The sequence below is a fragment of the Trachypithecus francoisi genome, unplaced genomic scaffold (genome assembly GCF_009764315.1).
Source record: "Trachypithecus francoisi isolate TF-2019V2 unplaced genomic scaffold, Tfra_2.0 Lachesis_group12, whole genome shotgun sequence".
In the NCBI taxonomy this organism is placed as follows: domain Eukaryota; kingdom Metazoa; phylum Chordata; class Mammalia; order Primates; family Cercopithecidae; genus Trachypithecus; species Trachypithecus francoisi.
The window spans coordinates 24,874,767-24,935,714 of NW_022681457.1; the positions used below are offsets into that span (position 1 = coordinate 24,874,767).

Here is a 60,948-nt window from a genome sequence, read left to right on the forward strand (position 1 = left end):
ATAAAAATTAGCCAGGAGTGTTGGTGCACGCCTGTAATCCCAGCTACTTGGGAGGCTAAGGCACAAGAATCACTTGAACCCAAGAGATGGAGATTGCAGTGAGCCAAGATCGTGCCACTGCACTCCAACCTGGGCAACAGAGTGAGATTCTGTCTCAAAAAATATATATAATTAAATTTAAATATATATACACACATACACACACGCATGTATAAAATCTATACTGAACATGTATAGATTTTTCTCTTGTCATTATTCCCTAAACAATATACAATATAGTATAATAACTAGTTACATAGCATTTACATTCTATCATGTATTATAAGTAATCTAGAGATGATTTAAAGTGTATGAGAGAATGTATGTAGGTTATATGCAAATACCACACCATTTTAATAAGTGACTTGAGTATTCATGGATTTCGTTATGGTGGGGGCCCTGAAACTAATCCACTATGGATACTATATTTTCTATCACAACACTTTTCCTTGTTTATCACATTTTTTTGGAGGTGCTGTTTTTTTGAGATGGAGTCTCACTCTGTCACCCAAGCTGGAGTGCAGTGGTGCAATCTCTGCTCACTGCAACCTCCACCCCCCAGATTCAAGCAATTCTCCTGCCTCAGCCTCCCAAGTAGCTGGGATTACAGACATGAGCAATCACGCCCTGCTGATTTTTGTATTTTTAGTAGAGGCAGGACTTCACCATATTGGCCAGGCTGATCTCAAACTCCTGACCTCAGGTGATCCACCCAGTTGCTCAGCCTTCCAAAGTGCTGGGATTATAGGCATGAGCTGCCACGCCCTGCCTCTTTATCACATTTTGTACTTTTTTGTTTCTTGTCTTTTATCTGTCTGCTCCATCAGACCCTATGGTGGAGAGGGCGTGACCACAGCTGTTTGGTTACCACTACATATCTAATACCTGGTGTTTTATAGGTTCTTTATTCATTTGCCTAAATGAATGAAAAAAAAAAAGTCAAATACATGGATTTCAAACTGTAATGTATAAGCTCACTTCAGGATCTTTTTTTGCTTGCTTTTGGTTTCTCGTGTTTTTTTGTATTTTTAGTAGAGATGGGGTTTCTCCATGTTGGCCAGGCTGGTCTTTTTTTTTTTTTTTTTTTTTTTTTTTGAGGCGGAGTCTCGCTCTGTCGCCCAGGCTGGAGTGCAGTGGCGCAATCTCGGCTCACTGCAAGCTCCGCCTCCCGGGTTCACGCCATTCTCCTGCCTCAGCCTCCCAAGTAGCTGGGACTACAGGCGCCCGCCACCTCGCCCGGCTAGTTTTTTTTTGTATTTTTAGTAGAGACGGGGTTTCACCATGTTAGCCAGGATGGTCTCGATCTCCTGACCTCGTGATCCGCCCGTCTCGGCCTCCCAAAGGGCCAGGCTGGTCTTAAACTCCTGACCTCAAGTGATCCTCCCACCTTGGCCTCCCAAAGTGCTGGGATTACAGGCATGAGCCACCACATCCGTTCTGACTTCAGGATCTTGATAAGCTTCAACCTCAAATACTATTATGTTTAAAACATTAGACCTGGGTTCAAATTCCAGTTTAATTACCTACTAGCTATGTAATTTTGAGCTATTTACTTAAGTCCTCCAAATCTCAAATTCTTCCAAAAGGAGCTAAAAATAGTATCTACTTCTCAGAGTTGTGAGAACTGAATGATAATATTCCTCCCTCCCTGTGAAACTATTAAGCACTCAATAAATGGTTGATATTATTATTCATATTAGAATTTCTTTTGTCTCCCACTGGTTATTTGTTCTTCCTTTCTCTGCATCAATTGCTTCACTTAAAGCACCAATTCTAATTTAATGAGGTTATTTTAAATGTGATCTTGGCTCAAGGGTCTTCTAGACAATATGAAAAGGAATGCTGACCAGCGACACTGTGTATAACCTTCCATACCGTATGAATATAGGAGCATTCCTGTTTGGGAAACCTTTAGGAAATTCTATGTATAGATTCACTGAACACATATTTAATGAGTACCAAGTATGTGTCAGGTAGTATTCTAGGAGTCAGGGATATACCAGTGAACAAAATACACAAAAATCCCTGCCTTTCTGGAGTTGACATTCTAGTATTATTTGCTATAATGCAAAAGGATTTGTAAATTTTACAAATTTTGTGAATTTTTTTAAAGGGGATTCCTTTAAATAGCTATAAACTATACTTAAAAAGTAGCCGGGTTGGCCAGCCATGGTGGCTCACTCCTGTAATCCCAGCACTTTGGGAGGTCGACGTGGGCAGATCACCTGAGGTCACGAGTTCGAGACCAGCCTGGCCAACATGGTGAACTCCCACCTCTACTAAAAATACAAAAATTAGCCGGGCCTAGTGGCGCACACCTGTAATCCCAGCTAATCGGGAGGGTGAGACAGGAGAATTGCTTGAACCTGGGAGGCGGAGGTTGCAGTGAGCCGAGATCGTTCCAATTGCACTCCAACCTGGGTGACAGGAACAAAACTCTGTCTCAAAACAAAACAAAAAATAAGACCATTCAGAAACATTAAATGTATCCTAATGAAGATTTAATAAATGCATTCTCATTAATGTATTTAGATAAGCATTCCAAAGACTCATCTATCACATAAAGTAATTATAGCTACAATAAAAGACTACCTCTATAGCCGGGTGCAGTGGCTCATGCCTATAATCCCAGCACTTTGGGAGGCCATGGTGGGCAGATCACAAGGTCAGGAGATAAAGATCATCCTGGCTAACACTGCGAAACCCCGTGTCTACTAAAAATACAAAAAATTAGCCGGGCGTGGTGGCACACACCTGTAGTCCCAGCTACTTGGGAGGCTGAGGCAGGAGAATTGCTTGAACCCAGGAGGCGGAAGTTGCAGTGAGCCAAGATCACGCCACTGCACTCCAGCCTGGCAACAGATCTGTCTCACGCATAGGTCTGGCAAGATCAAGACTCTGTCTCAAAAAATAAAAAATAAAATAATAAAATAAAATAAAAGACTACCTCCACAAGCAATTTTTTTTTTTTTTTTGAGATGGAGTTTCACTCTAGTTGCCCAGGCTGGAGTGCAACAGCATGATCTCGACTCACTGCAACCTCCACCTCCCGGATTCAAGAGATTCTCCTGCCTCAGCCTCCCGAGTAGCTGGGATTACAGGCATGTGCCACCATGCCCGGCTAATTTTGTATTTTTAGTAGAGGCAGAGTGTCTCCATGTTGGTCAGGCTGGTCTCAAACTCCCAACCCCAGGTGATCTGCCCACCTGCCTCGGCCTCCCAAAGTGCTGGGATTTACAGGCGTGAGCCACCATGCCCGGCTTCTACAATAGGTTTAAAGTGTATCAGAGGCAGAGGTTTCAGTGAGCCGAGATTGCACCACTGCACTCCAGCCTGGGTGACAGAGCAAGACTCTGTCTCAGAAAAAAATTTAAAAAAATAAAATAAAATAAAATGTATCCTGCAAGAATCTCGTAATCATACTCAAGTATGGCTGTTTCATTCATTAACAGATCATTTATTCTATAAGACACTTCCTGGCTGCAACTTCCTCCACTCCTGAAGCTAGCCCTAATAAAAATTTCCTTTCTAGGCAACTATGGAGACAGCAAAAAGATCAGCGGTTACTGGGTTTTGGGGAGAGGATGAATATAGGGGTACAGAGAATTATTAGGGCAGTGAAAATACTCTGTATGACATTATAATGATGGAGACATGTCATTATACCTTTATCCAAACCTATGGAATGTACAACACCAAAAGTGAACCCTAAAGTAAGCTATGGAGTTTGGGTGGTAATGATTTGTCAATGTACAGTAGCTCCCCCTTATCAGAGGAAGATACATTCCAAGATCCCCATTGAATGCGTGAAACCACAGATAGTATCGAAGTCTCTTTATATCATGCACACATTTCTTTTTCCTTCTTCACAAGTTCACAGATAGAAGAGTTGTTCTTTTTTTTTTTTTTTTTTTTTTTGTGAGACGGAGTCTTGCTCTGTCGCCCAGGCTGGAGTGCAGTGGCCGGATCTCAGCTCACTGCAAGCTCCGCCTCCCGGGTTTACGCCATTCTCTCGCCTCAGCCTCCCCAGTAGCTGGGATTACAGGCGCCCGCCATCTCGCCCGGCTAATTTTTTGTATTTTTTTAGTAGAGACGGGTTTCACCGTGTTAGCCAGGATGGTCTCGATCTCTGACCTCGTGATCCGCCCGTCTCGGCCTCCCAAAGTGCTGGATTACAGGGTTGAGCCACCGCGCCCGGCCAGAAGAGTTGTTCTTACCATAGACCCTAGCAACATCAGCATGCAATTTTTTTCTTATTTATTAATTAGAGAACTTTCTCCTTTTCACTGAAAGGTAGTACTTCATGGCTTCTCTTTGGCATATCCGAATTGCCAGCATCACTACCCTTGCACTTTGGAGGTTTTTTACTTTTTTCTTTTTTTTGAAACAGGGTTTTTCTCTGTTGCCCAGGCCAGAGTGCAATGGCACCATCATAGCTCACTGCTGCCTCAAACTCCTGGGCTCAAAGGATCCTCATGTCTTGGCCTCCCAAAGTGCCGGATTACCTGTGTGAGCCACCACACCCAGCCTGGGGCCATTATTAAGTAAAATAAGTGTTCTTTGAGCACAAGCCTTGATATACTGTCACAGTATCTCAGGGTAATCTGAGAAGTAAGACTAAAAGGTGGGGAGTGTATACAGCACAGATACACTGGACAAATGGATGATTCACATCCCAGTCAGGATGTGATGGAACAGGACAGCACAAGGTTTCAACATGCTACTCAGAATGGCACACAATTTAAACTTATCAATTGTTTATTTTGGGAATATTCCATTTAATATTTTCAAACAGCAATTGACCACGGGTAATTGAAACTGAGGATAAGATGGGACTTCTGTGGGTTCATCAGTTGTAACAAATGCCCCACTCTGACGTGGCAAGATGATAATGGGAGAGGCTATGCATGTGTGGAGGCAGGGGGTATACAGGAAATCTCTATATCTTCCTCTAAATTTTGCTGTGAACCTAAAACTGCTCTAAAAAATAAAATCCTTTTTTAAAATTTTCTTTCCATCTTTATTTTATTTTATTTTATTTTTGAGACAGTCTTGCTCTGTCACCCAGACTGGAGGGCAGTGGTATGACCTTGGCTCACTTCAGCCTCCGCCTCCCAGGTTCAAGCAATTCTCCTGCCTCAGCCTCCCAAGTAGCTAGGGCTACAGGCACATACCACCACGTCCAGCTAATTTTTGTATTTTAGTAGAGATAGGGGTTTCACCGTGTTGGCCAGGCTGGTCTCGAACTCCTGACCTCAGGTGATCCACTCACCTTGGCCTCCCAAAATGCTGGGATTACAGGTATGAGCCACCTCGCCTTGCCGCCTTTTCATCTTTCAATCTGTAAAATCCCAGATCTGAAAATAACATGTAAAGGAAATAAGTAATTAGGTAAAAATGTGAAGGGCAACATAAAGGAAGGGAGGTTTTATTTCACTTCAGCATTCCCCAAAGTGAATAAGAATATGCTTGTCTCATTCTATTACTTCTTTTTTTTTTTTGAGACGGAGTCTTGCTCTGCCACCCAGGCTGGAGTGCAGTGGCCGGATCTCAGCTCACTGCAAGCTCCGCCTCCCGGGTTTACGCCATTCTCCTGCGTCAGCCTCCCGAGTAGCTGGGACTACAGGCGCCCGCCTCGTCGCCCGGCTAGTTTTTTTGTATTTTTAAGTAGAGACAGGGTTTCACCGTATTAGCCAGGATGGTCTTGATCTCCTGACCTCGTGATCCGCCCGTCTCGGCCTCCCAAAGTGCTGGGATTACAGGCTTGAGCCACCGCGCCCGGCCTCATTCTATTACTTCTTAAAATCTTTTTTTTTTTTTTTTTTTGAGACGGAGTCTCGCTCTGTAGCCCGGGCCGGAGTGCAGTGGCCGGATCTCAGCTCACTGCAAGCTCCGCCTCCCGGGTTTACGCCATTCTCCTGCCTCAGCCTCCCGAGTAACTGGGACTACAGGCGCCCGCCACATCGCCCGGCTAGTTTTTTTGTATTTTTTTTTTTTTAGTAGAGACGGGGTTTCACCGTGTTAGCCAGGATGGTCTCGATCTCCTGACCTCGTGATCCACCCGTCTCGGCCTCCCAAAGTGCTGGGATTACAGGCTTGAGCCACCGCGCCCGGCCAACTTCTTAAAATCTTGATAGTGTTTTATTACACTGTTGGTCCCAAATCATTAGTGGGCCATGAAATCAATTTTGTGGGTCTGACTAGCATTCTTTTTTTTTTTACTAGAATAGAAAAAAATATGGTATTACACAGTGTGAATTTTGTTCTGTGAAACTTGTGTTTCATGTATGTATATACGTAGTTACATGTATTTTGTATACACTGGGGTCATGACTATGAAATGTATTTCTCATCATGAGTCATGGTCAAAGTTTGAAATATCACAGAAGCTTCATGTGTTGGGGAGGAGGAAGGATGCAAGAATGAAAGAATAAGCTGAGTTTTATGAATATTAAATTATTCATTAATATCAATATTAAAACTTCTCCAAAAAAAAAACAAACAAACAAACAAAAAAACTTCTCCAAAATGGCAACCAGTTTGTAGATTTCTGTTTTAACTATTTGAGAGGAGAGCAAGAAACATTATGACCGATGCATTCACTTTTAATTCAGAAAATCGGTGCTAATTTAAAACAAACTTTTTTTAACCTCTTTATATAAGACAGAAAATGTTTCGTTCAGAAATAAAAGAAACATGGTTACGTTGAGTTCATTTTCAAAGTGCTATTATTGCCGTTAAGATCTGGCAATTCAAGACTCTCTGGGTTTCTCCATAAGCCTGTCCTCTCCCTGGAAGAGTTGATCCTTCCTTCCTTTGTAAAATAACATGTGAATACCTAGGGCAAGGATAAGCCTCTTGGAAAAACAAAACAAAACAAAGATGTTCCTACCTTAATAGGTGGTAAATTCATGCTTCCCAACTGCAGGTTTCTTCATTCTAGGCTGAAAATTATTTGCAGTGCCTTATAAATATTATTTGAAATAGGAGCCCTTAGATCAGGAAAGTCATTTTCTTAGGATATTAATTTACATCCTTTGAATGTTATTTATTTACAGGGCTTTAAAAGTAATTAAGACATTTAGGGAACACATTAAACCACAGATTAATGTGAATTTTTCTCTTGGACTATCTATCATTCAAAGGCTTACCCCTACCCTTTTCCACCCTGGGAGATAAATGTTTCAGAACCAAAGAGGCATATTTCCTTTCTGTCTGGTTTCTTAGAATTCATTTAAACATGCTTATTGAAATCTCCTGTCATGCAATATTTTAGCAAGATTCCCTAAATACATACTGCTTGCAGACTGCAAATATTGCATGACAAGATTGTTACCATGTTTTCTTCTTTAGGCAAACAATACCACAGTCAAAATCCCCTATATAAACAATTCCAGTCGGTATGTACATTAATTTACATAACAAAAAAGTAGGTATAGCTGTTTTCCTCTAAGGCTTTTAAATAAGTAGAAGTGAATATTCAAAAACTGTAAATGCCTTGGGACAAGAGGACTGCCTACCTCCAAACTAAATTTCACTTTCTCTAAACAACACCCAAATCAGATCACAAAGAAAACATTTTCCTCTTTAAGGCACCGTCTTCAAAAAAACTTGAATTCCTAAGGAGTCCCAGTGGGTTATACACTGATAAGACCACCAGAAACAGAAGCCTCCATGAGCATTTTTGAGACAAATTGCCTATTTCTAGAAAGGAAAGATACTTGTCAAAACTAAATATGACTCCCATTAAACAACTGCATAATCAGGACACTAATAAACAAAGATTCATCCCCTTAGGTCTCTTGGCCATGGCGTGGTGTAAAGTATTCTAGGAAAAAAGAGAAATATCAGAAGTAGTTGCTACCCTTTTAACAGTTCATTATAGGTGGGGGTGGGTGAGAGGATCTGGGACTGAAATTTTACTCATCTAGCTACTTAAACTGTGGCAAAATGATCAGGTCTGTACGGAACCGGCTAATTTAACAGGCAAACAACCAGTTAGAGAAATTAGAATCTTGATCTTGTTTTAAACTTTTGGGTTTCCATTTCCTTCGTTTTAAAGAAAAATAAACATTTAAAATTTGATCTTTTTAAAGCTACAATGTTGGCTCCCATAAGAATTACAGCTTTAGGCCGGGCGCGGTGGCTCAAGCCTGTAATCCCAGCACTTTGGGAGGCCGAGACGGGCGGATCACGAGGTCAGGAGATCGAGACCATCCTGGCTAACACAGTGAAACCCCGTCTCTACTAAAAATACAAAAAAATTAGCCAGGCGAGGTGGCGGGCGCCTGTAGTCCCAGCTACTCGGGAGGCTGAGGCAGGAGAATGGCGTGAATCCAGGAGGCGGAGGTTGCAGTGAGCTGAGATCCCGCCACTGCACTCCAGCCTGGGCAACACAGCAAGACTCCGTCTCAAAATAAAAAAATAAAAAATAAAATAAATAAACAATATTCCCCCATTGAAAGGTTTAATTCAGTTGTAGGTGGCAGTGAGAAAGCTACTGGAGATGAGAAAGGGAAGGAAAGGGCAGTACAAAGTCGTGGTGAAGATCCTAGGCTCTGAAGTCAAACTGTATTGGTCCAGATCCTGTCTGATGACCTTCCTCACTTGTAAAATGAGAATAATTAGCACTCCTCCCTCATAAGATGGTCGTAAGTAGTAAATAAATACATGTAAGTTGCATAGGAGAGCATCTGGCACATAACAAGTGCATCATAAATCACTTTCATCATCTTCATCATCCTGGTGGTGTGGATAGGGTAGGGATGTATAGATGTATTTGGGGTCACAAAGAAGATTCAGTCAGTCTCATTTGGCAGATCTTGCTGAGTTAATTTCCCCTCAGAAAACCTCAAGAGAGTGAAAAGAGAAGCCCTGACCTAGCTGGGAGGCAATTAAAACTATAGTAAGTGGTACCTACATTTGTTTCAAGCACTTCCCTGTCCATTAGTACATCCCGATGGGCAGCTTCACAGTTGGGCTCTAAGTGTTGAAAGTTACATCAATGACTGGTGGCAGTGGCTTATGCCTGTAATCCCAGTGCTTTGGGAGGCTAAGGCGGGCGGATCACCTGAGGTCGGGAGTTTGAGACCAGCCTGGCCAACATGGTGAAACCCTGTGTCTACTAAAAATACAAAAAATTAGCCAGGTGTGGTGGCGCATGCCTATAATCCCAGCTACTTGGTTGGCTGAGGCAGGAGAATCGCTTGAAGCCAGGAGGCAGAGGTTGCAGTAAACCGAGATTGAGCCATTGCACTCCAGCCTGGGCAACAAGAGCGAAACTCCGTTTCAAAACAAAAGTTACATCAACTACATATGGGGTAGTCAAATAATTTATTATCCAAACTGGGACACTTCTGAGAATAAAAAAGGCCCTAGAAAAGATTATATTTGAAAAGCAGGCTTAAACTGGAATTGTTCCAGGCCAGTCAGGATAAATGACTGGTCACTGTGACTGTGGGATAAGTTCATAGAAAAGCAACACACATAGTTTGTAATGAAATTGAACAATAATATTTTACAACTATGCACAGAATAAGGAAATGGTATCTACTCCCAATAACTACCTCACCAGAAGCAATCCACTTATATTTAAATAATTTTCCTACCATAATAATTATTAAATAAGCAATCTAGTTTACTTAAATAATTCCTATCAGAGGTGACCAAACCCTTATTTTAATATCTATATAAAAATTACATATAGACACACAAGGTGGCATGTGTCTATAGTCCCAGCTACTTAGGAGGCTGAAGTAGGACTGCTTGTGCCCAGGAGTTTGAGTCCAGCCTAGACAACAGAGTGAGACCCTGTCTCTGGGAAAACAAATTCATATAATAAATATATATCTCAGAGCACCTGACCTTGTTGACTACTCTTATCTTCTCAAAACTCCCTCTTCCTTGGTTTCCATGATAATACTTGCTCCCAATTTATGCTCTATTTATTTTCAAACTTTCTTTTATGGGCCTTTCTTCCTTCTACCATCTCTGATATTTCCTTATCCTTTTTCTTTATTCCACATCCTCTAATTTACTGAGCTAACACACTCTCATTGCGTGACATACCACACTTGAACACTGATGACTCCCAAATGTTTATTTGTAGTCCTGACCTCTCTCTTAAGATCTGTATCTGAACTGTCCAATATGATAATAATTAGTTACATGTGATTATGAAATGATTCAAATGTGGCTAGCTCAAATTGAGATACACACCATATTTCAAAGACTTAGTATGAAAAAATGAAAAATGTCTTAAATTTATATTGATTACATGCTGAAATATTAATATTTTTAGGTATAATAAAAATAAATATTTTTGGGTTAAATAAAATGTATCATTAAAATCAATTTCACTTAGGTTAATGGCATAACATTAGAAAAAATCAACTTTACGTGTTTCTGTTTATTTTTTTAAAAATCTTTTGTGGGTACATAGTAGTTATATATAAATTTATGGGGTATATGTGATACTTTGATACACGCATGCAATACACAACAATCACATCATGGTAAATGGGGTATCCTTCCCCTCAAGCATTTATCCTTTGTGTTACAAACAATCCAATTGTACACTTTTAGTTTGCTTGTTTGTTTGTTTGTTTGTTTTTTGAGACAGAGTCTCGCTCTGTTACCCAGGCTGGCATGCAGTGGCATGATCTCGGTTCACTGCAACCTCCACCTCCCGGGTTCCAGCGATTCTCCCGCCTCAGCCTCCTGAGTATGTGGGGCTACAGGCACGCAAAACCATGCCCAGCTAATTTTTGTATTTTTAGTAGAGAAGGGGTTTCACCATGTTGGTCAGGCTGGTCTCAAACTCCTGACCTCAGATGATCTGCCCGCCTTGGCTTCCCAAAGTGCTGGGATTACAGGCATGAGCCACCACACCCAGCCTCTTTTAGTTATTTCTAAATGTACAATTAAGTTATTACTGACTATAGTCACCCTGTTGTGCTGTCAAATACTGTCTTACTCATTCTTTCTAAATATCTTTTGTACCCATCTGTTTACTTTTTAAAATGTGGGCATTAGAGATTTAAAAGTACATACACAGCTCACATTATATTTCCATTAGACAGTACCACTCCAAATGCTTACCTCCTACTAATTATCTCTACTTAGAAATTCCACCAGCACCTCAAATTCAGTATGTGTAAAACTAAACTCATCTTCCCCCTTTCAGCCCATTCTCCACATTGATGATACAGTGATATTTCTAAAACACATATCCAGTCACATCACTTCCCTGCTCAAAATTCCGTAATAGTCACTTTCAGGAAAAAAAAAATCTAAGCCTCTCAGTCTCTACCTTCAAGGGCTTACAATGTCTGCCTCTCTTACTCTTCATAAGTAAACTGAAAATTCCTAGAAGGCTGGGACTATGTCTCTCAGTAAAAACAAACAAACAAATAAATTAATTAAATTAAATTAAAAACAGGAAAAAGCATTACAATCTATTTAAAAAATTTTTTTGAGTGATCCTTAATTATGTGCCAAACTCTATTCTAAGTGATTTGGATGTCCTTAATCCTTACAAAAACCCCATAAGGAAGATGCTATTATCTCCATTTTACAGATGAAGATATGAGACACAGAGAGTTTAAGGAACTTACTCAAGGTCATATAACTGGTAAAGGATGGAGGCCACAGTGTGTCCTGGGAATGCATTATAGTCCCAGAGGGCAGGGGCATGGAGTGCAAAGGAAACTAGAAGGTATATTGGAGCCAGATTATGGTACACCTGAAGTATCTTACTAAAGGGCTTGGGTTTTCTTCTACAAGCAATGAGGTAGCATTAAACAGTTTTGTTTTTGTTTTGTTTTGTATGAGACAAGGTCTCTATCTCTCAGACTAAAGTGCAGTGGCAGGATCATAGATCACTACAGCCTCAACCTCCTGGGCTCAATCAAGCCTCTTACCTCAGCCTCCCAAGTAGCTGGGACCATGAGCATATACCACCATGCCCAGCTAACTTTTTACTTTTTTGCAGAGACAGGGTCTTGCTATGTTTTCCAGGCTGGTCTCAAACCCCTGGCCTCAAGCGATCCTCCTGCCTCAGCCTCCCAAAGTGCTGGAATTATAGGCATGAGTCATCATATTCAATGTGAATTAAATGTTTTTGACCAAAGGAGTGACTGGCATGCTCCAACTGACATTTAAGGAAATAATCTGAGTAGTCATATCTATGACTGAGGAACAGGGACGAGAGAGTGTTTCTCCATCTGTATCTTCCTTCCCAATTAATGATAACACCATTTCTTCTAGACATGCAAATTGCATATTTGGGTGAACTCTTTCTTCCTTAGCAATCAGACACCACTTAGTTCCATCCATTTTACTTCTTCAGTCCTCTCAAAGTCATCATCATCTCCTCTTTTCCAGTCTCACTGCCAATAATTTAAATCACGCCTTCATCATCTCTTAATAAGATAACGAAATAGCCTCCTTGCTATCTCCAGATTTGTCCCGTCCAGCGGGATCATTAACACAGACCTTGAAGGAGGGGGTGGGAATTATGAGAGACAAGAGACACAAGAAATGGAGACAAGACAGTATTCTGATCAAGTCTCATTTAATGGCGGTGGTGTAATGCCTTATATATGCTGCCAGGTAAGAGGAAGGGCTCAGAGCAGGAGGGGAGGGGAAGTAATGAGAGACGTCACCGGACACATGCTCGGTAGACTTAGTCAGATCCGGACGCGGGAGGTAATCTACCCACGGGCGGGAAAAGTTCGCGCGCGCGGGAAGGGTTGATGATGAAGAACCAGGAAGTGCGCCATCTTGTCTTACAATGTGGAGTTTAAGCAACAGAGGCTGCAGCAATTTCCAAACCTCACAGCTCCGGACAGGCCTCCTTTTTTTTATATTATTAGTAACTAGAAGAAACCCCTCGGGAACTGCGCCTGTCTTAGGTTGGAGTGACACATCTCTTCACTGGTACCCGTCATGGGATTAGGCAGTAGCTATGATGGCCCTCCTGTCTTAGGTTAGTGAGAGATGACACTCTCTTACCCGTCATTGGCCGTCCAGTTCAGCGCACAGGGAAGGTGGTTTATAGCAAGCGAAAGTGTGGACCACCGTAATCTTCCTGTTCTAGGCGATGATAATGGACCTGGATGGGTTTGGCTTGGATAGCCTCGATCTGTTGCTTAATAAATGTCATGAGCTTATTGAAGATCATAGGTCCCAAAGAAAGTAAGAGTAACAAACAAATCAGGGGGCCCAATAATGGTAAGATATAAGGGAGGAGTCCATGGAACCAGTCCAGAGTTGGTTATCAATCATCTCTTTTCGTCGTTTTTCTAAGTCTTCTTGTAGTCGTTTGATTTTGTCTCTGACGATCCCGGACTTGTTGGCGTAAAACAGCACTTTTCCTGTAAAGCTAAACAGCTACCTCCCTGTTCTGCGGTTAACAAATCTAGGCCTCTCCTATTTTGGAGTACTACTTCGGCCAGGGAGTCTACTTGATCTTGTAGATCCTGTATAGTGCTTGAGACGGCCTGTATATCTGAGGTTAATTGGCGAGATAATTTGGTGTATTGAGTAACAGAAACCCCTAGACTAGTAGCCCCCATATATATTAAACCTGTAAACGGCTTACCAGCTAGCCACAAGGTCAGGGAGGGCTTTTGATTGGTGATTGGCTGTACCCAATATATGTTCGAAGATCCAAAACCTCCCTTTCCTCTGTTAAAATGCTGGACTTTATTAGTTGTTTTAATTAGAGGTAGTAGGACCAACTGAGCTATTCTATCCCCTTGAGGGACAGTAATAATATTGTCAACAGCCCTGGCCATTATTTTAATTTCGCCAGTATAGTCGTTATCGATTACTCCTGGAAAAACTTGTAGACCTTTCATAGTGACACTACTTCTTCCCAGGATCAATCCAAAGGTATCAGGAGGCAAAGGCCCATATATTCCAGTGCCTAAGGCTTGTGCTCCCATCTCAGCGTTAATACTGTGTGGGAGGTGGCACAGAGGTCCAGTCCTGCACTTCCTGGGGTTGCTCTACTAAGTCTTGAAATGGATTGTTGCTGCTGGCCGGAACAAAGCTGACCGCCCCATAAGCTTGTTTCGGGCCTGGGGCTGGCCCCTCATCCCGTTTCCCTGTTGGGAGGGTAAAGGATTTCCCTGATTGTCAGTTTTAGATTTACATTCATTACCCAATGTTTTCCTCTTTTACACCTTGGGCAAAGGCCTGGAACCTTTGCTTCAGAGTTTTTATTTGAATCCCCGCGGCAATCTTTGCAAAATGTCCCCTTTTGCCACATTTAAAACACCCTCCTTTTTCTCTGTTTTTTTTATCAAGGAAGTCTTTTACGTTTGTCCGCTAAAGGCTGCGGCCATTGCCAAACCCTGTGATAGGAGGGTCCAATGTCTGAACAGAGGCGGATATATCCAGTCAAATCTGTTTTCTTTCTATAAGGACGAATTGCTGCCTGACAGCTGGATTGGCATTTTCATAAGCCAATGTTAACATAATCTACTCCCGCCTCGGCATTACCAAAAATCCTTCCTGCGGTTGTCATGAGCCTATGGACAAAATCTGCGAACGGCTCATCAGGTCCCTGCTTGACTCCAGTGAGCGAAGCTCTGGGTCTCCTTAACAGGGTTTCCTCCAGGCTTTTGTAGCGGCCGCCTGGATTTGTGAAAATAATCCGGGTCGTATTGCATCTGAGCGTCAGTGTCAGCATAATTACCCGAGCCAGTTAACATATCAAAGTCCCAACCATTCCCTGCTTGTTGATTTCTTTTGGCTGTATCTCTGCAATTTTCAAAAAACTCCGATTTCCATATCAAGTGATCTCCTCCTGAGAGACGGCTCTGACTAGTGTGTTCCAATCTGTTGGAGTGAGCCAATTATCGGCCACACATTCTACTATAGCAAGAGTATATGGAGCAGTAGCCCCATATTGAGAAACAGCAGTTTTTAATTCTTTTATGACAGTGAAATCAAATCCATTACGATGTCTCCAGGCCTGGCCCTGTCCATCTATTGTTTCAGTTACCGGGAAGATATCTTTAGGGGAGGATTCTTCTCTATCTCGGGTAGTAGAAGATCTTCCTTTTGGGACATGTTGTCCGGGCCGCTGAAGTGGGCGAGGGAAACCTCCCATATTCTCTGTATTGGTTACGCTCTCATTTCCTGTTTTTAATTTTTGTAGCCTCGTAATTAATGACTGATGTAACTCTTCTAGCTTAATTTGTTCTTCTAGCTGAGCGATTTTTTCTTTGAGTTCCTCTTTTGGATTAACTACTGCCATTACGTTGGGCGCAGAAGCGCACGTGTCCCATTATAGGGAGGGGACGCGAGAAAACGGAGGCCAGTTAGGATTATGATATTTAGCGCCTCTTCCTCTAATTCGTCCCAATTTACATCTGAAATGTCAGGATTGTCGTTACTTTTGTCTTTTTGAGCGGTTTGCAAAATTGGGTATTTTTTGGGCCTTGTCTCGCCTAGCATCACTTTGTCTTTTACAGAAGGAGCCTTGGCCCCCTCGTCATCACTTTCAAGGGAAATAAGATCTACTTTTTGTCTGGTGGGGAGCTCCCAAGGTCAGTCTGACGCTGACCTTTAAAATCTCCTCAGTCTGGGCGACTGCAGCCATTACTTGTGGATCGCCCCCTTTATGTCTATAAGATCTTTGATTAAATTCCAATAAGAAAAGGCGGTTACAGGAACTTTTTCCGGACCAAAGGTATTATAAAATCTTGAAAGGTGTCTCCCACCCTCCGCCATCTTTTTATATCAATGGTTCCTTCCTGTGGGAACCAAGGGCAGGTATCTTTCACGAAATCAAAAAATCTAAATAAGTCACACTTTTAACCTTTACTCCCCGTGTCTTTAAAGCCTCTTTTAATTGTCCTACGTAGATTTGATGCTGGCTTAATTCTTGTCCCATTTCGGGCGCGTAACTTACCCTCAACTCCGAAGCAGCAGGCTCCCACGACGGTCGGAGGATTTTCTTTCACTTTAGTCGCCGGCCTTTCTATGCGCCCTCTTCCTCACGCAGTTCCCTCGTATCCAAGCCCCGCGTTTGGGCGCCACATGTCCCGTCCAGCGGGATCATTAACACAGACCTTGAAGGAGGGGGTGGGAATTATGAGAGACAAGAGACACAAGAAATGGAGACAGACAAGTATTCTGATCAAGTCTCATTTAATGGCGGTGGTGTAATGCCTTATATATGCTGCCAGGTAAGAGGAAGGCTCAGAGCAGGAGGGGAGGGGAAATAATGAGAGACGTCACCGGACGCATGCTCGGTAGACTTAGTCAGATCCGGACGCGGGAGGTAATCTACCCACGGGCGGGAAAAGTTCGCGCGCGCGGGAAGGGTGATGATGAAGAACCAGAAGTGCGCCATCTTGTCTTACAATGTGAGTTTAAGCAACAGAGGCTGCAGCAATTTCCAACCTCACAGCTCCGGACACAGATTTTTACTCCTCAGTTTTCCTTCACATTCCTGCAAAGAATAGTTCCAAAATTTTATTTCAATCATGCCAATCAGTTAAAGACCTTTACTGGCTTCTTAATAACTTTGGGCTCTTTAGCCATTCCCTTATCTCATTTCAGTTATACCAAACCACATACTGCTCCTCGTGTCTTGCATAAATCTGTGTCTTTACTTGTGCTATGTTCTCTTTCTCTTGCCAGAACTCTGTTCCTCTCTTTCTCCACCTAATTGCTGCTTATCATTCACAACAGCTCAAGTATTATATCTTAGGGAAACCTTCCTACCCACCTATTCTCTTTCCCAGGCAGAGTTAGTTGTTTCTTTTGCGCTCCTGTAACATTCTATCATGTATTTATAACTCATCATACTACATTTTAGTTATGGACTTCCTTGAATAAGTCCCCCATTAGAGTGAGAATGTGTCTTACTGATCTGGTTATTGAAGCAATATTTATTGAGCCATACCTCCACCCCTACACCCCTAGTACTTGGCTGGAGGCTAGGGATACAACAGTGAACAGAAAAAAACTTCCTGCCCTCCTGGAATTAACATTTTAAAGGTAGAGTCTATCTTCTTATTTACCTTTGTAGTTCCAGTGCCTGGCCCTTGATGAATACGATAAGGTTAGAAAAATAGTTGGGTCTAACAACTAGCCTTTTGAATATTTTCTTTTCAAAGGATCTTTTCCTTTACCTACGTTCCCTTTTAAATTTCTTCCCTGTGTTTGTTAGTCAAATACTTCCATGTAGTCTAAATGTACTATACCTAGACAAAATTTCTAAGCAAATTTCAATTTTTACATTTCCCTTCTCTCTTCTTCCATCCCTTTCTGCTTCCTTATCACACATCTATTGTCCATTTCCCTTGAGACCAAGTACTTTCTGGCTGTCCAGAAGTACCATTAAGCATCCAACTTAGTACTTTCTTTTCCCAAAGTAGCCCAGATTCTAACTTCTCCCCAATCTCCTCTGGAAACCCCTAAAGTCAGAGCTAGCTGGTCAGTAGCATCTTCTGTATTGAAGGCTTCACACTTTCTCAATCCCTACCCAGTGAGAAAGGCCCTCCTCCACGCTGTTTCCCCTTGCCATGGCACCTATCAACCTGCATGACAAACACTGATTCTCTTGCCTGGTTCTTCCTTGAGGAATCTTGGGTTTAATTCTTCTTTTCATTCCTAGTACTTTCCAGGTCTACAACAGTTCAATAAATTACTAATAAGGAATAAATGAGTAAATAAATATATATTATATACTTATATATCCTCTCCGCCTGAATTCAGCTGTGGGTATGACTTAAATCCAAGAAGTTTCTGTGTTAAAATGAGAGTTACCAAAAAAGGCAGCCAGAGATACCTACCTCTGACCCAAGGAAAACTTGTTTCTTTAAAAATGATAGAAAAAATTAAATTTTAAAAAATGTGTTTTGGCCTGGCAGGGTGGTTCCCACCTGTAATCCCAGCACTTTGAGAGGCTGAGGTGGGAGGATCGCTTGAGGCCAAGAGTTTGAGACTAGCCTGGACAACAGAGTGAGATCCCATCTCCACAAAAAATAAAAATAAAAAATTAGCTGGGTGTGGTGGTGTGCATCTGTAGTCCCAGCTACTCAACAGGCTAAGGCAGGAGGATCGCTTGAGCCCAGGAGGTCGAGGGCTGCAGCCATCTATGATTGCACCACTGTACTCCAGTCTGGGACATAGAGTGAGACCCTGTCTCAAAGAAAAACAAAAAAATGTGTTTCAATATCCCCAATGCATGTCACATCTGTTAGTGTAACTTTAGTACACGACTTCTGCATTGTTTGCTAACTGACATTCTGTGTGAATAAAGCGTGGATCACAATGGTGTTTCTGTATGTTATCCAAGTGGGTCCTTTCCCCAGGATGTGAGTGAGCCTTTGGCATGGTCTTTTTAAGATTTTGCCAAGGGAAGACTGGACTGGAACTGAGGAGCTAACATATCACTGAAATCAAATATTCCGTTGGGTGCACTGGAGAGTAGAGAAGAAGGGATTCCTGCATGCACACTAAATGATGAACTTTTCGAAGGGCAGGGTCGTGAGAGGTCTTCCAGGTCACCTAGTGTTCTGGGTCATGCATAAGTAAGAAATGGACACAATATTCCCCACAGAGAATCCTTCCCACAGGACTCATCCTGTCCCTTCCTCCGCTCCCCCACACAAGGCGGAATCCCCACCCAGCGTACTGCAGGCGCGGTAGCCACTGTCCCTAGAACTAGATCTCTCTCCCAATCCTGTCCTCTCCAAGCTCCGGATATGTCAAGGTTTCTTAAGCAGGGGTTTTCCAATCTGCCCCTTGAGGAACTGCCCCTGAGGCAAGGCGGGCGGGCCCAAGCTGCGATGTGGAGAATTCGATGTCCGAGCGACCTCCTCGGAGGAGTGGGTCGAGTTAAATATAACCGCGCGAATGGAATGGCGCTAAAAATAAGGCAGCAGCTGGCCTCTCCACAGCCCTGTCCCGGGAGGGGCGGGGGCCCGAGTGGTCTTCGGCAGGAAGGCCGCGTTCTGCCCAGGGGCGAGGAGGCTGCGGCGTCCGCAGCCTGGGCTGGAAGGCCTGGGAGGCCGCGCTCTGTGCGCCCCCGGCCCTCCACTCGGGCTGGGTCGCGGGCCTGGACGGGGACTGTCCAGAGACATCCGAAAGCCGGGCCAACTCGCCTGGACGTTAACAAGGCAGAAGGGCTGGGCGCTGAGGTCCTGCAAGCCCGGCCGCCAGAGGGAGCCGGGCCCCAGAGGAGGACAAGAGGAACCCTCCAGGAGGCCGGGCGTCTCTGGAGACTGAAGCGCCGGGGGACCCGTGGAGGTCTGCCCCACGCGCTGCTCTGAAGCCTGCCGGGGCGGGTGGCGCTCGGCCTTTCAGCTCCCTGCCTTCCCACAAGTCCCTTCCCGCGCGCGCCCCACGGCCTTGCCCGCCCTCCCGCGTCAGCGCCCCAACCATCAAGCCAGCAATTGAAACGTTTCCAAAACGGGCTATTTATTTGCTCCCAATAAATCGATCGGCGGTGATTAAGGAATCGATGTGGCCTGGGTGGGCGAGTCGCTCGCGGGGAGGGATGGGGGCTTTCGCCCAGCGCCTGCAGGGAGGCCGAGGGCGGGCGCGGGCCTGAGGGAGGCGTGTCCCGCCCGAGCCACACCCGAGGACCCGACACCTGGGTGCGCAGGCCCCGGCAGGCCGCGTTCCCTCGGGCGGAGAGGGGCGCGCGCCCGCCGCCTGCTTTCCTCGGCCCCTCTAGCCTTTCTTTCTCGCGCACCGGGGAGGCTGTGGCTGCCAGCGGCTGCCTAGCTGCTCAGAGGCTTTTGTTGCTCCTCGGCCGGCTGAATGGGGATTTTGTAAAGCGGGACAGATAAAAATGAGCAGCATCATATTGTTTGACAGAATGATCTCGCATGATGAAGTGTCGGCTCCGAAGGGGGTGAAAATGGTGAATTCCTAAAAACCCAGCCCTGGGCTCCTCCTCGAGCTGCCGGTAGCCTGGAGGGACCCAGCGGACAGCCGGGCCTGGCCGCATCCCTCCAAACGGTGTCGGAAAGACTCCGGCTTTCAATGCCAAGTCATTTTTAAGCCCCGATCCTGTCCAGGACCTTTCTCCTCGTGGATGAAAAGAACAATTTTCTAGAGAAAGGCTCGTTTTGATTAAATCTGACATGCTGCTGATAACTCCATGCTAATGTGAAATAATTAACATAATAGCCATAATTAAAAGCACGCTAACAATGCCATAAATTTATCACACAATTTTACTAGCTTTCTGCCCCTAACTGCTCTCTCATCGTTAATTAAACGTGTTGCCTTTTACAGAATGGATGTTTATACATTTCCAATATAAATAAATTCGAAACCATCCTCTCTCTCTTCCTCTTTCTCTCCTCCTTTCCTTTTGGTCTCTCGCCATTTACAGGCACACCTTGGCGTGGACCCTAAGTGGCAGACACCTTGAAAATAAATGGAGTTTTGAGTGCAAATCCAAACAAGAACATTAAAATAGCCTCTTTTTTTTCCACCCCGAAAAGATCCGGAGAGGTATACAAGGGGGTGGTGGTGGGTAAGAGAATTGAAAATCCCCCGCTTTGGGAAATGGAAATAATCTGAGTGGGTTGGGGCCTTGGGTATCACCTCTGCCCTTTCCCACCTTCCTTGGTGGCGGCCATCCAGACAAAGAGGCCGGTAATAGTTTAACAAATCTATGCAGATTGTCAAAAGAAGCAGACTTTGATTGTTGTGGGCGCGGGGGTGTTGGGGAGAAAGGAGGGGTATTTTTCTAATAGCCCCACCCACGTTTTGCTCCCTCTTGGACACAGAGTAACTGCTCTTGGTGGGGGACGCGCCCTTCACTCCGCGAAACCTGGTCCCAACTCCCCGGATTGTAAGAAAAGTGCACCCGCGCGCGGGCGTGATGATTCTATCTCACATCGCGCCAACGATTTATTCAAGTCACTGGCACTGTCTCTGACTTAAAAGGAGAGAAAAGAGGTATCTGGGTTCACTTGGGCCTGGTGAGGGGTAGGTGGGCAATTCCCGCCTTCCGCACTCTAACCGTGCCTCTCCTCCAGTGTTGACCACCTAAGAACCCAAAATGGGCTGTAATTAATTTCCCTTTCCCCATCATAAATTTTTCTATCCATTTCTTCCCTCCCCCATTCCCCCGCCCCGGACGCACACACTAAATCTCCCCTCCCCTGGAAACGTCTCAATTTCCTTCCTATCGATCCGGACTCCACTCTTCTTGCCTCCTGTTGCTAGAACCTAGATCCCCACTCGCCCCACCCCTCACTCCCACCGCGTCCAGGTGGCTTTCCCAGCGGGGTACCACGTACTCTGCCCGCTCCAGGAGGAACCGAAGGGATTTCATTCCATTCTCCTTTGGTTGTAACATTTCAAACATTTGAGCAGGTGAGGCAGCTGGCTGCCATCTTCCTTTTTAAATCTCTCCTGGGAAGTTCGCTTGTTGAGACTCAAAGAGTCACTCAAACTCGTAACTGTGTGTGTGTCTACTCATTCTCCCTCTACCTCTTGAATAACCCCTTGAGACTCAAAAACTTTTTATCCACATACATCCTTTTCCCTTCCCTTTATCACATTTTCCTCCCTCCACTACATGTGTCTCACTTTCTCTCTGTATCTGTTTCGCTTCTTCCATCTCTGTCCTACAGCTTGGCGGTAACTGACGACCTGCGGGCTTTTAGCTGCAAACTGCAACTACGCGGCAAACAAATTAGCCCGGCATCTAGCCGGTCTCCGGCAGGACCCTGCACAGCGTCGGGATCGGACCCTTTGGCTGGGGCAGCCTCCTGCGTCAAGGCCAGCAGGAACCTTCCTGTCTCCCTTCCCGGCCGCCGCTTCGCCTCCTTCCTGCCCCCGGAGGTTGTGCGGGCGCTATGGTCCTCCTGGAGGGAGAAAGCCGGCGGCCGGTTCCTGAGCCGAGACTGGCCACGGAAAAATCCTCTGCCTCTGCTGGAAATCGATATTAGGCCGGCGCCGGCGCGGGACGTCGGGGCCGCAGCCAGTAGGTTGTGCACGTCTCATCATTTAGCTAATCGAGTCGAAAAGTTTCTGTAAGGGCCGGACCCAGCATCAGATGGTAACACTGATTGAACAAGAGATTAGCACAATAGATCGCTAACCGAGGGGAAGCGTTGCTTTTCACGCTACGCGCCGTAATTAATGGTATGAATCAATTAATTTGACTTTTATTGTGTTGAAGGAAAAAAGCGCAACAAATGGAACCGGCAGCTGGGAGTTGTTCATCCTCCACCCCCTTCCCCAGGGAGGTTCCAAGGAGACACCGGGGAATGGACGGATCAGGCCCGGCCGTGGCAGAGGGAGGGTAGGAGGCAGCGACCAGCGGCGTGGAGGGAGTGCAGAGACTTAGCCTCGGCGGGCGGCAGAATCGAAATTAGGCTCATTTGCAGACTACTTCGAGACCGGTGAGGGGAGCCCTGTAGCCACCATCCTCCGGCACGCGTCCACACTTACTTGTCCACGCGGGCCCAGCCACCAAGGCCGCGGCAGGGCCAGCGCTGCGCCCCGCGCCCCTGCCTCTAGGGCTGGGCAACCGAAGCAGAGCAAAGGAAGTTCCTGAATGTGTAAATTTCAGGTTTTGTTTTTTTTTTTTTTTTTTTGGGACCTTCCGACCCTCCTTCGGTTGCTGAGGCAGTTGGAACCGCGAACTCTGCAGTTCCGGGCGGTGGCCGGCCAGCTCAGCCCGGGTCGGTTTCGCGGAAGGCTGTCTAGACGGCATGGTAAACGGTTCGAAGCCTGCGTGCCACAAAGCTGTGAAGCTACAGAAATCAACTCTGAGATGCGTTTTAGGGCCGGGTGCAACCTTGGGATCATTCAGATAAAGAAAAACCGTGGAGGTTAGCGGGCGTCTCAGGATAGAGTCACCACACCCCACCCTGCTCCCAGCCTCAAATGAGTTAGTATTCTACCCGAGGAAACTGTCTAATGAAGATGAAAGTCAATCTGTGTGTCTCAATGCCTGTAATGAAGCAGGTTTACAGATTTTTAAATTTTTATTTTATTGAATTATGTTTGGTGTATCTAGGCCAAGGAAAGAGGAGATCGTGGATGGGGAAACACACTGAAGGAATCGGAAGCACCACTGTCCATCCGGAATTAAATCCACATCCCAGCATCTTCTGCAAATATTTCACTAATTATTTCCTCTCGGAACTCCTCCCCTCGTGCTCCTTCCTCTGGTGAGGCAGGCGCTTACCTCCCAGGCCGCAGCGTACAGACAGGGATTGGGTTACGTGTGCCTGCCACACCAGGCACAGGCTCTTGCGGCTCCCAACTAGGCGGCCTAAATGCGGAAGGAAAGAGGCAGCGCATCGCCGATTCACCGGGTCAAGAGCACTGACTTTCCTTGGAGGTGTGAGGTCCACGCATCCCAGCCACGCACTTGGGGGTCGGTTTGCTGTGCCTCCCCCTCCAGTCCCAGTGAAATTCCCACAGTTTTTCCTACCATCACTGACTTGCCTTGCACTCCGCGTGCACTGGCCACACATCCTCGCCTCTTCCAATCGCTCCGCCGCTGGTTTCCTTGGAAGTTAAATCTTGGAGGATTTGTCTACACCTTAAGAGGACAAAATCCACTTTAGTTGGCAGCAACGGAGAGCCCTGCACGCTGGCATGCCCAAGTCTGCCCAGGTTCCCCCGAGGCCATGCCCACCGCCCGGGAAGTCACCGCCCGCACACCTCATGTTTCTTCAGCCGTCCCTGGGCGCTGCGTCTAACCTGGAGGCACCAGGCCTCTTCCCGTATCCACTCGACTTACCCGGGCCGCTGCCAATGCCAGCTCCTTCCCCAGCGCCTCATTTCCGATTTTTTCATATGCTAAGTCGTTTAACAACTCCAAGTAGCCAGTTATGGCTTCTTTATTTATAGGGTCCCTGTTATTTTACGTCGTTTTTATTTCTCTCGGCAACTATTCTAATAGATTAATCAATAGCCATTTTCTGACCTTCGGGAACCCCAGCTGATGCTGTTTGTGGCCGCATGAAAAAATACATACAGGAAAATACGCTTGCATCCAGCCGGGAAAGAGCAGGCAGGACCTAAGTGGTTTGGTTGAGGGAGGGGGAAAAAGACATCTCAGCAGGTGTCTTCCCCAGAATGAGCACTGAGGCCAGAGGGGGATCTGAAGTCTAATTAGCAAGAGGGAGCCGGGTGCGCTGCTCTTACTCTTTAAAGCTAAAAACAATAAAACAAAAAGCAAAACAGAGACTAAGTTTTGCTTTTCAAAAGACGGTATGGGAACCTCGTTCTAGGTCGCCCGTCCCTGTCTAAGGAGTGTGGCAAAGGGGGGCAGAGAAGGGGGAATGGAGAGGGGGCGGGGAAGGCAGGGCAGCGACAGTCGCACAGTCCCGCGGACGCTCTCAGGCCCACGCCCTCGCTCGCTCACACCCACCCACACTCACACCCACCCGCTCCTGGGCCCCAGGGCCCGGCTCCAGCCTGGGCGGGGGGTCTCCGGGCGGGCCGGAGCGCCCTCGGGGCCTGGGGGATGCTGGCGCACAGTGCGGAGCGGAGTTGCGAGTCTCTGGTCCCTTTGTTGACAATCCCCTGAACCAACTTGAGTTTGGCCGGTTCCGCCGCGGCCCTGACGTCACGCACGGTCACGTGGCCCCGCCTCCCGCTGGATCTTTAAGTAGAAAGTAATCTATCAGGCCAGTCCTTAAAACGGGACTTTCGACTACCGGGGCTTCGGCGTCCCTGACACCCAGCCCCCTGCCCCCCCGCTACTGCCCCTGCCCGCGCCCTCCCGAGCTGCTCGGCGCCAGGCGTTCCGCGCCCGCCTGGACCGCTCCTGCGCCCCACGCCAGGGCCAGAGGCCGAGGAAGGCGGGCTAAGTGAGGGGGTGCGGCGTGGAGAACCGCCGGGGCCGGGAGTGGTAGCGAGCGCCTAGTACCGAGCGCCAGGGACGGCAGGAGTTCGCGGAGCGCGGCCGCTGGGGGCGGACGGCAGAGCCCGCGCCGCGCTATGCGAGGCCGCCGAGTGTGAGCTGAGCCGAGCGGGCCCCAAGACACCTGCGGCCCCCTCCCCTCTCCCTGCCCCCCATCTTTCGGGGGCACTCAAACCCTCTTCCCCTGAGCTCCGCGGCAGCCCCCGACCACCCCCATCGCCCTCTGCCCCCTCCCCGCCGCCGCTACCAACCCCGAGGAGGGATGACCCTCTCCGGCGGCGGCAGCGCCAGCGACATGTCCGGCCAGACGGTGCTGACGGCCGAGGACGTGGACATCGATGTGGTGGGCGAGGGCGACGACGGACTAGAGGAGAAGGACAGCGACGGGGGTTGCGATAGCCCCGCGGGGCCGCCGGAGCTGCGCCTGGACGAGGCGGACGAGGTGTCTCCGGCGGCACCCCATCACGGACAGCCTCAGCCGCCCCACCAGCAGCCCCTGGCATTGCCCAAGGAGGCGGCCGGAGCCGGGGCCGGACCGGGGGGCGAGGTGGGCGCGCCCGAGGCGGACGGCTGCAAGGGCGGCGTTGGCGGCGAGGAGGGCGGCGCGAGCGGCGGCGGGCCCGGCGCGGGCAGTGGTTCGGCGGGAGGCCTGGCCCCGAGCAAGCCGAAGAACAGCCTGGTGAAGCCGCCCTACTCGTACATCGCGCTCATCACCATGGCCATCCTGCAGAGCCCGCAGAAGAAGCTGACCCTGAGCGGCATCTGCGAGTTCATCAGCAACCGCTTCCCCTACTACCGGGAGAAGTTCCCCGCCTGGCAGAACAGCATCCGCCACAACCTCTCACTCAACGACTGCTTTGTCAAGATCCCCCGCGAGCCGGGCAACCCGGGCAAAGGCAACTACTGGACCCTGGACCCGCAGTCCGAGGACATGTTCGACAACGGCAGCTTCCTGCGGCGCCGGAAACGCTTCAAGCGCCACCAGCAGGAGCACCTGCGCGAGCAGACGGCGCTCATGATGCAGAGCTTCGGCGCCTACAGCCTGGCGGCGGCGGCCGGCGCTGCGGGACCCTACGGCCGCCCCTACGGCCTGCACCCGGCGGCGGCGGCCGGTGCCTATTCGCACCCGGCAGCGGCGGCGGCCGCGGCGGCTGCGGCGGCGCTCCAGTACCCGTACGCGCTGCCGCCGGTGGCGCCGGTGCTGCCTCCCGCCGTGCCGCTGCTGCCCTCGGGCGAGCTGGGCCGCAAAGCGGCCGCCTTCGGCTCACAGCTCGGCCCGGGCCTGCAGCTGCAGCTCAATAGCCTGGGCGCCGCCGCGGCCGCTGCGGGCACAGCGGGCTCCGCGGGCACCACCGCGTCGCTCATCAAGTCCGAACCAAGCGCACGGCCGTCGTTCAGCATCGAGAACATCATAGGTGGGGGCCCCGCGGCTCCCGGGGGCTCGGCGGCGGGCGCTGGGGGCGCCGGCGGCACTGGGGCTTCCGGGGGCGGCAACACGGCGCAGTCGTTTCTGCGGCCACCCGGGACCGTGCAGTCGGCAGCGCTCATGGCCACGCACCAACCGCTGTCGCTGAGCCGGACGACTGCCACCATCGCGCCCATCCTGAGCGTGCCGCTCTCCGGACAGTTTCTGCAGCCCGCAGCCTCGGCCGCCGCCGCTGCAGCCGCCGCCGCGCAAGCCAAATGGCCGGCGCAATAGGGACGCGCCAGTGGCCGGTACCCAGGGCCCGGCGGGGACCTCGAGCGGCAGCTGCACCTCCAGGCTGCGCGCCCCGTCCCGAGCCCGGTCCCGGTCCCGCTGCCCAATCCTGGACTCTGCCTCTCCCCCATTTCCTTTCCCCTGAGCCCCCAACGCCTACCTTCCGCGGCCTCCACCCCTCGCGCACACTTAAGCTGGTCGAGCAAACTCACCGCGTGCCCGCCGGGAATAGCTTTCCATACAGGTAAAACCGAAAACCGAATTTTCCAAAAATGCACCCCGACGGCGCCTGCTCTTAGTACCGTGGGGATGGGAGGGAAATTCTTTGTAAATATTTGTAAAAAAATTATTGACTTTCCTTTTGGGGTTTTTATTTTTTTAAGAAAAAACAAATTCCGTAGATTTAGAGCTCTGAACTTTCATTTTTTTTGAAGGTTCACTCTCCGAAGTTTTATCTGAGAAAAGAATGTATAGAGACGTTGGGAGATTTTAAATATAAAAAATTTTCAAAAAGGCAAAAAGTGTCATTCTATTATAAAAGTCTGTTTATATATGAATGAATATATATGGTATTCTAAATGTTATTCCATCGTGTTGTACACAACTTTGTAAATAAATTTTTAAAATGCCCAGCCTAGTGTTTTATTTAGTTGTCTGAAGTAAATGGCAAGATTTTTAAATGGTTTTTGCCTTTTCTCCTCCCCAGAAATCAAGGAATTTCAAGTAATGACCTTTTCAAACTTTGTAAATTCATAATTTGAGTGTAAGAAAATTTTAATTGGAGAAAGGAAACAGTATGCCTAATTTAAATTGTGTTAATAATTTTCTTTTAGTTTTCACATAAAATCAGGATGTGAGTGATATCATTCATATCAACCCATTAAATCTAAATGACCAGACATTTCTGTAAAGTAAGCTGTCATTTAAAAAAAAGAAACCGAAACAACAGCAGTCTTTAAATGTTTTTTTTTTTAAATGACCAGACTTGTGTCTTCCACAATGAAAACTTCCCAAATGAGAGAGTTCCTGGTCATTTCAATTATCCTTTGAAAAGTAAGTAAATTACAAACATCCCTCTTTTTAACATTTAAATCTTAGATTTTTGAAATTATTTCTCTTTATTCCTTAAGTGGAAGTGGTAAATAGACCCAGCTGGTTTTAAAATTTTATGTTAAGGCATTTTACATTTTGCAGTGAGATTTTATTTATATTCCTCTGATAGATAATACATAGTTTTGTTTTCATAATATTGTCAAATAAGATACCTCATTTATATGGCAATAATCAATCCACAACATAATTGGATTTCTGAAGAGTTCCTATAGATGCTTCCTCTCCCTCCAATCCGAAGCCTTTCTGAAGGCCAAGGAATGGTGGCCTTAATACTCTTTTTAAAACAGCTGAATATCTCCTCTCTCTCCTTTTTTTCTTTACCTTAGGCTAGGTTAGTGTGAAATGCGAGATCATAGGGCAGGAATGGGGAAGGTCCTCGTAGATTATTTTTAATGTGCATTTCAGCTGTTAAAAACCTTTTAAAAGAAAGTATGAAGGTAGAAATGAAACATCTTGATGTGGAAGGCTGGTTCTCACTATCAGCATATCCTCAAAAGGCATCAATTCTAATTATTTTGTAATTAATTTAGCTGTTACAATTACTTGTGCGAAATCGCTTTTAAAAACTGGAGCGAGTAGCAGTGCTGTCGGCTGGGCCCTGCGCGCGTCCTTTTGGTTAAACCCGGCCAGTCCCCAGTGTTGTCCACTTTGCCTCCCTGGTGGTGGAGATGCCTCACCGTAGCGGATCCCAGCCTCATTTCTCCTCTGTCGACGTGGGCTGGAAGTTGCTTTGAAAGACGCTTCCTTGCAAATACCGAATCTGTTTTCCTGGTAAACCGTAAACATTATTGTGTCCTTGAGTAAACATTCCTTCGGGATCAGGGTCCTAAAATAAAACAAGCTGCCGGGGGTGAGATAGTTTAACTTGATAAACAAGAACCTGATAACCACCGCGAGAGAGGAGCAATGGTAACCTTCACCGAGAGGAGATTATGGACCACACGGTCTCCGGGCGGGTCCCTTCTAATCTCCTTTTACAAGGAAAACTAAACGGATCTAATTTTGTTTGTGTGTTGCAGCTATAAAAGTAACAAGTTGTTTCACAGTTGTGTCTGGCTAATCGGTTTTTACACAAACAGCAAATGGTACATGATTTGTGCAAACACATAGAGAGGTTATTTCTAAATTTAGCTGACACCCCCTGGGAAAAGGGAAAGGCAGGGCTTCTTGAATTCACTTTTAGCCTCAAGAAGCTGCTGATCCAAGGCTTCTAAATGACATTGGATAACAGGGGCCTCATTCCATCCCTGATCCTTTGTTACTTATAAAATTACTCGCTCATATTTCCTCGCATAGCAGCAATACCGGCCGAGCCTGCGTCAGCAGCGTGACACTCAGCCACAAGCCGCCGCCGGAGACTCGCAGGGCTTTTTCTAGCGCTACATTCATTAGGCGGCGGGGTGAACAGCAGAGACCTGCCGGCAACTTTCCTTCCAGCCAGTTCTTACCCTTGAACGACGGCCTAGAGATGGTCCCCTTCCTTTATGTCGTGGAAGGCAGGAAACTCTCGGACCCAGACCCCCAACCTGCCAGCGGTTATTTAAAGTCCCGGTAGATGTCAGGAAGATGGGCCCGGCCGTCGCACCCTCAAAAACTCTTTTTGGTTTAAGCTTTTTAAACCTCGAAGATTTAGCACAGAAGGGGAAATGCAAATATCATAGATAATGATCGCAAGCACTTAGTGGTAGGGCGGAGGGAAGCCTGAAACCCTTGTTTGATGTTATGGAACTCAGGCATCTGCGACAAACGGCACTGGAAACAGCTCTCTCGTTGAGATTTAAAGGCAACTCTACTGATATCCACTTTTTATTCCACTTAAGAAAAGAAAACTAAAGGAAGGGAGGGCAGATTTATTTGCAATAAAAGGAGGAAGCTGGTTGATTTTTATGGGGAAGATTTTAGCTTTCGGCTACACATGCATTTAGACGTTTCTACTTTCTCTAGCACATATTCCTAGAAAAATCAATCCAGCCCTGAGGCCTGTGGCCCCTACAGTGTTCCCAGGACCAAGTTCTGAGTGGGACCGCCCGCATCTAGTCCCTCCGGAAGGTGGATCTGGATGTCCAGGGAAAGGCGAACGAAGAGTAGAGCAAAACATGTGCGGGCCGAGGGCTCTCGATGCGATGGCAGATGTGGCCTGTAGGGGGCGACGAGCAGACGGAAGACTTCGCGGTTTGTCTGGAAGGGTCCAGCCCCAGCCCCAGAGGCCTCTCCTTCCCTCCCAGGCTCTGAGCCTTCTGACATCCTTGCTTCTTCTCAGGCCCCGTACGCCTAGGTCGAATGTCGAGAAGCTGCTTTCCTCCTTTCCTCCGCCTGTGTCCTGGGAGGAACAGAGTCCCAAGAGGAGTTTGTCCTAAAGATTGGGAGGCAATAAAGTTTAGTGATGAGGAAACATTGACTTGGAAGCAATTAAGAGTTATATTTGAGGTTATTTATTTCACGTGGTTTATAGGGTGAGTCTTGGTAGTAAGGAGAACATGAAAGGCTGATATGTGTGTGAGAGAGTTGTGTATTTTTAACTTGAGTCCCTTGAGAAACTGTCCTGAAGGGTATGTGATCTTTCAGATCTTTCTTTCAGAAAGTGTGTTTCAGAGCCTTATGTCCCCCGACTCCACCTGTGTCCCCGGTGGTGCAAGCTGCAGAATAAAGTAGTGAAGGCAGGAGGTTGAAAGGGCATTCTGAAAGTGCCAGGCTGAGCTTTGTGGGGGGCCGTCTGTTTCAAGGGAGGAGGCGACAGGAAGAAGCGGGATGAGAAAGGCCTTGCCAGAAGGCGTTCCAACAGGGATTAGGCATTTCCTAACTGTGACTTTGGACAAGCTGCTTGGTTTCTTTGCATGTCTGCATTTCCTCGACTCTTCAGTGAGAATGCGTCTGCCTGTCACCCGGGCTTGCAGAATTAGGTGAATTGGTGTCAGTGAGAAATGTCTTGTAAACTGTAAAGTACTGGGGGCATGTAGAGTTTGTTTTTTAATGGCCTCTGCACGAAGAAACAACTCTGTTCTAAGCACTGGTACACTACCAAATACGTTGGCTTGGTTTTGAACAATTTGATTTTAGGTATGAAAGGTGGATTTTTCTAAGAGGGGTTGCAGAACCCATCCCAGGAAACTCCCACCTCAGAAAGGGCTTTTAAAAGGTGGAGCCTCCTCCTGGTCTGTAGCCCTTTCACCATGCCTGCGGAGAAGCCCTCGGTGCCTACCCATCCTTCAGCCTGCACCCCCAGCTCCAGGGGCAGGGCATATCTCTCTTGCCTCTCTGGCAGAGCGGCCTACTCTGCTGTTTGCCCCTGTGCTTCCACTATCCGAGGCGAGTGGGGAAACCTGAGTCCACCGCTGACAGACACCCATTAGTGCAAGATGCGGCCTGGGAGGCGAATTAAAGGTAACCAGATCCCAAACCCACTTAAAAGACCACCCTCCCCTTGCTGCCCTCCAACAGTTGGCAGAGTTACACCCAGAGCCAACTACTCTCTTCGTCACTCCCCCTCCCCTTGCCCTCTGAGGAATGTACAAGCCATTCTTTGCTCCCTGGGGTACACAAAACAAAATTTGAAAATAAATGTAAAACCAGCCAGGGTGTCTGTAAGGAAAGCATAACCATCTTATTTTTATTTCCTGAAGTGCTGTCATATATTAGAATTTTCCTTAATGCAGAATTGAATTGGTCCCCTCCCCCATTTTAACATAAAACTGCTACCCAAGGCTCTTCTCCAGATGATCTGTGCTTTTGCACACAGCTCAGTCCCATCAGGGGCGTGGTGGGGAAGAAGAGGGACACCTTCACTCTCTTGCCTGAGTCCTCTGGTGCTGAAGATATCGGCATTAGAAGTGGCCTCCGGGGTCACCCTGGCCCTCTTTTCACACAGGCCCACCCAGAAGGTTCTGGGACTTACCCAGGGTCACTCAGCAGCCCAAGTGCAAGCTATGGAAGTACTCGGAGGAGGAAAAAGTGTGCTTTACCCAGCAAGAAGGCGCCACTTGAGGAAACAAAAACAGCAGACTCGGGGGCAAGGAAGATTGGGGAGGGTTGAGAGAAGGGAAAGACAGACACAGACGCGCCAGGCCGATGGAACTCAGCTCCGGGAAGGCTGTGGACCTGGACCCCGGGGCTTCCCGCGGCCTGGGCGCCTCTAGCCGGGCGATGGGCGGTTCTGCCGGGACCGACGGCCCCATTTCCTTCTTGCCTCATGATTTGGGAGGGAAGAAAGAAGGCGGGAACTGCAGGCCCGAAGCTCCCCTCACCCAGCGGCCCAACCACCGTGCTGTCGTGTCGGGGATCGGTCCGCAAGGGCGCCCCAACCCTCTGCCCACGCCAAGATCACCCCCGTGCTAACCTCGAGGGCTCGGCCTGCGGGACTCCAGCTGCCCCTGCCTGAGGGAGGGAAGGGAGAAGAGAATACGAATTAATTACGAAGGAAACCCAGGTGTGAAAGGCACCCTCCGCGGAGCTGGGCGTGCAGCGGGGCGCGCGGTGGGGCCTCAGCTCCCGTCCCAGTCCCGCGGCGACTCAGTTGGCGGCTCATGGGAGGCTCGCGAAGGAAAATAAATCCCCTCAGAGTGAACCTGGGAGGCCGAGAGGACCCAGCCTGGGATCTCTGGGGAAATAGGGGCAAGTTTACCACGGTCTAATTAAGCCACAGCCCTAGCGTGAGGACCCTGGCGACCCGGCCGGGCTGGGGGATGGACAGGAGTGTCCCCCACCCCCGGCCGCGAACCGGCAGCGAGAAGCGCACTCTGCGCCATCCCCGGCCCCGCCGCTCCCGCCTCTGCGGACTCCGCGTTTGCCATGCTCCTTCCCGGGGTCCGGGGACCAGAGCTGCGGTGCACGTCTTAGTGAAGGGGAGAACTTTGGTTCTTTTCCTGCCTCCATCCCTCCCACTTTCCTCTCAACAGATGGTAAGGAAGACTCAGTTTTCTCCGAAAAAGCCCCCGTTACCCCTTTCTGCAAAGGGCGCGTGCCTAGGTTCGCGGGGAGCTCTCTTGTCCGCCCCAGAACCATCCTAAACTCTAAACGTTCTCTTTGCTCTCGAGGTTCCCCTGGGATGCAGCGTCTCCTCCGCGAAGCCTTCCTGAGCCTCCCTGCCCAGGTCAGTTGCTCCTTCTTGAAGCTCACCGTGCCAATTAATGAGCCATTGTCATTAGTGTTGCCCTGTGAGTTCCTGACCGCCTAGCATTGCTGAACACAAAGGGGACGATCTAAATTATTTGATGAATAACAGCCTTGCACCACGGGAACGGGGATAGGGGATCTTGAAGGCTGTTAACTTATCAAATCGAGTCTTTCTCAGGAGTTTGGGGGACTGTTTTCTTCCCATTTCTTTTCTTCAGTTTCCTTCTTTGTAATAAATGTTTTTTATAAACACTTAATTTTTTAAATGAATGAATTTTAAGCCTTTATTAGAGGTCTAAAACGCGTAAGACCCGTCAACTATGTATTTTTCTGACATGTTTTCTCAGTCATTGTGAAATTAGTTGAAAACTTCTCCCAGCCTGAAGTACCAGTAGCTGGTTCCACCTCCCACCCTAATGTAGAAACCTCTTCAGAACACCTCGGTTTTCAGCCAGCATTTGTTTCCATTTTTCCAGTGGAAGAGGAAGAGGAACCACTACCTCACAAAACAATCCATTCCACTTAAGGGCATCGTTATTTGTTCAAGAGTCTTTCTTTTCTAGAATCCCTTTATTTCCTTAGTAAAGGATAGTGGATTTGAGAGTCATTTGCTCAGATTTTCATATGAAAGATGGTCGTATTTCCGTGTGTTGGGTTTCTTTATCTAGAAACACAAAGAATTCACTGTGCTTTGGCTCCTACATTAAAAAAAACTATTTGTGGGGGGAAACTGAGCAAAAGCTAAAGTTTTTAGAAAGCCTCTGGATTCTGTATTCGTTACACACGATCCAGGGTGGTCCAGAGGCCTTACTTTGAGACCCACTTGGAGAGCCTTGGGTTCAGACTACACTGGTGGTAAAACTCTTGTGGAATGGTTGTAAGAGTTTTGTGTTCTTGGTTTTTTTTTAACCAGATAAGAAGCTTTTTTTTTTTTTTTTTCCATTTTGTTTTTACAAGCTAAGATAAAAAGTATTTTTTAAAAGTTAAATCATTTAATTCATCTTTCATTGCTGTATTCCTTGGCATAAAAGTTACATCTTACCTATATTAGTCATCTAAACCACTCATCATATAAAACTAAGAACTCAGATGTCTCCTCTGGAAAATATTAATGTAGCTTCCACTGTTTAATTAGAGAAGCAGAAAGAGGAAAAATCCCAGATATTTGGCCATTGCCTTCCAATTGGAATCAAGATAATGTGTTCTTTTGTGTTACCCATTTAATGCATTTTTTTTGACAAATTGATATCCCAGTTTGTGTGGTTCCCATTTTATTTAGTCTTCATATAGCCCCGTTTATTTCCTTCTTTGCCATTATTACAGGTTATACTGGTAAACCTTCTCTCAAATTCTACAAGCTTGCAAATGTAAATGTTGGTTACAAAAGCAAGGTAGTATCAAGATCAGCACAAATTAATGACAACCACTGTGAAGCATCTGCTTTATTGATGGTACTTCAACAACATCATCTTTCCACATATATCAGGAATTAAGACTTTATAATAAAGTTGCTCTTGTTGCTAGAGGGAATCAAGTGCAAGAGTTAATAGATTGGATTAAAAGACAAGACTAATTCTTAGTCCTAATCCTGACATTGAATTTAGAAGCCCACATACAGTAAAGATTGCTAGTGAAAATTTAGCTGAGAGAAGGAAAGGAACTACAGTATAATAACTATCATTTCAAAATTTTAGCTTTTTGAGTAACTGTTTTAAAAATTTAGAGTTTTTTTAAACCTTGATTTTACTTTTATCTTGATTTAAGATATCTGTCATTCAAACCTCCAGCAGTTTCAGAACTTATTTACTCTAATACTGATACTATATAATACAATTCAGGGTAAGGGACTGAATTATTCTCTGCTACCACCACCTATGAGGTCCAATAAATAATTTGAAGAAGACTCACAGGAGATTATGAGCAGGAATCCATGCTCAACTTTGGGAACCAGTATTCTAGTGCAGTATATTCAAAATACATACTTAATGGGTTACTTTTTTTTGTTGTAACTTTAAGATAAAATATTCTTACAGTAAATGAGATGAAGTTTGGGAAGCATATTATCAGTTGTGAGAGCTAAATACTTATGATGTAAGAGATATCTATACTGTGTTTTTCAAACTGATTCCCTTACTTGGGAAGGTTTCTTATTTGAGACAGAGAATGATACTCTGGAAGGAGCATAGGCTTTGGAATTGATAATCTTAGGGTCAAATTCTGGCTCTGCCATTTCTTAACTATGTGATCCTGATTAAAGTTACTCAGCCTCTCTGAATCTCAGTTTCCTTACCTACAAAATGAGGATCAGAATAGGAAGATTTACTATCACATATTTGGAGTGCTCAAATATGGGTGCTCTTAGTACTATACAGTTTTGTTGTTATATAGTGGTCACATTTTCATGAGGCTACCTTAATTTTTACTCTGATATCATATACCAAATAGTTGCACATTTCATATTTAAAAATGAAGTCATTGAGACCACTGTCTCTTCCATCTGTTTGAGCTAGGTATCATTTTTGTGTTCTCACAACTTAACAAATGTGAAACAATTTACTCTGTAGTGTTGCTTGGTAAATCACTTTTTCACTTTCAGGATATTTTTCAGTCTTGTGGATGAGAGGTCTTGACAATAGTCATTAAAGATATGATAGCATTTTCACAAGAACAAGGACATGTGCCTTATGTCTTTTTGCTGAGCTCCAGTCTGGGTGGACTAGTTTTAACATTTCTCTAGATCTACACTAATATTTCACTAGGAAAAGTCACTATCTGCCTAGGTCGGATCTGATTAAGTCAGTACCTACTTTTGCTAATAAAGACCGCCTTAGTTACACTATCTAGTTAATGGGAGGATGTGATGTTGTATAGTTCCAGGAAGATGGGATAGAAGTCAGCCGGTTTGGGTTTGCTGGATGGTGACTTTGGTTAAGTCACTTGAAACTCAAAACTGCAGATTATTATTATCTAGTGGAGACATATTACATATCTGTTTAGCTTACTCCCATTAAACCAAACATCATTTTAAAAGCAGTGTTACAGTTCTTTTAGAATTAGTCTAGCAGGTTTTCCAGTTCTCACCAGAAAACTAAAGAAATAAAAATAAAAAAATAGAGAGAGAGAGATAATGAAAATCCACTTAAATGTGAAGCTGCCCTGAATTCTACTTAATGGGCACAAGATGCAGGGAAGTGAAGCAAGGGTGGCACAAATTGCTGTTTCTATAGTTAGTGTCAGTTCTCTTATCCTTTTCTTTTTTCTTTTCTTTTTCTTTCCTTTTTTTTTCTTTTTCTTTTTCCTTTTTTTTTTTTTTTTTGAGATGGAGTTTCACTCTTGTCGCCTAGGCTGGAGTGTAATGGCACGATCTCAGCTCACTGCAACCTCTGCCTCCCGGGTTCAAGCACTTCTCCTGCCTCAGCCTCCCAATTAGCTGGGATTACAGGTGCCCACCACCATGCCTGGACAGTTTTTTGAATTTTTTTAGTAGAGATGGGGTTTCACCATGTTGGCTAGGCTGGTCTCGAACTCCTGACCTCAGGTGATCCACCTGCCTCGGCCTCCCAAAGTGCTGGGATTACAAGTGTGAGCCACTGCGCTCGGTTCTCTTATACTTTTTACAGTATGGCATCTTGCTGCCAAAAGTGTTGGTGTTTAAATATACTACCCTCATTTTTTGTACAATATAGCCTCTAAATGCAAGTCAGCTATTTCTTTTTTCTTTTTCCTTCCTTCCTTCCTACCTTCCTTCCTTCTTTTCTTCTTTCCTTCCTTCCTTCCTTCTTTTCTTCCTTCCTTCCTTCCTTTCTCTCTCTCTCATTCATTCATTTCTTTTGACAGAGTTTCACTCTGTTACCCAAGCTACAGTGCAGTGGCATGATCATGGTTCACTGCAGCCTCAACTGCCCAGACTCAAAAAATCCTCCCAAGTGTCTGGTACATCACATGTGCACTGCCAAATTTGGCTAATTTTTATAGAGACAGAATCTCGCTATGTTGCCCAGGCTGCAAATTAGCTATTATATCTATAGCTCAACCAAAGGAAAAGTTAGCTATTTAGATTAATGGAGATATGGTATGCTTATATACTGTAAAGGAAAATTAAAAAAATTTTTGTGACTAATTTTTATTATATTTGATTTTTACCTTACATGTTTCTTTAGAGTCTAACTCCTGCATAAGATGCAATTTCCATTGTAATATCTGCCTTACCAGGGTTGTTCTGAGAATCAAGTGATATATGTTTAATTGCTTTGCAAAATTTAACAGTGCTATGAAATGTAAATTGTTTCTGTCCTCTGGACAAGACTTGGCCAGGAATTCATTCTAATAGATTTGCTCTTATTTGTTTTGTGTTTTCACACAGAAAGGGAATTATAGATAAGTATAGAACAACAGCCATGATGATGATGATAGGAGCTTAGAAGATAAATTGACCTCTTACCACTTGCCAGAAAATGTGCTTAGTGCTTTAAGAAGATTATCTCAGTTAGATACTTCTTTAGGGGGAGTTCCTCCTCTAGATTTCTATCATGTAGGCCCTCCTAGAGTTACCTCACTTCAAATTGGGAAATCTCCAAGTGTGTGTGTGTGTGTGTGTGTATAGTGCTTTTTTTATTCTTATAGAGCTGAACTAGTAAGTGCTAGGCAGGGAAATATTTATTTCCTACTCAACATGTTTCCATGGTGAGGAATTTTTATTAGAGGAAGATGTGAGCTTCTCCCTTTCCCCCTGCCCCCTCCACTAAGGACAGGAGAGTGACTTATCTGATTGAAGAGTTTGGAAGAGGGAATGGGGCATTTGTGGATTAGCCACTCTTGTACGTTTTGGGCATGATTGCTTGCAAAGAGGATACATTCTGGTTTTCAGTCTCCACCATGCTATGACCTAGCAAAATATGCTCTATACCTGTGGGTGAGGTCTGCACCTGTTTAGTGCTACCTATGGCTGGGTAGGTAAATCTGACTAGCTCAGCAACTGTTAACAAGTCCACTTGGGCTGGGCGTGGTGGATCAAGCCTGTAATCCCAGCACTTTGGGAGGCTGAGACAGGCGGATCACGAGGTCAGGAGATCGAGACCATCCTGGCTAACACGGTGAAACCCAGTCTCTACTAAAAAATACAAAAAAAAAACACTAGCTGGGCGAGGTGGCGGGCGCCTATAGTCCCAGCTACTCGGGAGACTGAGGCAGGAGAATGGCGTAAACCCGGGAGGCGGAGCTTGCAGTGAGCTGAGATCTGGCCACTGCACTCCAGCCTGGGCGACAGAGCGAGACTCCATCTCAAAAAAAAAAAAAAAAAATCCACTTGATTTTATGTCTTAATTCAACTTTCACCAGAAATAAAGCTAATATTTTTATTTTTTTTTAATTTTTATTTATTTATTTATTTTTTAAAAAATTTTTTAATTTTTTTTTTTTTTTTGAGACTTAGTCTCGCTCTGTCACCCAGGCTGGAGTGCAGTGGCCGGATCTCAGCTCACTGCAAGCTCTGCCTCCCGGGTTTATGCCATTCTCCTGCCTCAGCCTTCCGAGTAGCTGGGACTACAGGCGCCCGCCACCTCACCCGGCTAGTTTTTTGTATTTTTTTTTAGTAGAGATGGGGTTTCACCATGTTAGCCAGGATGATCTCGATCTCCTGACCTCGTGATCCGCCCGTCTCGGCCTCCCAAAGTGCTGGGATTACAGGCTTGAGCCACCGCGCCCGGCAAAGCTAATATTTTTAATCTCTGACTCCTGTGTCTACTTTTAATTGGTTCCAAATTTAGATGAGAAAGAGAAGGGTTATGAATTAACTACTTAAAACCCTGATAAGAGGCAGTGTAAGGGAGTGGTTAAGAGCACTGGTGTGGAAATGAAATTGCCGATTTTAAAATCTAGCTCCATGACTTTTTACCTGTGTTATATTGTGCAAGTTACTTAATCTCCTGTGCCTTAGTTACCTTATCTTTAATTTAAAAAAAAAAAAAAATTTTAAGACGCCTCACTCTTTTACCCAGGCTGGAGTGCAGTGGTGCAATCATGGCTCACTGTAGCCTCAACCTGCCAGGTTCAAGTGATCTTTCTACCTCAACTTCCTGAGTAGCTGGGACCACAGGCACACACCACCATGCCTGGCTAATAAGACAAGGTCTCGGGCCGGGCGCGGTGGCTCAAGCCTGTAATCCCAGCACTTTGGGAGGCCGAGGCGGGCGGATCACGAGGTCAGGAGATCGAGACCCTCCTGGCTAACACGGTGAAACCCCGTCTCTACTAAAAATACAAAAAACTAGCCGGGCGCGGTGGCGGGCGCCTGTAGTCCAGCTACTCGGAGGCTGAGGCGGGAGAATGGCAGGAACCCGGGAGGCGGAGCTTGCAGTGAGCCGAGATCGCACCACTGCACTCCAGCCTGGGCGACACAGCGAGACTCCGTCTCAAAAAAAAAAAAAAAAAAAAAAAAAAGACAAGGTCTCATTATGTTGCCCAGGCTGGTCTCAAACTCCTGAGTTCAAGCAAGTCTCCCTCCTCAGCCTCCCAAAGTGCTAGAATTATTGGCATGAACCACCATGCTCAACTTAATTACCTTATCTTTTAAACAGGGACAATAATAGTCCCTATTTTACCTTCACTGAGTTGGTGAGAGGATTAAATAATTTAATACATGTAGAGTGTTTCTAATAGTCCTGGGCACATAATAAACATTAAAAAAACTATTAGCTATTCTTATTATTATATCAATATTAACAGCCCAAGGATATAATCTAAATATTTGCACATAATTTGCCCTCAGCTTCCTTTTTTTTGAGACAGGGTCTCACTTCGTCACCCAAGCTGGAGTGCAGTGGCTCACTGCAACCTCTGCCTCCTGGGCTCAAGCAGTCCTCCCACCTCAGCCTCCTGAGTAGCTGGGACCACAGGCTTTCACCACCACGTCCAGCTAATTTTTTGTATTTTTGGTAGAGACAGGGTTTCACCACATTGCCCAGGCTGGTCTCAAACTCTTGGACTCTAGCGATCCACCCGCCTCAGCCTCTCAAAGTGCTGGGATTACAGGTGTGAGTCACCATACACAGCTGCACTCAGCTTCTAACTTTCTTCCTGCAATGACTGAATGTTTATGTCTCTCCAAAATTCATATGTTGAAATCCTAACCTAATTCTGAAATTATGGTATTAGGAGGTGGGGCCTTTGGGAGGTGATTAGGTCATGAGGATAGAGTCCTCATAAATGCGTTAATGCCCATAATTGGCTTGACTATAGTAACCACTATTTATATATTTTGGCTTCCCTGGGCCACATTGGAAGAAAAGAATTGTCTTTGGCCACACATAAAATACACTAACACTAATGATAGCTGTTGAGCTAACAAACAAACAAACAAAAAATCACAAAAAAAAACTCATAATGTTTTAAGAAAGTTTACAAATTTCTGTTGGGCTATATTCAAAGCTGTCCTGGGCCACATTCGACTCACAGGCCACAGGTTGGACAGGCTTTATGTGTATCAAAACATCATGTTGTATACCTTAAATATAATAAAAATAAAATACGGCTGGTCAAGCTGGGCACGGTGGCTCACACCTGTAATCCCAACACTTTGGGAGGGCAAGGTGGGTGGATCACCTGAGGTCAGGTGTTTGAGACCAACCTGGCCAACATGACGAAAACCCTGTCTTTACTAAAAATACAAAAAATGAAACTAGCCGGGAGTGGTGGCGGGCTCCCCCAGGTTGGAGTGCAGTGGCATGATCTCGGCTCACTGCAACCTCTGCCTCCTGGCTTCAAGTGATTCTCTAGCCTCAGCCTTCCAAGTAGCTGGGATTACAGACATAGGCCACCACAGCCGGCTAATTTTTGTCTTTTTTTGTAGAGACAAGGTTTCTCCATGTTGCTCAGACTGATATCAAACTCCTGAACTCAAAGGCATCCACCTGCCTTGGCCTCCCAAAGTGCTGGGATTACAGGTGTGAGCCACCATGCCTGGCCCAGTTATAGATTTCTTTGTTCCATCTTCACTCCCAGTGATTCACTTGACTAGCCTTAAAATATAAATAGGCCTTGGTCGGGCGCAGTGGCTCAAGCCTGTAATCCCAGCACTTTGGGAGGCCGAGACGGGCAGATCACGAAGTCAGGAGATCGAGACCATCCTGGCTAACATGGTGAAACCCCGTCTCTACTAAAAAAATACAAAAAACTAGCCGGGTGAGGTGGCGGGCGCCTGTAGTCCCAGCTACTCGGCAGGTTGAGGCAGGAGAATGGCCTAAACCTGGGAGGCGGAGCTTGCAGTGAGCTGAGATCCGGCCACTGCACTCCAGTCCAGCCTGGGCGACAGAGCAAGACTCCGTCTCAAAAAATATATATATATATATAAATAGGCCAAGTGCAGTGGCTCATGCCTATAAACCCAGCACTTTTGGAGGTTGAGGTGGGAGGAGTACTTGAGCCCAGGAGGTCAAGACCAGCCTGGGCAACATGGTGAGATTCCATCTCTACAAAAAACATAAAAATTAGCCAGTGTGGTGGTGCACGCCTATAGTCCCAGCTACTCAGGAAGCAGAGGCAGAAGAATCACTTGAACCGGGGAGACGGAGGTTGTGGTGAGCCTAGATCGCACCATTGCACTCCAGCCTGGGCAACAGAGTGAGACACCATTTCAGAAAAAAAAAAGACTGGGTGCAGGAGCTCACGCTTGTAATCCCAGCACTTTGGGAGGCTGAGGCTGGCGGATCACCTGAGGTCGGGAGTTTGAGACCAGCCTGCCTAACATGGTGAAACCCTGTCTCTACTAAAAAATACAAAAATTAGCCGGGCGTGGTGGTATGTTCCTGTAATCCCAGCTACTCAGGAGGCTGAGGCAGGAGAATCACTTGAACCCAGGAGGTGGAGGTTGCAGTGAGCTGAGATCACACCATTGCACTCCAGCCTCGGCAACAGAGCGAGACTCGGTTTCAAAAAAAAAAAAAAAAAAAAACTGTTGATTCACTGGTTATTAGAATAGGGGCATTTTAATCATACAGTTAAATATGGTTTAATTTTTTTCTCCTATTTCTCTACTTGCCACAATCTGCAAAAATGAGACTCACAGTGACATTCCTTGGGGGCACTTATCAGGCTAGTCCATAGTGATTACCCTTATTTCAGAGTCGCATGGCATTTTGTCTATCCTATACAATTTAGTAGTTAAATGTGTGCTGTCATATGTAGTGGGATGCTGGATAAGGTAGACTTTTGAAAAAAGAATTATCTGAATGGCTCATAGTGTACAAATATGTTGCAGCAATATTTGGGGAAGGGTGCTCAATATTTTATTATGAAAAAGTTCAGACACAGAAAACATGAGTTTTGTTACAAATACCTGTATAATTTCCATTCTACCATGAACACTTTAATACACATGCTTTTTAAAATTTATTTATTTTTAGTTTTTATTTTTTGAGACAGAGTCTTGCTCTGTAGCCCAGGCTGGAGTGCAGTGCCCACAATCTCAGCTGACTGCAACTCTTGCCTCCCGGGTTCAAGTAATTCTCCTGCCTCAGCCTCCTGAGTAGCTGGGATTACAGGCGCATGCCACCATGTCGACTAATTTTTGTATTCTTAGTAGAGATGGGGTTTCACCATGTTGGCCAGGCTGGTCTCCAACTCCTGACCTCAAGTGATCCATCCACCTCAGCCTCCCAAAGTGCAGGGATTATAGGTGTGAGCCACTGCGCCTGGCCTAATACATATGCTTTATTACATAACCGATCTATCCTTTTATCATTTGATCCATCCATCAGTCCATCTTACTTTTCTGATGCATTTCAAAGTAGAGTGTTGCAGTAAAATTTTGAAATGCTAACATTCTGCTGGGTGTAGTGGCACATGCCTATAATTCCAGTGCTTTGGGAGGCCAAGGCAGGATAGTCCCTTTAGCTCAGGAGTTTGAGTCCAGTCTGGGCAACATAGAGAGACCTCGTCTCTTTAAACAAAATTAGCTGAGTGTGGTAGCAGGCACTTGTGGTCCCAGCTACTTGGTGGGGCTGAGGTGGGAGGATTGCTTGAGCTCTAAGGGGTTTGAGGCTGCAGTGAGCTATAATCACACCACTGCACTCCAGCCTGGGTGACAGAGCAAGACCCTGTCTCAAAATAAAAGAAAGAAAAAAAATGCTAACATTTGATTCCTTTCTTGGAATTTCTTGTGACTCCTTTATTTCCTCTTGAGAGGCAGAAGCCATATAGCAGAGCAGACAAGGTCTGGAGCCTGACTGCCTGGGCTTGAAATCCATCCCTGTCACCTACTAGCTGTGTGACCTGAGCAACCTTACCGTGATTTAGTGTCCTCATCTGAAACAAGAGGATTATAACAGTTCCTACCTTGTGAAGTTGTTGTGGGACTAAGTGAGGTAGTTACAGGCAGGGCATTTGCAACAGTGCTTGGCGAACAAACACTTGTAGAATGCTAAGTGGCACTAGGCACTGAATACATATTAACTCATTTAATTGTGACCAAAACCTTATGAGGTAGTACTATTATTATAAAATATAATGAATATTAACCTATTATTGTTTGTTTTAGCAGAAATTCATAGAGGAAAAAGTCTGCTTAGTTTGCTTGCAGTGGCACAATTGTCACTCATTGTAAGCTCAAACTCCTGGGTGTAAGCAATCCTCCTGACTCAGCCTCTTGAGTAACTAGGACTACAGATGTGCACCACCACACCCAGCTAATTTTTAAATTCTTTTGTAGAGACAGGGTCTCACCCAGGCTGGTCTTGAACTCCTGGCCTCAAACCATTCTCCCACCTCAGCTTCCCAAAGCATTGGGATTACAGACATGCACCACTGCACCAAGCCTAGTTTTTTAGTTTTAAAACAGACATTTTGAAGTTCATGACAAAGGGAATTCTTTGGAAAGGAAGGCTTTTTGAAAGAAACGGTTCTTTGCCTGTCAAAAACCAAAGTACCCAGAGTCAAAGGTTATGTCATTAACAACTGATTTGGAACAACAGGTGAAGAGTTTCACCTGATCAAATTATATAACGATGCCTGGCCTTGGGGAGGAGAGAGAGAAAGAACCAGGAAGAAGCTGATGACAGTATCTGGAACTTGCCCTAATCCAGGCTGATTTCCACAGTTGGGATAAAAGTACCTACGGATTTGACAGCGAAGGAGAATTGTGCTTTCCTGTGACTATTTGGACTGGGGCTTGGGGGTGGGATAAAGTGAGGTAGCTCTTGATGTGCAATGCTTTTTTTTTTTCCAACCTCATCCCTCTCTCCAGTTCAAACTAGAACTTGTCATCCAATGCCTCAGGAAAGGGAGGCCATAAGAAACAAAATAAGTTAAATTTTTGGCTTTTGGGCACTAAAAACCAAAGACCTGGCCAAAAAGTAAAAATAAAAACATCTAAAATCCCAGCACGTGGGGAGGCCAAGGTGGGCTGATCACCTGAGGTCAGGAGTTCAAGACCAGCCTGGCCAACATGACAAAACCCCTTCTCTACTAAAAATACAAAAAAATTAGCTGGGCATGGTGGCACATACTTATAGTCCCAGCTACTCAGGAGGTAGAGGCAGGAGAATCACTTTAACCCGGGAGGCAGAGGTTACAGTGTGCCAAGATCAAGCCACTGGACTCCAGCCTGGGCAACAGAGCAAGACTGTCTCAGAACAAGCAAAAACAAATAAAAAACATGTTTGCTAAAGTTATTTCTGGTTCCAGAGAAGACAGAAATTCTCTGGACTGAAAGAAAGTCCCAGGCAAACAGTTGGTCACCCTACTTGGGAGGGTTCTTCTGTTTCCAATTATACTTGATATTTGTAAAATAAATGCAGTATTGTTATGTTATATTAAGAATTCAGCATTCTACTAATAAATGCAAGGCTTGGCAATCTTTCAGTGTCCCTACTACATATGACATAAATAGCTGGAACTTCTAAAATTTTTAGGAGCTGCCCTTGCTGACTTGAGTTGACTATAATTTTCAATAGTTCCTTTTTTATTTTTGAGACAGAGTCTTGCTCTGTTGCCTAGGCTGGAGTGCAGTGATGCAATCACAGCTCACTACAGCCTTGACCTACAGGACTCAAGCAATCCTCCCATTTCAGCAACCTGAGTAGCTTGGACTACAGGCATGTGCCATCATATCCAGCTAATTTTTTATTTTATTTTTTGTAGAGACAGGGTCTCATTATTTTGTTAAGGCTGGTCTCGAACTCCCAGGCTCAAGCGATCCTCCCACTTGGCCTCCTGAGTAGCTAGGTCTACAGGTGCACACCACCACGCCTGGCTAATTGTTAAATTTTTTGTAGAGGTGAGGTCTAACTATATTGCCCAAGCTATTTGTTCCTATTTTTTGCTTTTTAATTTAAAATTATTATTTTAAGCACTTTATATGAGTAAACTATGTAAAGGATAATTCATACATAGCACTTTCCATTTGTTTTGTATAACCATGTTTATTTGCCCCAGGAAACTGGAAGTGAAATATAAGCAACATGGAGTTATAGTTAAAAGCATAGGCTCAAGAGCCAGACTGTTTGGGTTTGAATCCTAGCCTTGCCCCTTATTAGCTGTGTGATGTTGGACTAGTTCCATTTCTTCATCTGCAAAATGGGAACTGAAATAGTATCTACATAATAAGATGGTTGTGAGGATGAAATTAGTTAATATATGTAAGGTGCTATAATGATGCTGGGCACGTCATCGGCACTCAAGGATTGTTAGGTGATTTGCAAGTTTTATTTTGTTTTGTTTGAGATGGAGTCTCGCTTTGTCACCCAGGCTGAAGTGCAGTGGCACGATCTCAGATCACTACAACCTCCACCTCCTGGTTCAAGGGATTGTACTGCCTCAGCCTCCCAAGCAGCTGGGATTACAGGTATGCACCACCATGCCCAGCAAATATTTGTATTTTTGGTAGGGATGGGGTTTCATGTTGGCCAGGCTGTTCTCTAACTCCTGACCCCATGTGATCTGCCCACCTCAGCCTCCTGAAGTGTTGGGATTACAGGCGTGAGCCACTGCGCCCAGCCAATTTGCAAGTTATTTTGCCTTACTAATGAAGCCCAAAAATTTACCCACAGTTCTTTATTTCCCTAGTTAAAACTTCACTAAGAATTGAGAAGGTGGGAGAGAATATTTTCTGACAAGACACATTGTTTTCCCTCTCTAACTTTTTTTTTTTTTTTTTTTTTTTTTTTTTTTTTTTTTTTTTTTTTTTTTTTGAGACGGAGTCTTGCTCTGCCGCCCAGGCTGGAGTGCAGTGGCCGGGTCTCAGCTCACTGCAAGCTCCGCTCCTGGGTTTACGCATTCTCCTGCCTCAGCCTCCCAAGCAGCTGGGACTACAGGCGCCGCCATGTCGCCCGGCTAGTTTTTTTGTATTTTTTAGTAGAGACGGGGTTTCACCATGTTAGCCAGGATGGTCTCGATCTCCTGACCTCGTGATCCGCCGTCTCGGCCTCCCAAAGTGCTGGGATTACAGGCTTGAGCCACCGCGCCCGGCCCCTCTCTAACTTTTAATAGGACTGTCCTACGGATTGAATTGTTTCTTCCCAGTTCCAGCACCCAAAGTGACTGTATTTGAAGATTACAACTTTGGGAGATGATTAAATATCATAAGAGTGAGGCCTTAATATGATGAGCCTGGTGGCCTTATAAGAAGAGGAGGAAATCAATCGATCAATCAATCACTCTGTCTCTCTCTCCCTCCCTCTAACTCTCTCCCTCTCTCCCTCTCGCCTTCTCCCCCTCTCCCTCTCCTTCCCTCCCTCCCTCTCTTCATCAAGCAAGGAAAGGCCTTGTGAGGACACAGTGAGAAGACAGCCCTCTACAAGCCAGGAAGAGAACTCTCACCAAGGCCCAAACTTGCTGAACGTTGATCTGGGACTTTTGGCCTCCAGCACAGTGAGAAAAGTAATTTCTGGCCGGGCGCGGTGGCTCAAGCCTGTAATCCCAGCACTTTGGGAGGCCGAGACGGGTGGATCACGAGGTCAGGAGATCAAGTCCATCCTGGCTAACACGGTGAAACCCCGTCTCTACTAAAAAATACAAAAAACTAGCGGGGCGAGGTGGCGGGCGCCTGTAGTCCCAGCTACGTGGGAGGCTGAGGCAGGAGAATGGCGTGAACCCAGGAGGCGGAGCTTGCAGTGAGCTGAGATCCGGCCACTGCACTCCAGCCTGGGCGGCAGAGCGAGACTCCGGCTCAAAAAAAAAAAAAAAAAAAAGAGAAAAGTAATTTCTGTTGTTTAAGCCATCCAGTCTATGGTATTTTGTTATGGCAGCCAAAGCTGACTAAAATAGATTACTAATTAATAAGTAGTAAAGACCTGGGGAAAATTCTTAGAATTGCATTTATTGGCCAAAGAATGGCCAAGTTTCTTCTCCTGCCTGAGCTATACAAAGGTACCTGATGACTGGGAAGAATGATGACTGGGAAGAATGATGAAGTGGAAAGAAGACCTGACTTCTTTTTTTTTTTTTTTTTTTTTTGAGATGGAGTCTTGCTGTCGCCCGGGTTGGAGTGCAGTGGCCGGATCTCAGCTCACTGCAAGCTCCACCTCCCGGGTTTACGCCATTCTCCTGCCTCAGCCTCCCGAGTAGCTGGGACTACAGGCGCCAGCCACCTCGCCCGGCTAGCTTTTTGTATTTTTTCGTAGAGACGGGGTTTCACCGTGTTAGACAGGATGGTCTCGAACTCCTGACCTCGTGATCCGCCTGTCTCGGCCTCCCAAAGTGCTGGGATTACAGGCTTGAGCCACCGCGCCCGACCTTTTTTTTTTTTTTGAGACGGAGTCTCACTGTGTCGCCCAGGCTGGAGTGCAGTGGTGCGATCTTGGCTCACTGCAAGCTCTGCCTCCTGGGTTCACGCCATTCTCCTGCCTCAGCCTCCCGAGTAGCTGGGACTACAGGCACCCGCCACCACACACGGCTAGTTTTTGTATTTTTTTTTTTTTTTTGAGGCGGAGTCTCGCTCTGTCGCCCGGACTGGAGTGCAGTGGTGCGATCTTGGCTCACTGCAAGCTCCGCCTCCCGGGTTTACGCCATTCTTCTGCCTCAGCCTCCTGAGTAGCTGGGACTACAGGCGCCCGCCACCTCGCCCGGCTAGTTTTTGTATTTTTAGTAGAGACGGGATTTCACCGTGTTAGCCAGGGTGGTCTCGATCTCCTGACCTCGTGATCCACCCGCCACGGCCTCCCAAAGTGCTGGGATTACAGGCTTGAGCCACCACGCCCGGCAAGACCTGACTTCTTGGCCCAGCCCTGCCCCTCGCCAGCTGAGTCATCTTGGGCATGTCTTATAACTCCTCCACTCCTCAATTTTATCCTCAGTACAAAATGAGGCATAAGAGATTAATATATTGATCTTTGTATAAAAGGGTTTAGCTACATGTTGAATTGATGACAAGGCTGAGATGAAGGAGCAGAAATATAGACTAAAGACCAAGAACTTAGAATACAAAGTAGTTGGAGCCAGAAGCAACTGTCATGAGAAGCCCCTAGGTCTTTTCAGAGAGGTTGAGAAGGGTACTGTGTTTTCCACAGGAGTTGGAATGGGGGATTGAGTCAATCCTACCAGGTCTTAAGAGGCAGGGAAACCTTGGCTGTCATTTGGGTTACCAAGAGGTTTTGGCTATATGCTCCCTAAATCATCTTCTAGCTCTTAGGTTCTGTAACTTAATGATTAAGGGGAAGAATAGGTGATGAGGAAAGGGGGAAAGAGGGAGGCTGAGGACTCATTTGTGCTAGAAATGAAATATATGACTGGTCTCCACATTCTCCTTTACTGCTGCAAAATACAGGGGTCTGTCTTCCTTCTTTCACATATGTATTTCTCTACGTCCATGATATTCATTTTAACTTGGTTGGGGTGCCCTGTCTGGGTCTTCAGCACTCTCTTGGATAGACTTGGTCATGTAGGTCACGGGAAAATGCTGTCCCTCTCACCTGTCTCATCTCAACTTAAGATTCTATTGACTTCAAAGATTCTTTTTAATTACTATACCTGCAGGGTATGTGTCAAATGAGGCTAACCTCTCACATAAATGTTGGGTTCTAGCTCTGCTACCCACTACCATGTGCCTTTGAGCAAGTCACTTAAGCAGTCTATGCTACATGTCATTTTGTTTTTAAAATCTATTAGGCAGCAATAAACAAAACACATACCTCATATGGTTTTGAAGGATAATTAGAAATTCTCTTTAAATTTGAGTCCTGTGGGAACAGGGACCATATCTTTCTTGTTCTCATGCTTAGCCTGTAGTAGGTTCTCAGTAATTATTTTTTGAATGAATACAAATGGCTTAGCCTGGTGACTAAAGCATAGTAAGTGCCCAATAAAAGGTGTCTCTCTCTATATCTCCTTCTCTAGTGGTCATCAGTTGTTTTGCTTACCCAAAAGCTAGTGTAACTTTATTCTATTTTTTTTGAGACAAAGTCTGTATCTGTTACCCAGTCTACAGTGCAGTAGGGTAATCACAGCTCATTGCAGCCCAAGAATTCAAGACCAGCCTGGGCAACACGATGAAACCCCATCTCTACAAAAAATACAAAATTAACTGAGTGTGGTGGTGTGTGTCTGTTGTCCCAGCTACTCCAGAGGCTGAGATAGGAGGATCAGCTGAGCCCAGGATGATCGAGGTTGCTACTGTATGTACTCCAGCATGGGTGACAGAGGGAGATGCTGACACACACACACACACACACACACACACACACACACACACAATGAATGCTATTTGTAATAAATTCACAGGATCACAGGATTTTAAGAATTGGGTGGAACCTTTGAGATTATTGAGTATGAAACCTCCAAAGTTTATAAGTAAGGAAACTGAGGCCCAGAAAGCTGAAGTGTTTGGAGAACGTAACACAGTCAGTAGCAGCACCAGGAAGAAAACCAGGTCTTCTGACTTCTAATCTCGTGCTTTTAATTCCACAGTAGGGTTTTCTTTTTCAGACAAAGCTTATTAGTGATCTTTGATTAAGAAAACTTGACAGCAGTTTTGTAGTCCTACTGTTCTTTGAGTTAAGAACTTAAGATTCTATTGACTTCAAAGATTCTTTTTAATTACTATTATACTTTAAGTTCTGGGATACATGAGCAGAACATGCAGGTTTGTGACATAGGTATGCATGTGCCATGGTGGTTTGCTGCACCCATCAACCCGTCATCTACATTAGGTATTTCTCCTAATGCTATCCCTCCCCTAGCCCCCCACCCCCCAACAGGTGTGTGATGTTCCCCTCCCTGTGTCCATGTGTTCTCATTGTTCAACTCCCACTTATGAGTGAGAACTAACTTCAAAGATTCTATCTCAAACAAACAAAGGAAAGAAACTAAAGAAATAGTCCAAGCAATTCTGAGAAAAGCAAAACAGGAATCTATGTTATCTGGTCTCAGTGCTAGTTTTTCTTTTTTTAGGAAATCTAGTCTTAGTGTATCTGTGGAATGAATAATTTACTGAATCATAAATACACTGATCAAAATTGCTTTACAAAATTGTTTAAATGAGTCTAGGTTATTTTTCCTTTTGGCATATTTTTAAATCCAAAACGTACTGTCAAGTATATTTAAGTAATCCTTATTGCTCCCACTGAGAACTTAGGAATTCTCTAACAGCTCTGTTTAGTCTTTAATTAATATAATCTTGGTTATTATTGTGTGCTGAAAACTGTAAAGAATATAGGAAAGAAAACATGAACCCTCCTCTTAAGAAGCTTAAAGTCTAGTTGCAGGCAAACATGTATAGACCTAATTACAACACAAAGAGGAATGAATTAGATGCCATAAGGGAGGTATTAGCAAAGTGGAATGAGGGTATACAAGAAAGATTATAGTAATGCCAACTGGGCAGAGTGGGAAAGGCTATTCCGTGATTTGTGGCAGAAAGGAAGAACGGAAAGACTCTATAGTTCGTGTGGTCTGTAAGACTTCCTCACAAAGTTAAAGTTGGGGAACTTATACAGCTTAAATACTTAGGATGCATGTCTGGGCTGTTGGGGCCCTCAGAACAGGTAGTTTCCCCATACCCATCCAAGAGAATCTATCTTTTGGTTCATAAAATTCTGAATTGAAGAATCTATTTAATTACTACTATGTATGGGTATCTGATTTAGATGGAGCCTACCAAACAATTAAAATCAAAGTTCTGGCATGCCAAGTAGGCAAAAACAGGCAAGCAGTCCTTTGAACAGAATTCTCTTTAAATGAGACTTGCTTCTTTTTGGATTTTCTGACAAAGTAGGATAGGTATGTACTTTGATAAAAGAGAGGGACATACAGGAAAATCATTTCTTAATTTATATACATATATATATATTTTTTCTCACATTCATTCACTGGCACTTTCTTTTGTGTTCAAAAACCACCTTAAAAGAAGGTAAAATGGCTAGGCAGAAGTTCCCCTAAAAAAAAAAAAAAAAAAAAAAACTAAAATTTGCCTGAATGTCAGTAAGAATGAATGGTAAAATACCTATTCTGTTCAGTTGGAATATAGGTCCATAAACTACTTCTCTCATAGCCTTGAAACCCTGAGAACAAGTTGAGTCAATGTGAGGACGGAGTTTTAATTAGCTATTCTTGCTTTCTTGATTTAAATAAGACTCTCATTTTATGAGTGCCTGTATTATTTTTCAACCTCCGGTCACTTATGATATGCGGGTACTAATGGAGCAAAGGACATCTATCACTGGATAAACATGAACACTATATTTTTCTTGAGGGACAATACGTATTCTTAGGACTGTTACTGAATTACGTTTTACTAGTCCTAAAATATTTAGAGTTATGTACTTAAAAGATACAGAGCATAGGTATTAGATCCACACAAAGTATTTTAGTCAGTGAATGTTCAATGTAGCAGGTAGAGACGAACTTAGCACGTCTTGTAGACTGAACTGGGAACAGACTCTTCAGCCATAAAATGCACTTAACAGTCTATTTAATAGTGGTAAGGTCCTTGAAAATGCAATATCCATGCTAATCTTGCCTTTTTCTAAATCACAGATGAAAAATAGGTCAGTTAGGTAGAGCCTTCTCTTTCTATTTAAAGTGTGACATTTAATCTATTTAAACAACTACCAAAACTTTATTAATTCAATGTAAGATAAGCGTGCTGAGAAAGTAGAGAACTTTATTAAGAACACAAGGTTTTCCAAAATTTGATTTGGATGTCTTAGATCTCAGGACTCAGTAAAAATCTCTACATGGGGGTTTCGATCAAATCAGGAGCAGCAAGTAAGGACCAGAAAAGAGCAACCCAGAATGTAATTAAATCTCACACTGTGAAATAGCTTAAAGGAACTATTTTACAAAAGGTAAGAGGCAAAAATTAGAAGAGGAGCCTCCAGAGAAAGGTTTTCTGCTTCCCTGATGCCTCTAGGGAAAATTCATTTGGGAAGCGAAGTATACACAACCAGAAAGCTTCCAGCAGAGAACAAACCAAGGAGTCAAATTAGTGTCTAATAGAAGTAGATACCAGCTTTGATGCATTTCATTTAAACCACAGTGTTCTGTAGAATTCTTCGGAGAAGAAAATGCAGAGTATCTGATGAATTGTAATTATGTTTCACTGGGGTCTATTTTGGAGAATGTTCACACTTTTCCAGCCCCTCTCATTTCTTTGAATAGGATTTAGTACTTTCTGGCCCCGCCCTTCCAATCAGCCCAAATGTTTACCTAGGGTAATGCAGTAGTTCCATCTTTCCCAGGAATAGTTATAAAGAACAAGCACTCCAGTATTTTAAAAGTAAACACCACAACAATATTCCACAACAGCTTTGGATAGGGGCTTTGAAATAATGTTTTTTTAATTTTAAAATTTCTTCTCATACTATGCTTTCTCTTTTTAAATTAAATTTTTTTTCGTTTGTTTTTAACTTAATAGAGACGAGATCTCACTATATTGCCCAGGCTGGTTTTCATCTCCTGGGCTCAAGCAATCCTCCCACCTCAGCCTCCCAAAGTGTTGGGATTACAGGTGCGAGCCACTGTGTCCAGTCATTACATACTTTCATGGGTTGTAGACTTGGATGCTACAGTTGAAGGGAGAAGATGCTTTCCTCCTCTAAGCTCTCTTCTCTGGATCCTAAAGAAATCCTGGATGAGAAAGGGCACTTAGAGGTTATTTCTTTTGCTTAAGTGACTACTGTAGATTCAATAACAGTTTAGTTCTGTTCAGTTCAGCTATTATTCCAGAAAACTAACTCCATCAATTATAGGAAATAACTTTTTATAGATAGAGTTTTTACAAACCTATATTCACTACATATCTAGGAAGGATTATTTTCCTTTACACCATTAAAGCACCCAGGTTCTTTCCTTCATTTTATGAGAATCATTCCGGTGATATGTAGTAGCTACTATTATTGGGCACATGTGGTATCTCATTTAGATTTTTAAATCTATGTTTCTAGAGGCAGAGTGCTGTCTTGACAATATCTGCTGTCTCCTTTCTCATTAAAACTAAACCCCAAACCTACTATCAAACAAAACAGTGATACAAAAATCACATCCTACATATTTTGTGTCCTGCCCCTCTCCTCAGATTCATTTTTAGTTTGGCAATCTTTTATAACTTTGGTGAACAAAAACAAAAACTCAAGTAAGAAGAAAAGACTTTATTTTGTGTTTTACCCTGTTTCACTGGCAAAGACTTTGATCCCTTACTATAAATAAAAATCTATTTCAAAATCTAGCTTTAAATCTTGATGTATTTACTGTAAATTTTACAAGTTGGAACCTCCTACTATCTTGATTTATATGATTTTAAATGGAGTTCTTACCATTTCCCTCGGGAAGAATTTTTGATTTGAATAGTTCTTACTGGCAGGTTGCTTCCTTTATGTTTAGCCCAAATTTTAATTTTCAAAGACCATTTTAGACAAGTACCATGATAACTCTAAGCCAATGGATCTGTGTGCCACATAATAGAGTGTGACAATCCACTCAGTTGTGAAAGACACTGAAGATAAAGTAATAAAGCAGCATTTGTGTTATCACATTGGCTTTACAAATCTGCTTAAGCACTGACCCAACAGTGTTATTCACTATTGGGAATTATGGATGTTTATAATTGTCCCAAAATGCATTGGGCTAAGTTATACTATACATCATAGATTTAAAATTAAATTCAAGATCCTGGGCTGAGAGAGATGCAGGTTTGTGACACTCCTTGGAGGTTTGGGGGTCCATGAACCAATGAATACATTATATTGTCACATTAAAGAACTTTTTATCTGTAAAGATGTCACATGTATTTTTTTATGGTCCATATAACAAACTTATTCTTTTTTTTTTTTTTTTTTTTTTTGAGACGGAGTCTTGCTCTGCCACCCAGGCTGGAGTGCAGTGGCCGGCTCTCAGCTCACTGCAAGCTCCGCCTCCCGGGTTCACGCCATTCTCCTGCCTCAGCCTCCCGAGTAGCTGGGACTACAGGCGCCCGCCTCGTCGCCCGGCTAGTTTTTGTATTTTTTTAGTAGAGACGGGGTTCACCGTATTAGCCAGGATGGTCTCGATCTCCTGACCTCGTGATCCGCCCGTCTCGGCCTCCCAAAGTGCTGGGATTACAGGCTTGAGCCACCGCGCCGGCCACAAACTTATTCTTATATGTATGATTATATACACATATATGGTTGAAACATCTGTATGTTTGTATATATATGAGAATAATTCCAGCTGGCATCTGAAATTGACAGTAAAATAACAATGATTATATTCTTCTGGACTGTGTATAAATTACTGGTGTAAGCTCCTTAAGGGCAGGCTATTTAGTCAATAAATATTTGTTGAATGAATATATTCACAAGTAATTATAAATTTAACTTGATTTGTGTCACTTAAACAATAGAAGTCAAAACCACTCTATTCACAGTAGAAAACAATTCATTTTTAGGTCTGGTGTGGTGGCTCACGCCCATAATCCCAGGACTTTGGGAGGCTGAGGTGGGTGAATCACTTGAGCTCAGGAGTTTGAGACCAGCTTGGCCAATAGAGAAACCCCGTCTCGACTAAAAATACAAAAATAAACTGGGCATGGTGGTGGGCACCTATAATCCCAGCTACTCAGGAGGCTGAGGCAGGATAATTGCTTGAATCTAGGAGGTGGAGGTTGCAGTGAGCTGAGATCGTACCACTGCACTCCAGCCAGGGCAACAGAGCCAGACTCTGTCTCAAAAAAGGAAGAAATGAAGGAAAGGAAGGAAAGGAAGAGAAGGAAGGAAGGAAGGAAGGAAGGAAGGAAGGAAGGAAGGAAGGAAGGAAGGAAGGAAGAAAGGGGAGGAAGGGCGGGCATATTTCTTAGCTCTTTCCACAGAAAGGACTAAAACCAAAAACCAATCCAATAGCAATGAGCATCCTCAGCATATAGGTTGTGGTCTTGAAATACCGTTTGCTGCTAAAAGGAACCAGGGTTCTTGAAGAAATAGCTAATTACAGGTTTGGAAAATAAACATACAAAAATAAACCTGGAACATCTTGTTATACCAGAAAGCAAGGAAACTATGATCCAAGTAAAGACTGCTAGGTCATGTCAATAGGACTCAGGAGCCAACTTAAAGAGACTCCCATTAGCCGTGAGACACATTGAACACCAGTAAGCACAGTAACTACACTGGATTGAAACACATCAAATGTGAATTGTCTGTCACATGCTCCATGAGTTTATGATACTTTTAAAAAAAATTGTCACCAATGGGGAAGCTAATAAACCAACTCATTATTTTGAAACTTCTTCCCTTCCCCTTCCCTCTCCCTTTCTTTCACACACACACACACACACACACACACACACACACACACACGATCACCCTTGTTTCAAAACACAGAATAGACTCACAGATGAGAGGAATCTCTTTTGGAACTTCAGAAACCAACCTCATATTTGGAGGAACCAAATTGGAATCAACTTAAAACTGAATTGGTTTTTTTCTTGATGAAGTCTTGCTCTGTCTCCCAAGTTGGAGTACAGTGGTGGGGTGATCTTGGCTCACTGACATCTCTGCCTCCCAGGTTCAAGCGATTCTCATACCTCAGCCTGCTGAGTAGCTGAGATTATAGATGCACACCACCACACCCAGCTAATTTTTGTTTGTTTGTTTGTTTGTTTTGAGACAGAGTCTCGCTCTGTCACCCAGGCTGGAGTGCAGTGGCATGATCTCGGCTCACTGCAATCTCCGTCTCCCAGGTTCATGCCATTCTCCTGCCTCAGCCTCCTGAGTAGCTGGGACTACAGGCAACCACCACCACGCCTGGCTAATCTTTTGTATTTTTAGTAGAGACAGGGTTTCACCGTGTTAGCCAGGATGGTCTCGATCTCCTGACCTTGTGATCCACCCGCCTCGGCCTCCCAAAGTGCTGGGATTATAGGCGTGATCCACCATGCCCGGCCTTGTATTTTTAATAGAGATGGGGTTTCACCATGGTGGCCAGGCTGGTCTCTAACTCCTGGCCTCAAGTGATCTGCCCACCTCGGCCTCCCAAAAGGCTGAGATTCCAGGCATCAGCTACTGAGCCTGACCTACTTTTAATTTCCTTTCTTCCCTCTCTCCTTTTTTCATTCCTTCCCTCCCTTCTTTCTTTTTTCCTTTCTTCCTTCCAATAATTCAATAAAATAAATCCTGAATGTATATCAATACTTTACTTCTAGGCCAGGAGCAGTGGCTCACTTTGGGAGGCTAAGGTGGGCAGATTGCTTGAGGTCAGGAGTTTGAGACCAGCCTGGCCAACGTGGTGAAACCCCACTTCTACCGAAAATACAAAAAAATTAGCCAGGCGTAGTGGTGTGGGCCTGTAGTCCCAGCTACTTGGGAGGCTGAGGCAGGAGAATCGCTTTGAACCTGCGAGGCGGAGGTTGCAGTGAGCTGAGATTGCACCACTGTACTCCAGCCTGGGCGACAGAGAGCAAGATTCTGTCTCAAAAAAAAAAAAAAAGAAAAGAAAAGAAAAGAAAAGAAAGAAATGTTTAACTTTATCTTTCATGTTTAATTCATTTTTCCCATGCCAAGAATCATGGTCTCAAAATGCCAGGCATGATAGAATTTGAATAGCATATATATCTTCATTTTCTTTATCCCACTTTATACATACAGTAGTCTCAGAATAACATTTCCAACCCTAATACCCACAATACGATTACTAACAATTATTTATTTTAACAGATTTTTTTCCCTTAATGTATATCACACTAGGAATTAACCATCAAATTACTGTGGTTTTTTCTTTTTGTTTCTTTGAGACAGGATCTTACTCTGTCGTCTAGGCTGGAGTGCAGCTGCACAATCATGGCTCACTGCATCCTCAACCTCCTGGGCTCATGTGATCCTTCCACCTCAGCCTCCCAAGTAGCTGGGACCACAGGTGTGTGCCACCACACTCAGATAATTTTTAAAATTTTTTTGTAGAGATGGAGTCTCCCTGTGTTGTCCAGGCTGGTCTTGAACTGCTGTGCTCAAGTGATCCTCGTGCCTGTGCCTCCCAAAGTGCTGGGATCACAGTCATGAGCCACTGCACCCAGGCCCTACTATGTTTTTTCTATTTCTTCTTTTTTTTAATGCGGTCTCGTTATATTGCCCAGGCTGGCGTCAAACTCCTGGGCTCAAGTGATCCTTCTGCCTCACAGCCTCCTGAGTAACTGGGATTACAGCTGGGCCATTATGCTGGCTAAATCATATGTTTTAAAGTCACTTGGAACAGTCTCTGTGTAGCTGAAACATCAGCTGGATATATAGTTAAGTTCTTTTGTTTCATTTTATTTTTGAATTTTAGGAATTTATTTTTTCCATTTTAATTTTGCTTCGTCATTAATTTAATCAGCACATTTCATATTCTGACTTCCTTTAAATAAGCCTGAAAATGAATAAAAGTAACTAAGATCTATGTTTTAATCATTTTAATCAATTTAATCATTGTTCAGATACTTATTGCTGTATCTCTTAGGGAAATTGTGCAGTGTCTCACACCAGCATTTCCAAAAGTGTGTTTCACGGACCACTCTTCAGGGCGAGAAGTGGGTGGTGGGGTGGGTGTGAAGATAGGAGTCTATAGTCAAATAAGGCTGAAAATCCTATATTCTCTTGGAGAATCATGATGTACATAACATACAAAAGGCTTTGAAAGCCAGGTGCAGTGGCATGTGCTTATAATTCTGTCTTCTTGGGAGTCTGAGGCAGGAAGATTACCTTAAGCCAGGATTTTGAGAGCAGCCTGGCAACATAGTGAGACCCTGCCTTAAAAAACAGGCACCAAGAAGATCTGAAGTAAGGAACCTTTTTTCCTTAGATTTGCATAACCTAGTGTTTTAAAATTTATTTATCTGGGCCAGGTGTGGTGACTCACGCCCGTAATCCCAGCACTTTGGCAGCCAAGGCAAGCGGATCACCTGAGGTCAGGAGTTCGAGACCAGCCTGGCCAACATGGTGAAACCTCATCTCTACTAAAAACAGAAAAATTAGCTAGGTATGGTGGCAGGCGCCTGTAATCCCAGCTACTGAGGAGGCTAAGGCAAGAGTATCGCTTGAACCCGGGAGGCGGAGGTTGCAGTAAGCTGAGATTGTACCACTACACTCCAGCCTGGATGATAGAGTGAAACTCTGTCTCAATAAATAAATACATAAATAAATAAATAAATAAATAAAATTTGTCTGTATGAAGAGACTGTCCTCACACCTTTTTTTCTCTTTTTTGTTTTCTATTTTAATAAAGTTAAAGAGTAAAATAAAAATTCACAAGCTGCTTCCTTGTCCATCTGCCTACCTCCCTCCCCTAACTGCAGTCTTTGGCACTGGTTCGTTATCCTTCACCGCATTCACACAGACACTGGATATCCAACTGAGAAAACAGAACTGCTCTAAGTACATGGAGACATGATGTGAATGGTGTCCACATCCAAGATTAAACTGTGTGACTCTGCATTTTCTGGCTTCTGGGTGGTTGCTCTTCATTAGGCAAATAGAAAAAAATTCCCTGGACCAGATGCTTCAAAGCTGAAGCCCCAAGACTACTGAAGAATGCCTTGAAGATACTATTTGCATCAAAATCACCCATATTCATGCCCTCCTTGTCCAGGTCCTGGCCACTCTCCTGGAGAGTCTTTTTCTTGGGATCAGAGAAGATGGTAAAGGCCTCTCCAATTTCTTTGAACCTCCCCTCCTCCTTCTGAACTTCAGCACTGCCTCCACTGTGCCAATCTGGATGGTGCATCAAGGCCCATTTGTGATAAGCTTTCTTGATCTTGTCCTCAGAGGCATTCTTGTCCATTCCCAGAATCTTGTAGTAATCTTTCTTCTTATCCTTCTTCAGTTTCAGCTGTGCATTTTTTAGGAGCTGTTTGTGTTCTTTTGTTTTCTCTATCTGATATACTTTTTCATAATTGTGCACTGCTTCTTCATACTGTTTTGTGTTCATGTAACACTGAGCTCTTCTCAAGTAGGCTTTTAAATAGGTGTCATTGAGCTTCACTGTATTTGCGCAGTCTTGTATTGCATTATCTAGTTTCCTAAGCTTAGAATTAACCATGACCTGATTATAGTAGAGTTTAGTATTTGTTTTTATATTGTTGGGGTTTATCCCCAGGGCTCCCATGTACAGTTCGTATGCTAGCTTGTAATTTCCTTCCTTAAATGCTTTATTTCTGTCTCCTTTCTTTGCTTTGAGTGCTTTGGGATTTCTGCAAGCAATGCAGGCCCGCTCATGGAGCCATCCTGAGAACCTATACAAAAACCTTAACTGCCTTCTCAATACAATCTTCATAATAAAGGCAAAGACTTTACACTTACAGAGGATCTGCATTGGTGGACTCCATTTGTAAAATGTCACTGGCCACAGATTGTGCTTCTGGATAATGACCCAGCATTACTAAATATTCTGCTTTGAGGATTTTGAAGCAATGGCAGGCAGGGGCAAGTAGGAGGGCACAGTCCATGCAGAGAACAACCTTTCTAATATCTTGCTTCTCAAAATCTGTTTTTGCTAACTTCTCATATTCCATGATTGAATTAGCATTCTTGAACTCCTGTTATTCCTGAGCATTTTTATGATCCAGTTCTAGGGCTCTCTGGAAACTGACATACGGCCATGGCATTCTCTGGGGAGAGAGGGGGCACTTGCCCTCTCCTAGATGTCCCTGAACAAAACTGTCATCCAATCTCAATGACTGGTGTGCATCTCCAAGAGCTTCCTAGAACCTTCCAAGCATAATCAATGTGGCTGCTTGATTACTGTAATAGCTAGTATTTTTAGGACATATGCCTAAGGCTTTTGTATAATTGTAAGCTTCATTGTAATCTTTCTTCACGTAATATGCATTTCCTTGTTCCTTGAAATACTCTGCTTTCCATGGTGTACAATTGTTGGTTAGACTTCTCCCTTCCCTAGAAGTGAAGTTCTGATGGGCAGCCAGCAAGTCTAACTTGTCTGGTTTCTGTTAGCACATGGCTCTGCATCTGGCACAGACAGAGCAGATGCTCAGAAAACATTTGGTGAATAAGTGATTGAGTAAAGGAAGCACTACTTAGTATGGTAGCCTTTAGAGAGATATTTTGTTGGCCTGGCGCAATGGCTCGTGCCTATAATCCCAGCACTTTGGGAGGCCAAGGTGGGCAGATCACCTGAGGTCAGGAGTTTGAGACCAGCCTGGCCAACATTGTGAAACCCTGTCTCTACTAAAAAGACAAAAGTTAGCCAGGTGTGGTGGCACATGCCTGTAATTCCAGCTACTCAGGAGGCTGAGGCAGGAGAATTGCTTGAACACGAGAGGCAGAGGTTGCAGTAAGCCAAGATCGTGCCTCTGCACTCCAGCATAGGCAACAGAATGAGACTCTGTCTCAAAAAAAAAAAAAAAAAGAACATTTGGGCATTAGAGACACCAGAACAGCAGTCTGCAACTAGGGAGCCTGGAACCTTCTTCTTTTTTTGTGACAATAGTTATTATCTCACTGAATGAGAGTTCTGTGGAACATGCTTTAGGGAAATGTCACTCTCAAGTTTTCTTATATGTCAGAAGGGGATAATAACACCTGTTCTACCATTATCTCAGAGTTACTGTGAAGATCAGGTGAGCTGGATATGAAAGACTTTTGCTAATGCCTATACTGAAACATGACAATGTAAAGTTTATCTCTAACACTCTGCTACTTAGATGAACTTATGCCCTACATGGGGC

At 44.9% G+C, this 60,948-nt stretch overlaps 2 protein-coding genes, 1 long non-coding RNA gene and 1 other non-coding gene across 4 annotated transcripts; 2 read left to right on the forward strand and 2 right to left on the reverse strand.

The window, feature by feature from the left end:
- Nucleotides 1-23,010: 23,010 nt before the first annotated feature.
- On the reverse strand, nucleotides 23,011-24,389 carry LOC117092017. The gene is made up of 2 exons (XR_004440600.1): nucleotides 23,789-24,389; nucleotides 23,011-23,587 (listed from the first exon to the last, which is right to left on the reverse strand). It is a non-coding gene; the product is annotated as an uncharacterized LOC117092017 (long non-coding RNA).
- Nucleotides 24,390-24,447: 58 nt separating this feature from the next.
- FOXD3 (forkhead box D3) lies at nucleotides 24,448-27,245 on the forward strand. The gene has a single exon (XM_033225127.1). It carries the CDS (start codon nucleotides 25,179-25,181, stop codon nucleotides 26,613-26,615), a length of 1,437 nt encoding a protein of 478 aa, XP_033081018.1. The 5' UTR covers nucleotides 24,448-25,178; the 3' UTR covers nucleotides 26,616-27,245.
- Nucleotides 27,246-35,868: 8,623 nt separating this feature from the next.
- LOC117094030 lies at nucleotides 35,869-35,930 on the forward strand. Its single transcript, XR_004441363.1, has one exon. It is a non-coding gene; the product is annotated as a U7 small nuclear RNA (small nuclear RNA).
- Nucleotides 35,931-58,669: 22,739 nt separating this feature from the next.
- LOC117093812 (dnaJ homolog subfamily C member 7-like) lies at nucleotides 58,670-60,401 on the reverse strand. The gene has a single exon (XM_033229294.1). The coding sequence runs from the start codon at nucleotides 59,574-59,576 to the stop codon at nucleotides 58,680-58,682; it is 897 nt and encodes a 298-aa protein (XP_033085185.1). The 5' UTR covers nucleotides 59,577-60,401; the 3' UTR covers nucleotides 58,670-58,679.
- Nucleotides 60,402-60,948: the final 547 nt, after the last annotated feature.

Excerpts from the sequence above, each read along its gene's own strand:
- LOC117093812 (XM_033229294.1), bottom strand. The coding sequence starts at position 59,576 with ATGCAGATCCTCTGTAAGTGTAAAGTCTTTGCCTTTATTATGAAGATT.
- FOXD3 (XM_033225127.1), top strand. The coding sequence starts at position 25,179 with ATGACCCTCTCCGGCGGCGGCAGCGCCAGCGACATGTCCGGCCAGACG.